At 45.1% G+C, this 67,002-nt stretch overlaps 14 protein-coding genes across 14 annotated transcripts in view; 9 read left to right on the forward strand and 5 right to left on the reverse strand.

The window, feature by feature from the left end:
- The first annotated feature begins 1,988 nt into the window (after positions 1 to 1,988).
- Positions 1,989 to 4,574, forward strand: gfsA (glycosyltransferase family 31 protein). Its single transcript, XM_073713304.1, has one exon. It carries the CDS (start codon positions 2,446 to 2,448, stop codon positions 4,045 to 4,047), a length of 1,602 nt encoding a protein of 533 aa, XP_073564657.1. The 5' UTR covers positions 1,989 to 2,445; the 3' UTR covers positions 4,048 to 4,574.
- Positions 4,575 to 6,798: 2,224 nt separating this feature from the next.
- On the forward strand, positions 6,799 to 8,110 carry BJY04DRAFT_173594 (MADS-box domain-containing protein). The gene is made up of 3 exons (XM_073709280.1): positions 6,799 to 7,239; positions 7,406 to 7,540; positions 7,594 to 8,110. Exons 1-3 carry the CDS (start codon positions 6,994 to 6,996, stop codon positions 7,873 to 7,875), a joined length of 663 nt encoding a protein of 220 aa, XP_073564658.1. The 5' UTR covers positions 6,799 to 6,993; the 3' UTR covers positions 7,876 to 8,110.
- A 1,173-nt stretch (positions 8,111 to 9,283) lies between these two features.
- On the reverse strand, positions 9,284 to 11,217 carry BJY04DRAFT_211752 (DUF803 domain protein; the record flags this gene model as incomplete). Its single annotated transcript, XM_073714450.1, has 4 exons — positions 9,284 to 10,777; positions 10,831 to 10,923; positions 10,974 to 11,111; positions 11,176 to 11,217. 4 exons carry the CDS (start codon positions 11,215 to 11,217, stop codon positions 9,284 to 9,286), a joined length of 1,767 nt encoding a protein of 588 aa, XP_073564659.1.
- A 531-nt stretch (positions 11,218 to 11,748) lies between these two features.
- BJY04DRAFT_224618 (H(+)-transporting V1 sector ATPase subunit E) lies at positions 11,749 to 12,565 on the forward strand (the record flags this gene model as incomplete). Its single annotated transcript, XM_073718022.1, has 3 exons — positions 11,749 to 11,781; positions 11,845 to 12,356; positions 12,415 to 12,565. The coding sequence occupies 3 exons, from the start codon at positions 11,749 to 11,751 to the stop codon at positions 12,563 to 12,565; spliced, it is 696 nt and encodes a 231-aa protein (XP_073564660.1).
- Positions 12,566 to 13,396: 831 nt separating this feature from the next.
- BJY04DRAFT_233253 (uncharacterized protein) lies at positions 13,397 to 15,671 on the reverse strand (the record flags this gene model as incomplete). Its single annotated transcript, XM_073719934.1, has 6 exons — positions 14,794 to 15,671; positions 14,638 to 14,739; positions 14,535 to 14,587; positions 14,273 to 14,484; positions 14,072 to 14,225; positions 13,397 to 14,020 (listed from the first exon to the last, which is right to left on the reverse strand). The coding sequence occupies exons 1-6, from the start codon at positions 15,641 to 15,643 to the stop codon at positions 13,397 to 13,399; spliced, it is 1,995 nt and encodes a 664-aa protein (XP_073564661.1). The 5' UTR covers positions 15,644 to 15,671.
- Positions 15,672 to 18,415: 2,744 nt separating this feature from the next.
- On the forward strand, positions 18,416 to 23,442 carry BJY04DRAFT_173653 (uncharacterized protein). Its single transcript, XM_073709281.1, has 4 exons — positions 18,416 to 19,022; positions 19,089 to 22,031; positions 22,086 to 22,315; positions 22,367 to 23,442. Exons 1-4 carry the CDS (start codon positions 18,579 to 18,581, stop codon positions 23,244 to 23,246), a joined length of 4,497 nt encoding a protein of 1,498 aa, XP_073564662.1. The 5' UTR covers positions 18,416 to 18,578; the 3' UTR covers positions 23,247 to 23,442.
- A 914-nt stretch (positions 23,443 to 24,356) lies between these two features.
- On the forward strand, positions 24,357 to 30,933 carry BJY04DRAFT_224621 (putative tRNA-splicing endonuclease; the record flags this gene model as incomplete). Its single annotated transcript, XM_073718023.1, has 4 exons — positions 24,357 to 24,376; positions 24,449 to 30,602; positions 30,660 to 30,755; positions 30,826 to 30,933. The coding sequence occupies 4 exons, from the start codon at positions 24,357 to 24,359 to the stop codon at positions 30,931 to 30,933; spliced, it is 6,378 nt and encodes a 2,125-aa protein (XP_073564663.1).
- A 3,336-nt stretch (positions 30,934 to 34,269) lies between these two features.
- Positions 34,270 to 37,324, forward strand: BJY04DRAFT_233259 (uncharacterized protein; the record flags this gene model as incomplete). The annotated part of the gene is made up of 2 exons (XM_073719935.1): positions 34,270 to 35,055; positions 35,098 to 37,324. The coding sequence occupies 2 exons, from the start codon at positions 34,270 to 34,272 to the stop codon at positions 37,024 to 37,026; spliced, it is 2,715 nt and encodes a 904-aa protein (XP_073564664.1). The 3' UTR covers positions 37,027 to 37,324.
- Positions 37,325 to 55,361: 18,037 nt separating this feature from the next.
- BJY04DRAFT_173836 (uncharacterized protein) lies at positions 55,362 to 56,811 on the forward strand. The gene is made up of 2 exons (XM_073709285.1): positions 55,362 to 55,711; positions 55,782 to 56,811. The coding sequence occupies exons 1-2, from the start codon at positions 55,694 to 55,696 to the stop codon at positions 56,535 to 56,537; spliced, it is 774 nt and encodes a 257-aa protein (XP_073564665.1). The 5' UTR covers positions 55,362 to 55,693; the 3' UTR covers positions 56,538 to 56,811.
- A 917-nt stretch (positions 56,812 to 57,728) lies between these two features.
- On the reverse strand, positions 57,729 to 58,295 carry BJY04DRAFT_173704 (uncharacterized protein). The gene has a single exon (XM_073709283.1). The coding sequence runs from the start codon at positions 58,202 to 58,204 to the stop codon at positions 57,905 to 57,907; it is 300 nt and encodes a 99-aa protein (XP_073564666.1). The 5' UTR covers positions 58,205 to 58,295; the 3' UTR covers positions 57,729 to 57,904.
- A 90-nt stretch (positions 58,296 to 58,385) lies between these two features.
- Positions 58,386 to 60,533, reverse strand: BJY04DRAFT_211759 (putative G1/S-specific cyclin Pcl5; the record flags this gene model as incomplete). The annotated part of the gene is made up of 2 exons (XM_073714451.1): positions 58,386 to 60,028; positions 60,101 to 60,533. 2 exons carry the CDS (start codon positions 60,531 to 60,533, stop codon positions 58,386 to 58,388), a joined length of 2,076 nt encoding a protein of 691 aa, XP_073564667.1.
- A 218-nt stretch (positions 60,534 to 60,751) lies between these two features.
- Positions 60,752 to 62,249, reverse strand: BJY04DRAFT_173767 (uncharacterized protein). The gene is made up of 3 exons (XM_073709284.1): positions 61,577 to 62,249; positions 61,004 to 61,322; positions 60,752 to 60,931 (listed from the first exon to the last, which is right to left on the reverse strand). The coding sequence occupies exons 1-2, from the start codon at positions 62,052 to 62,054 to the stop codon at positions 61,042 to 61,044; spliced, it is 759 nt and encodes a 252-aa protein (XP_073564668.1). The 5' UTR covers positions 62,055 to 62,249; the 3' UTR covers positions 60,752 to 60,931; positions 61,004 to 61,041.
- Positions 62,250 to 64,329: 2,080 nt separating this feature from the next.
- Positions 64,330 to 65,235, forward strand: BJY04DRAFT_224626 (uncharacterized protein; the record flags this gene model as incomplete). The annotated part of the gene is made up of 1 exon (XM_073718024.1): positions 64,330 to 65,235. The coding sequence occupies one exon, from the start codon at positions 64,330 to 64,332 to the stop codon at positions 65,233 to 65,235; it is 906 nt and encodes a 301-aa protein (XP_073564669.1).
- Positions 65,236 to 65,425: 190 nt separating this feature from the next.
- BJY04DRAFT_173894 (nucleobase cation symporter-1 family protein) overlaps positions 65,426 to 67,002 on the forward strand; it is a 2,002-nt gene continuing 425 nt past the window's right edge. Inside the window, exons 1-3 of the mRNA XM_073709286.1 lie at positions 65,426 to 65,759; positions 65,820 to 66,454; positions 66,523 to 67,002. The exon at positions 66,523 to 67,002 is cut by the window's right edge and continues 425 nt beyond it. Of these exons, the coding sequence (XP_073564670.1) occupies positions 65,615 to 65,759; positions 65,820 to 66,454; positions 66,523 to 67,002 (1,260 nt within the window). The 5' untranslated portion in view covers positions 65,426 to 65,614. The remainder of the gene's footprint in view (positions 65,760 to 65,819; positions 66,455 to 66,522) is intronic.

Genomic DNA, 67,002 nt, shown 5'->3' on the forward strand with positions numbered 1-67,002 from the left:
AAGTTTGATGTTGAACCTTGAAGTCAACTTCAAGTCAGAGCCGCTCTGCAGGGCACAGTCTCGTGTTGAATTTTTGTGCCTACGGAGTACGGAATACTCAGACTCTTTTGCAGTAGCCAGCTGCGTCCCGGACTTCGCAACAACGGGCGATCATTCACCAGCCTTCGGCATTCTGATATCCTCGCAGTTCGGACTCGGGAGATTCTGCAGCAGAAGCAAGCGAGACAAAGTTACGTATGTGGCTGTAGTTTATAATTGGATCACCGATGTCAACTGTCTTGCGCGTCGCCGACTCCGTAGACGGGAGCTGGAGGAGCTGAACCATGCTGATCTTCCTCCACCGCTGGGGCGAACAATACAGGGTGTCTGCTTGGGGGGCCGATGTGAGAGAGCAACGAGATATCTGCCGAGGATGGTGAGATGACATGAACGAGATGAGGCGTGTACCCGTGATAAAATGAATTGTGAACCCAAGTCCCGGATATAGTAGTTGTACGAGCAGAAGCGCGGAACCTGCTCACCTCATCGCGCGGGATTTCCCTCCGGAAGCTGAGATAAAAGGCTGGCCACAGAAGCCCACGTTGATCAGGCCTACCAAAGCTTAGAGGCGATGATTGCGTCGAATCGGTCACTCGAGATGTCGTTCCAAGGGTGTTTCGAGTTGATTTCAATCTCTGATCTCAAAGAATCTCCAGAAACTCAGGGGAGAGAGAGCCATGCATGGGACACGCGGCCCGTGGGGCTCGCAGAGGGAACCCATAGACGGTCAGCGCTGACTGGCCAGCCTGGCGGGAGCCCGCGCTGATCGATTGCGCTTCACACCGAATTTTTGCAGCTGCTTCAGGGTCGCACCACCACCAGCAGAAGTACTTGCGGTATTTTCATGTCGAATATCTGGTGCAGGTGAGAAGCTTGCATGTTGCCGTATTAACTAACCATGATTGCCTTAACAATATTCGCCAGGGCTGCAGTATTGGACGATGAACAAAAATAGAAGACGCCGCCACTGTGAGGTTCGGCGGAGCTGTCTTACCTTCAATTTCTTAATATAAAATACGATTTGCTGTATTTTAAGACCCTTTGGCGACCTCAGTGATCAGCGTTTGAGAGTCCAGCATGAAACAACGACATTTCTGGGATGCGCATGCATGCCTTGGTGATTTGGAGATTGAAATGTCTGTGACTCTGTTTGTTGCTCTGATGGATCATGGGTGGGATGTTCTGTTTACAGAGTTTGACTGCAGCTTCCTAGGCTGGAGATGCCCTGCATATCCCTCCGTCTGAATCTTCTTGGGATAGTGCTGGAATGTCGTCTCCAAACCTCTACGCCGTATACTCCGGGGGAGTATATACTCAACCACGTTGATATCAGATCGATCATGGTCTCTCTAATACAGCATCGTCCAAAGATGACAGAATAGGATAGCATATTTTGCGCAAGAGCATGAAAGTGTTTCAGGGGTTCATCCTTACAAGGCTCGACGGACAGGCCTATCGTTAGAATCCCAGGGAACACTCTTGAATCTTGATGGCAAGGGTCCAGAAAGAACTGTAGACGAAAAATACATCATCGGATGCGTCGACTGCTTGACTGCCTGTGCCTGTGGACTTGGACTGATTGCATCCACTCCGGGCATTCTTGTGTCTATGATCGACATCGAAAATATGAGCACTGCACACGGGGTGTTTCTGTACTTCTTTCTGTGCTTCGCGAGGTGCTGAGATCAGATTTAGAGTCATGTATTCCAGTAGGATCGAGATGACGGAGTATTGTGTTTGCTACATATGGAGTAGATGACCATTGAAGGCTGGTAGTTGATGGTTGAAGTCTGATAGGTGGTCGGCCTGGAAAATCAGGAGGCAAAATGGCGGTAATTTACAAAAGTGGATTACGAGAGGCAGCCCGTGGCCCAATTCCCGCTTTCCACTCGGGATCGCCTTTTCAATCCACCGTCTCCTGCCTCCGTCTGTCCTGAGTCCTCATCATCCTTCCCTCTTCCACTTCTCTCGTTCCTTGACAGCGCTCCCCCTCTTCTCTTTCTTTTCTTAACCACCCTTCCCAGAGTCTCGAGACGCTCGATAACTTTTCAGCCCTTTTCTTCTCCCAGAGCTTGACCTTCTATAACCGCCCTGGGCGTTCGTCCAGCTGTGCTCCTTTACTGCCGTTTCCCCTGGATTTTCGCCTGTTCCGCGCGGTAACTTGTTGACTTCGCAAGAGTGCTCCTGAGACTCTTAAACAAGCCTCAACACCCGCCAGTCTTTCGTTGACAAACTTTTTGGCGAATTCGTTCGCCATATACACTCTCTTGAACCCTGTGCCATCGGATCATTTCTCCTTTACACCTGCGATAACGAGTCCCCCTGAGCCGCTCTGCTCTCCAATCGATGTTCGATCGATTCCACGGACTATAACATTTCGACTCCTTGATCTCTCACACCACTTCCATGTTGAAGAATACTTATAATACACCGAGCAAAATGCCGACCTTCCGTCTCAAAACGGTTTTCCCTCTCATCGCGCTGTTCTCAATAGGACTTTTTTTCTGGTGCGTCGAACGCTACGATCGCGAAGCCCTCCTTCGATTCAAACACCCCGTCGACCGGGTCACCTCGTCTGGCACTCCTCAGATCCAGCTCCAAACTCCCGCTCCCATCGCGAAGCAATGCGATGCGGATCCCAACATTCAGCCCCCGTTGCCTTTCAACGAGTGGCTTCTCCGCAAGAACTACACTCGTGCATACTTCCGCCCGAACTTCCAGCCCCCGAAGACCGAGTACAAGTCGCTTGAGGATATCAGTGTGCCTGTGCTTCCTCCGATGACCGTCCTCGAACGTGGCATGGTGATCTCTCCTTCTAACAAGGAGGATGCCATGGCTTGTCCCTCAATTATCGACGTGGATGTCGCCGCCGACCATGATATTGACGAGACTGATAAGCTGTTGTTCGGTCTGGCCACCTCCGCGGACCGCCTGGACCGTCTTCTCCCCTCTCTTCTGTACTCTTATGGTAACACCAAGGCTGGTATTATCGTTCTCGTCCCCGATTCGGAAGACGACATCGCGAAGCAGGAGACTTACTTCCGCAACCGTGGTCTTGACTTGCACCTGATCAAATCCCCCCTGGATTTCACGGCCCGCTACTTCGGTCTGGTGCAGGCTTTCGCTGAAGTCATTCGGACTTCTCGCCCCCAGACCAAGTGGGTCAGCTTCATTGATGATGACACTTTCTTCCTTTCTCTCCCTACCATCGCACACGAATTGAACCTGTTCGACACCAGCAAGAAGCACTACATTGGTGCTCTGTCTGAGGCCAGCTGGCAGGTTGACACCTTTGGCCACATCGCTTTCGGAGGTGCTGGTGTCTTCGTGTCTAAGCCTTTGCTCGACAACCTCGAGTCTCATTACGATGAGTGCCAATCCTGGGGTGAACAGCCTGGCGACCAGAAACTCGGCCAGTGCATTCAAAGATTCGCTGATACTCCCCTCACCCTCTGGCCATCTCTTTACCAGATGGACATGCAGGGCTCAGTCGACGGTGTCTACGAATCCGGACGTAAGATTGAGTCTCTGCACCACTGGAACAGTTGGTACAACAAGGATGTTGTGAAGATGACTGCTGCCTCGGCTGCCGCCGGCCGCCGATCCATCCTTCGCCGCTGGGTTTTCGACCAGGAGGAGATCGTCAACAACTCTACCGGAAAGTCTGTTCGAACATTCTGGGTGTTCACCAACGGATACTCGCTTGTCAAGTACACCTACGACGAGAACACCCCTGACGATGCTATCAATTTTGATCATGCCGAGAAGACTTGGGAGGAAGACCCTCGCGGTTACGAAGCACGCCTTGGACCTCTCCGCTTCCCTAATCAGAAAGGCGTCACCGAGGACAGGTGGCTTCTGCGTGAGGCCTACGTCGTCGGCGATAACGTTCACCAGTGGTATGTGCGTGAGGAGGACGAAGGGCACAGCGTGATTGAGATTGTCTGGCTCGGACCCAAAGGGGGCGGTGGTGCTGGCATCCGGGATTTCGGTGTTAACATCCGGTAATTCTCCTTGTACGACGTGATACCAAGGCTGGACCTTGATATTCATGAGGACTTCACTTCTTGCACATTATTTACATTCATTGGTCCTCTTTCACTTTCGACCCTATCTCATTTTCTTTTCTATCAACAACGAAGACGGATGACATCTATGAAGCGGCCGCAGGGTGTCCTTTTGGAGCTACTACCGATGTAGTCGAACATGCACATTTTCAATTGGCTATTACTTGGCGTTGCTCTGGCGAAAACAAGGCGCAGTCAAAGTCTGAAATCTGGTTTCCAGCGACGAGCATTTTCTCGTTGAGTCCTATTCTCTGAACCAACATCACGCACGAGCGACCTTTCCGAGCCCCTCAACTGTTGAGCTGTGGGATGAGTTGGTGTGCTTGATGCATATGTAAAAATAGAATTTCGCTTCCTCGGTTATTGGCGCAAATGTCATTTTCCAGGAACCTTATGAGTTAAGTCTAGATCTTGTTTAGCCAGGATACCGTTTACAATAGTTAATATGATGAAAAACTTATCATCTCATCCTTGTTCACTGCTCGCCTCAATTTCGCCCGTTTCAAGCGCATGTTTCATGTTGAAAGCTGACGACATCATGGGGTTTGCTGACGTCGACTGCAGAGTCAGATACGACGCATCTCAACGCCTCATACTCCGGAGTATCTCACAAATAGACGCATAGCCTAGGAGAGCATTCCAAGCGACTCGATTCCATTTGCTGAGATTCTGAAATGCGATTTGAGCAGGGATGTCGTATATACATTCTCGTCTACGAAAGTATTCTATAACTACGGAACAGTCTCTCGACCCTGGAATACCAAGCACGATAGTTATGTATTTCCTCCAGCTGTTCTGTAGCAATACCTAGCATGAAGAATAGTAGAGGTTCATAGTGCCCCGAGACCCTGACGAATCGCTTCGCAAGCCCTGCAGGTGTCCATCCATCGTTGCCCTTTGCAGATACGAACACCGCACACCACAGGCTAAGCTCATCTCAAGATTCTCTTGGTATAAGCCCAAGCCCAAGCCGGAGCAGGAATTGGAGGCTGGGCCGGGGGCCCAGTTCAGCTCGGCTCAGCTCAACTCAACTCAGTCTGAGTCTGAGTCTCAGTCTGAGTCTCGGGCTCACCTTCAATTTCCACGTTCGAACGCGTGCATTACTTACCACATTGAGACAGACCATGGCAATCTAGATCCCGGGTAAAGGTTCTTTTGCTCAGATGCCGAAAGATCGAACCCCACTGGGGCTGGGAATGGGATTAAGCTTCAGTATTGAAGGATAACGGACTAAACTAACGGTTGACAGATCATAGACTATTGTTTTACCGTTTGGGAATTTTGGGCTGGACTTGCACGAGATGTTTCGCTTGGGTTGGTTTAGTGCTGGTCTTGTGCTGGACTTGGCCCCCTCTCTCTCTGATTCCATGCTCGTGCTGTTACTATTAGCCTGTTAGGTTTGCTGGACGTTTCAAGATGCAGATGGAGATGGAGATTACCGGTAATATTCCCGTAGTGGCGCGATGTTTCGGCTGGCTTACTTCTGTACTGGAGATGGGGCTGGGCTGGGTTCTAGGGTGGGATTATTGAATATTGCATTCGCTATTACATAGTACCTAGTAACTAGTAGTACTCCGTACTGTGACTTGTGGAGGAGATGGGATACTCCGTTTGGGACATCAGGAGAAAGTTGATGAGCATAACTCAGGATACCTGAGACGTACTCTGATCTCTTCCGTATGACCGGCCGGTTCACGACGATGGGAGTAGACTACACTACTGCAGACTACTCGGCTACTGGAGTCTGATTCTGGTCACTGGTCACTGGTCACTGGTGGGTAGTGGGCAGTGGGCAGCGTCTGCCGGTGAAGGGAAGGAACAGCCTCCGAAGCAAGGTACTTCTGTCTCAGCACCTAGCCGTTGAACTTGACCGTCGCGGCGTCGAGAGTTGAGTTGATGCGTTGTCCTGCATTCCCTAGGGGAAACTACTGTGCACTACCCACTGATCACCGTCTTTAGGTTCGTGAGTCGTGACGGTAGTCACGGTACGGTACTCCGTAGGTAGGCGAAGTATTCTACGCTGGGAGGTCTCAACCCCAGGAGTAGAGCCTACTCCTACAGTTGCAGTAGCTCAATTGGAAGCTGCAGTTACTGGGAGTGTTAATCATAATGTCTGCCCACTCCGCCCCCTACTCCAACAAGGATTCTGCAGTCTGCAGATATCCATTGCTCTGGGCTGGGGGGAAGTCTGCAGTGCGGGATCGAGATTGGACTGAACCGAGTCGTAGGATGGGGGGCCGGTACGTATTATTACGCTGTAATGATGAGGAATGTGCTGCTGACCAATAATAGCGCTGGCAGGTTATGGGGCTTGTTCCAATAATGAGTTCTGCCAAGAACCGAGGGTCTCCGCATGGTGGTCTGGACACTTTAGTACCGGCCGAATTGTCGCCAGATTGCTGTCGATTCTAGGCGAAAGGTTACCGTGAAGAGGACAATGGAGAGGTTTACTGGAAGCTTGCGAGTCGTTAGTAATAAGAGGAGAAGGACGGAGAATGTCAGTTACAAGCTGAAGAAGGAGTGGAGGATGAGTGAGGAGGGAGTGAGTGAGTGAGTGAGGAGTAGGTAAATGACGTGTGGGTCTCGTAATGTAATGTAAGAGCTCACGTGAGCCACCGCCTTCCTGTTAGCCTCGACACTTTGCCTTCTTGAGAGGCCGCACCTCCCTCTTTCCCCCGTTTTTCACCTCTCTGAGTCTCGTTCTGAACCCAAACCCTGCGAAGCCAAACGCGTTACTCGATTTGGTCATCCTCCCTTCCCCTCAACAGCATCATTCCTCTTTGGGCATTCGTGTTCAAAGATTCAAGATACCCTTTCTTTGACCTCTTTTCACTAAACGACTCGACTCGTTCAATCCTTTCCTCGCCGATTCCCAATAAATTCCATCATGGCCGACATCACCGCCGTTGGTGACGAGAACCCGTCTCCCACCCAGGACGACCTGCAGCAGGCCGCCGGTAACGGCGCCCCCGACAACCGCGGTAGCAAGCGTTCTCGCATGAGCGCTGATGATGACGATGACGATGAGGATAAGCCCGGTCGCGAGCGCAGGAAGATTGAGATCAAGTTCATCCAGGATAAGTCGCGTCGCCACATTACTTTCTCCAAGCGGAAGGCGGGAATTATGAAGAAGGTGCGTGCCTCCGCGTCCAGCCTTGCCTGGCACTTTGCTCTACAGCTCAAGTACTGCCTTTCTATCGCTTGTCGATATCATACCTTCAAATGACCTCGCTGTCTTTTCTTCTATGCAATCGCCACTGTCAAAGCGCTGCTGACAGTCAATGCGTTCGCGTCCACAGGCATACGAACTCTCCGTCCTCACAGGCACGCAAGTACTTCTACTCGTCGTGTCCGAGACTGGTCTCGTCTATACTTTCACAACACCCAAGCTCCAGCCATTGGTGACGAAACCTGAGGGCAAGAACCTCATCCAGGTAAGCTTAGTGCCACCCGACTCTTTACCCAGGACTGACCACCGAACCCGTAGGCTTGCCTCAACGCTCCTGATACCGCTACCAATGAGAACGGTGTCGATGCCCCCGAGGTCCCCGCGGAGACTCCTGAGGACCTGAGTCACAACAATGTCAATGCTCAGCAGTCGAACATCCCTCGCCCTGCGGGTATGCACCCTGGCTACATGACGAACGAACAACAGCAGCAGCAAATGGCCTACTATCAAAATCTCCAACAGCAACAGCAGGCTGGTGGGCAGTATCCCGGTATGCCCGTTGGCAACCGCATGCCCACTCAGCACCAACCCACTGCTTAGATCGACGCATGTATAGCCGCCAGGAGGGACAGAGGAGCTTGAGCTTGCTGCATCTGCAGTCGGTTTAGTCTTCCATCTCTCAATACATACCCTCGACATTCTCTTGATACCCAGCGAATCCGTTTCAGACGATTGTCCTCCTCACTTATCCGGTCTTCGTTGTACACCACTGAACTTCCGCAAGACAAGATCCTTCCCCTATAACCTTTGTATGCCATGAGCTCTCTGGTTCTGAATGTTGCAGGATGCTGGATGTTTCATCTTGGCGTTGACAATATCCATATTTCTGTGCTATCTACCCTGTTTAATGATGTCGCCTTCCCCCTCCTAAGAAAAATTGTCTAAAAAAAAAACAGAAAAGAGAAAGTAGAGAAAGAAAAATGAGTGCTCTGGATGGTCATTGGCCGTTGCAAGCTAAAGCAACCCTGATCTGGACTTCGACATCCTTATTGATCTTACCGTCCGCACGTCATACATATTTCCTAGACAAGGGGAAGGCGTGGTGTTTCCGGTGCCTTGCTATCTCCACTGCAGTTATCTTGTTATTACTTACCGGCGAAACGTGGTTGTCTGATTGATCAATTAATTGCGCTTTGTTGTACCTAGTTAATCTCTCCACCCATTTGCTCTCTCTATTTTCTCTCACGGGATTCCCACACGCGATGGTTTTCTCTTCTCTCAAACACATCGAAAAAACACCCCTCTTTGTACGTCGAGAATCCGTTTCGCATGCTATAATATATGGATACGAATGAGGCCAGAAAAACATTGGCCTTTCCTTCCTTGTCTGACCTTGCTGAGCTTGCTGAGCTTGTTGAGCTTGACCATATCCTATACCTCGTACTGAGTATCGAGCATTCTGCTCTACTTAGCTATTACACGCAGTTCCGCGTGGAGACATGAGGTGGAGGTAACAGAGATGTGCACATGAACTTATGAAGAAAGTCGGTTTGCTAAGGCTCTGGCTTGTCTAAGCCACTCTTAGAAAGGAGATGTTAAATGGACAGTTCGTTGACGCTGGTGGATCTTGGCTGTGGACGTAAGATGGATTGAATTCACGGCATGAGTCGAGGTTTACTCTAGGTTTTAGTAGGTGGGGATCATAGTTGAAAGAGGTACATGTATATAACCAGTGCATGCATACATCGTATAGTATATACCAAACAGGAGAAGCAAAAGTTGAGAGACACCGTGACATGACATGATATAATATAGATATGGTATGATGTATAGGTAGATTTCTGGTCTGTGTATGTATTGTATTGTACATTTCTCTGTTCTGTGTTCTTATAGCTGCAGTCCCGAGCCTTCTTCTAAGTATGAAGGAAAGAGGGTAAATGCGGGGATGGTAGATTTACTATAGAAAAGGCAAGGAAGGGAAGGAAAAGGACCGCCTGGGTTGGGTATATTATGACTCTGGGAAATGCCGGTTAGAAGGTGTGATAGGGTTTGCTTCGGGGTCAAGTGGCTCTCGTTCTGGGTCCTGATTTCGTGGTTGTTGCTGTCTACCTCCCTGGCCTGCCAGACGGGACAGGTATCGGAGGCCTGTTCTCCAGATGTTCCTCGAGCCCGCGAGGAGACTTTTTGGAGGGTTGGAGTGTCCTTGATATTGGTCTGGTGGGTGTGAGGTGTTCGAGGGTACGGTCCCGTATCCGGTGAAATTCGGGTCTCTAGTAGCCGAGGAAGGGCCTAATGTTCTTCGTTTGGGGAGAGTGAGCCGACTTCCAGGCCCAGAGAAAGATGTTCTTCGTGATTCGGGAGCCTCTTGAACGGACTGGGGAATCCGGTGGGTACTCCAGCCCGATGGTAAACGGAGAGCACTGCTCTTGCTGCGCGGGCGGTTTAGGAGCGAACGAGAAAGGGTGGAGGCTCGCGGGCCAGTGCCAATTGTTTCCACGTCGGAGTCGTCTAGTTCGGCCCAGATAGAAGCCGAGTCCATGTCTGATGAGGTGGACGACCGTTTGGGCACTGTAGAGTATATAGGGAGACTGGGGGCGCGCTGACGGGCTGTGTCGTGAAGGGAATGTTTTGATCGAAGTAGTGGTTCTCTTTCACCAATTTGCTCCTCTTCATCGTCAAGCTCCACGCCAGGCGTTTGGGTTGTCTCATCGATAGCAGCCATTCCGGGGCCTATGGCGGCCTGGGATGGACCGACAACCGCCATAGGCGCATGGCTGTCAATGTCTTCCAATCGCCACGACAGACAAAGCACACCGGCCAAAAGAATGATTGTGCCCAATGCGATGAGACCAGCATGCAGTTTCGAGAGCCTGGACGTTTGGCGGAAGTATATTAAGCCGTCGAGGATAGCAATAATGTTGTAGACGCAGAAGACGAACGGGTAGAGGATGCTGGTGCTGCAAAGCTTAAGACCTCTATGAAGATAGTACAATTGCAAAAGAGCAATTGCGACCATTGAAAGCAGAATTACCCATGACTGCCAGCGGTTGAATTGATTATGGCGGTCCACTATTGTCCGAACCAGTAGTTCCACGGCCGATTTGGCGAGGAGGAGCGTGTGGGCTGATAAGATGCCGCTTACCGAGCCGTAGCATAATCCGCGTATGAGCCGCGCACGCCCATGCGATATGCTCAGTCGTGCCACGTACGAGTTTCGGAACGTCGGATGTTTCGAACGCTGCGATGCTAGGATATCCAGGAACTTCGACGTGGCGAAGATCAATAGCGAGAGTACGCCCGTCCCAGCAATCCAAAGTATAAAATTCCGCCCATGAAGGAGCTCGAGAAGCTGATTAAGGGTATGCGCCGGCTCTCCGATGGCCCCGAAAACCGCTATAAGCACAGCGCCGCCGCACACCAAGAGTGTGCCGATCAGCGAGAATCGGGTGAACGCTTCACCTAGAATCAATGTTGCATAAATTGTATTGAAAACGAGACCCGACTAGAGAGCGCAATCAGTAATGAATCGAAATTTTTGAGGATCAAAGGACTGACTGCTTGAAGCGTCGAGAGTACAGGCAACGGAAGTGTAGTGATCTGAATCGTACTCCCGACGATGTTGGCAACAACAAACATCAACATTCCCAGCTACAACATATCAGCATGATGGAGCCCTTGGGCCGGCTATTCATCCATACCTGCCATCTTCGACGCTTGTAGGGTGGCCTTCGGATTTCATAAGGGTGTTTCTCGTCTTCGAGAATATGCGACTTGCGTTGGAGGGTCAGTCCGATCGCTTGGAGGCTCGCCGAGATCAACCCGACAAGAACCCCGATCTGTAGGACCAGTCCGCGTTAGATTTGGTGGACAGAAGAGAGCTCTATGCCCTAGTAGACTTACCGCGACACTCCCCTGGGGTGACAGGTCACCGAGATTGCCCATCACGGGGTACCCTCATGCATTGGGGCAGAGTGGGGAGGACAATAGAGTCGAACACCACAGCATTAGACAAGGCGGGCGGAGGCACAGAAAGAATAGTAGGCCATAATCGAGTGTATTGGAGAGCTTCGGAGCTATTAAAGAGAAGAGGAGAGAGGAGAGCGAGATGCTGCTTCAAGGGATGGAGACAAAGAGTGATCTCATGGATGCGGGCGGGATTCAAGTTCACCCGCCAAGTCATCCAAACCGACTAAGCATCCGTCCCCAACTGCACGCCGACCTCTCCCTCATCCAGCCTGCTGTGCCCCTCGCAATCCCCAGAAATACTACAGTAGACTTGTCTAGGTGACTATGCCCCGCATGCCAAACGCCTTCTGACCCTGCCACATGCTTCGAATACCCTCGTGCTCCACAGCAACGCTAACTTGTCCAACCTCAACCAGACCAAGCTCAGCCCGCACCGCACCCAGCTCCCCTCTCGTTGTCGTATACCCTCGAACATAGCTCTAGCTGCAGCTCATTACAACCGCAAAAATGTCGCAAAGTCATGCTCTTTCCGATGACCAGGTACACCGCGCTCCCACCCCAATAGGCAACCGTATCCCCAAGCTCATACAAAACAATGGTTAGGTGCAAGGTGAGCTCCGTAAGATGACTGCCTTCATCAGGCAGGAAGCTCTTGAGAAAGCTCGCGAAATCCAGTTGAAGGCCGATGAGGAATTCGCCATTGAGAAATCGAAGCTCGTCCGCCAGGAAACCGCCGCAATCGATACCCTCTACGAGAAGAAGTTCAAGCAGGCCGCCATGTCCCAACAAATCACCCGCTCCACTCTCTCGAACCGTACCCGTCTCCGTGTACTCTCCTCCCGTCAGGAGCTCCTCGATGAGCTATTTGAGGAAGCTCGTGGTAAGATCTCAGGTGTCGCCGCGAAGGATGCCAAGAAGTACCAGACTGTGCTGAAGGGGTTGATCCTGGAGGGTCTTTATTCTCTGAACGAATCGACTGTGGAGATTCGCGCGAGGAAGAAGGACACCGACGCAATCAAGAAGGCGATCGGAGAGGCGGAGAAGGAATTCAAGGAGACCGTCGGCAAGGAAGTGACCGTGAAGCTGGACGAGAACGAGCCGCTGCCGAATGAGAAGTATGTTATGGCCTTCATATCTCTACCAATTTGACGTTGTTACTGACCTCCTTTCCAGCGCCGGCGGCGTGGTCATTATTGGCGGAAACGGCAAGATCGAAATTAACAACACCTTCGAGGAGCGCCTGCGACTACTTGAAATCGACGCTCTGCCCGTCGTCAGGGAGACGCTCTTCGGCAAGAACGAAAACCGGCGGTTCCACGACTAGAGCGCTAGACCATAAGATGTCGTTCTAGTTTAAATTCGAAATCAGCGTTGCCTCGTTTAGTTACCTCACCTGTATTTATGTAACTTTCATCTGTTTACTGTTGTGACTTCCGCGGTTATCCTATGGAAGATTAGCATGCCTATATACGATGTTGTTCTGTTGTCGTTTGAAATGACTCGTAAACATTCTACGAAGTTCGTTGTTTAAATCACTTCGGTAGGAGCAGATTCGATGGAGGACTTGTTAAGCTGGCCTAGAGGCATTTGGACGGTTACTATAGAAGCCTGACTTTCATATGACTCTTGATATCGTCCAGGAGCGCAATAGTCAAATTAACATTCTTCCTGGACATCGGTATTCGAGTATCATATATGGCCACTGCTGATGGAAAAATATGGCCAATTGACAAGGAATAGAAGCAGATGAAGAATATCACATCCAGTTTCGCAATCGCAGTGACCACTAGTGATCTGTCAGAGGCCCAACTATTCTCATATTGGTGATATGTTATGGGAAAGCCGGGAATGCATACTTTCCAATAGTCATGGTAATTATTTCGCGTAAGCCATTGATTGACCGGCAATGGGGTTGCGGAAGGTGAGGCTGGTAAAGCTGGTTATCCACAGAGGGAGTTTGGCTTCCAAGGTTGCAAGTAGCGTTCGCCCGTGATATACAGAGTACATATACAGAGCGAGATGATACTGTGCCTTGCATATAGAAGTGGCTAATTCTAAGCGAATGTCGCCGAGCTGTCGAGCAGATGTTCTTCGTGTAGGGCTGTGTGTTTCTCCAAGCGTTCGACAATGAAAAGTGCATGTCTGTATAGCACTTTCATGATCCTGGCTTATCACTCAAGATCACGACCTGCTTCTTCTTAACGTATTTGAGCAGATTCTGGGTCTTCGGCTGCGGATCGTGCTGTCCAAACAACGTCTTCTTTGGCGGCGGCTTCGTCCTCACAGCATACACAATGCGGTAGTGAAGGGATTCCAGAGCTTCCTTGGCTAGAGTCCGCTTAAGATGAGAAGCACCTGCATCTTCAATGGCGGAGAAGATCTTTTTCACTCGTTCAGCAAGATTGTCAACCGCGCCATTGAATTCGTCTTCCGCACGCTCGTCGGCAAACTTTGTCTCTGACCAGCCGGAGTCGACAATGATGTTGAGGAAGGTTGTGACAGCAGTAAGCTCGCCGTAGTCGTACTCGGGTTGGCCCTTCCTCTTGTAGCGCTTTACGTCAAAACGGGGATCCTTGAGGATGATAATGATCCTGTGGATTGAAGACTTCTTGTTTGGAGTTAGAGGTTCGGCTATCGGGTTGTCTGTTAGGAATATGTAGGCAAGACGGCGTCTGAGTGTTGCGATCCAGTCGTTTGCTGGGGCGATATGTTCCAGGAGGCGACTTTGTAGTTCTGCGTCTTTAAGTGTGGCATGGGCAGTGCTGCAGATATCATTTGCCTATTTAATGTCAATCAGAGATTCTCCTAGAGGGTTTAATCTCAATCTTACCAGATCATCAGCCACATAATCGGGAACCGCATCAAGAACAGCTGTAATAGTTCTCTCAAGTTCCGAGCATAAGATAGTATGGCGGGTAAGAGAGGCATCGAGGGGAAGGCGTAGGAGAATACTGAGGATGCGCTCTCGCGTGTCGTCTGCAAAACTGAGAGCTGTCAGTGGAGGTTCGCTTTATGCGTATAGTTCACTAACAGATCTGCGGTGTCACGGAAGACGTCGAGAATAGATATTAATGCTTTGTGATGTGGACGTTGCGACTCCAGAGTATCACGGCTTGGAGGCTGTTTATCTGGGATGATTGGGTCGGATAAGACCAGCACTTCAGGCCTTGCACTCATCTGCCAGAATAGCGTGTCGACGTCTTCTGGTCGTATGAGCAGTTTCATACGTCTTGCTGTCGTGCGCTGGAGATCGTTAGCTTGTCGGAAGCCTTGCACCGACGGAGATTACAAACCTTGAACGCCCTGCAGTAAGCATGTCTCAGATTGTCCCGAGGTTCAGAAGGTACTAAGCGATGTAAGCAAGACCCCTGCGCGATATATAGATACACGACTAACTTGAATGAAATATCCACTTGATTAAATCGTCCGCCAAAAGGTCCCTCGACAAGGCGAAATCAATGATCCCTGAGCAGAAAGCTCGCTCCCGAGATCCGGGTTCTGTGGATCGTTAGCACTCGCAGGAACGGCAATAATGAACAGACTTCTGCTGACCTCGTAGTGTAGCCATGTATGTCCCGGGGCAAACGCAGTCGCGTGGAAAGTCTGGAGGAGAAGGGAGAGGTGTTTGGAGGTCAAAGAAGGACCACGACTTTGCCAGGTCGAAGGTTTCTGTTCTTTTCATAGCATCGAGCAGACGTTGAAAGCTAGTTCCATCCTCGGTGCCACCACCTAAAGCAGACGCGATGGCGTCTTCAGTAAGAGCATTCGCGCTGTCGTTTTCACGCGCAGCTTGAGCTTCACGCTCAGCTTTCAGCTTTGCGATTCCAGCTTCCGTGTCATATTCGGAGACCGCCTCCACGACTAGGGACTCTAGAGAATTCTTGTACACAGGAGGAGCTTTGAAAGTCCCCGGCCTCAATTTCTTCCGCGGACGCAGTAGATTCGACACGATGGCATCGTCGTCCATTTCACTCTCCGGTTTTGGGGCCGTAGGGGTCAGGACTTGCGCAAAGAGTGTGTCTGGGTTAGGCAGTGAGTCTACAGAGTCGGTTTCGTCGCCGTCAGAGTCAATAACAACCTCCTTGCCCTTCTTGATAACGCGCTGAGACGAACTAAATGGTGTTCCACTTCCGGCACTCTGGAAGCTCGATTGCAGCGCTGGGTCATTGTCCTCGGGCTCTTCCGCAGAGAGAAATAACGACCTTTTGAGCTGGGAAGATGGACCATCTGGGGTATCCGGGGCGGTAAAATCCGACGGTAGTAGTTGTGAGAGTTCAGTGAGCGGAGAGGATTGAGTGGCCGGCGCGGGGTCCTCTGCCGGAGAGTTTGACCGCGTATCTCGAGCGGCGACGGCAAAGCTCGGACGCTTGAAATAATTGGTGATTTTTCGCGGAGAAGACATGCCGGGTGTTTGATCTAGGGGAATGAAGTCCTCAGCCTGAAGCTCGCTAACTTTATTGCCTGGCGACATGCACGTCGGACGCGTAGAGCGGATCGCGCGATCACATGACCTATATATCCAAATCTACTACAGGTCCCCACTTTCTTTGTCTCTTTCAACTTTTCAAGTTTCAAGTTTCCACTCCCCCAGTGGTAAGGCAGCTACAGTAGTGTTCTTTGTTCCTTGCGATGGACTGAGCGCTTCGATCGTCAGGTGAACTATATGGAGTACTGGAGCCGATGCAGAATAAACTTTATGCTTGATATTAGTACTCCGTACTATGGCTCTGAATCAAAACCATGAACATGATTTCAGAACTAGCGCAAATTCAACCTCTTTGTACTATGCAGTTTATTGGATATCTCGTAGCCAGAAGGGTTCTCTGGAAGCTGTTTGCCCGGGTACAAAGTTATTGGTTCCAAAAATATATTCGTTAAGTGCATCAGGACCAGGTAGGCACTATAAGCGGGGGAGGGGATATATGCCTGCATATGACGGCCAATAATATTCAGGTACTGCCTAATAAAATGCTACGCATATTCGTAATCGTACATTGCTCTCATCATCCTGACTATGTAGCTTGAGCTACAGAGTACGTGGAGGGTGACTTATGGCATGCCGCCTGGAACAGGCGCTGTTACAGACTTACAGTACAGTCCAAGATCGAATCAATTGGTCTCGAGTTTGGACCGTTTTGGAACAGCCCTGCGGGGGAAACTTGGAACTTTCCGCCCCTCTTTGTGTGTCGATCCTCTCCTCCGATCGCACCGCCATTCTCCACCAAAGTTCATGGTTAATCGGAAGAGACGCCAGCCCTTAGCCCGCCCTGTCGCCCATATGTCAGCGGCCAGCCTGAACGGTTCCATTCAAAATACTCTGTATGGTCTTAAACATACACACGGGCAGTGTTGATATCTGCATTGCCATTCGGGCTTATCGTGAAGCAAAGGCGCTTAGTGAGGGTTGCATGACTGTTAAATACAGGCGATGTTGTAGTTAATCGCTGATTAACATGCCACGCAATGCTTTCTTGTGGATGGGGGCCAAGTAAATCGAAAGTTTCGAGATGACAGCCTCGGGAGCGAAGATCAAACCCTTATGAAGGGTTGTGAAATCACGATGTGCCATGAGTACGCGTTGAACGGAGTCGCGCTAACGGACATACTCCGGAGTACGAAATCTCGTCGTCTAGAGTCGTCGACTCAGAAATCGGAGAATCGGACTGCGGCCTGAGCCTCTGCGCGGCAGGGGAGGGAAAAGGGGGAGGAGAGCAGAATAATATGAGCTCGGGAGTCCGGAGACGGGCGGAGCTTCAACGAGACCGGTCTAGCGATGAAGTATAGGCGCCAAGGTTATCAGATTCGGACAAGTTGGAACCTGATAACTCGCTCCCATGCGCTCAAGGTCGCGCTCGTATTTCTCGTCGCTCGCTGTGGCAGTGTGGCTCGACCGTCTTGCTTCCATCAGCTCAGAAGAAGCTCAAAAAAGGATAACTTCAGCGCTGTCAGGGCTGTGTGATCAAGCTTGCCTCTGCGATAGGTGGAGCAGTTTCGCGTCACCATCCATGCTGACCCGGCACTATTCCATACCAAGTTTAGCTGGTTTCAGCGTCAATAATACGTCCAAGACTGAAGTATGGAGTTGATTGACAATTTGACACAGAGGGTCAGGTTTTTGACACGAATGAAGGGTTCACGATGTGACAATAATAGGCATCGGTTCAGGTCCAATCCGAGCTGGGAAAACGGAAACTCGAGATGCTGGTCGTTGTCATCAGTTCACGGGTCTGCAGAGGGTCCGAATGCCGGCAGCTTGTAGATTCGGGGTCGAAAACCGTAAACGGTTGCTGATTATTAAGAATTCTTCACTTCTGACACCCTTGGCGTCCCCAAGTCTCCTCCATCAGTACCGGGCTTTGGGCGCACGCAATGATGCTTGTGCCAGCATTATTGCGTAGGCCAGCATAAGGGAGTTGCCACATTTTCAAGGATTTTGCGTGGGAACCATATCCTGTCAAGGCTGGAGGTTCCTCGTGGGAGTTCCAGCCTGCGGTATCTATGGTACCATTGGGTACACTGATAAATTACCGGAAGAGCTGGATAACTATGCGCCTCTGCCCTGCGACTACTCTCTCAAGTCAGCTGGGCCCTCGGGCTGTGAATATTCTTGGGTGAGAAACCTATCCTGTTTTGCAGACTTGTGCAGGCAGCGGTGAATCAGCTTGTCAAGCTTAGTTCGACGCGATCTCGCATGTAGAGTAGTTTTAAAATTAAACTCGGATTGCGGCGGAGGAGGGTGCTTTGTACATCTTTATGTAAGTATTATGACGGTAATGCGGCAGTGATGCGCACCCAAACGAGCCTCCCAGCCGGTAATGGCTTGGTAATACACGTTCCTCGTTTCCCGCGCTTCGATCCAGGTAGTGTCTGTCAGCGACTCAGAAATGCTGTCCTTAACGGTTCTTGCTCTCGCCCAATCTCCCACATCTCCTCTTCAGCTCCTCCCAGGACGTGAGGATTGTTCCTCTGCATACTCTTCTCTTCTATATAACTTTCATTTAGCATACTGATGCCTCATGCTGTTTGATTTCCTTCGTTCGTTTATCTTTTCCCTCTCGAGCTTCTAGCCCCCCGTGTTGTGTCTACTGCCGAACGTCCTTTTCTCGTCTCGACTCCCTACCCGATCGCCTTATCATATTAATAACGACTACCGGTCGCGGAATCCTATTTCAACTGCTCTGCATCTACCCGCATCAACTCCGATCGCGCGATTTCGATTGAGATCTTCGGGGGATTGGCCGCGCTGTCGGGATCGGCTCGCCGGAGCGGAGGCTCCCTCGTACAATAGACGACATTATTGTCTGGCCCAGCGTCCTGACGGACAAACTTGATTCAAAATGGCTTCGGTCGGCTTTGACGCGGATGGAAACGAACTCCCACCACCTCCCCTTCGATCTGTGGACAGTAATATCTCGACTCCGACAAAGCGTCAAAGATGGGCGACAACACGAGCTACCGGTGCCGGAGGCATGCGGAAACGCGTTTCGATTATGGATCGCTTGCACAAGCGCTCAGAATTGAGGGATGAAAAGCGAAGGTCTGCTGCTGCCAATTCACCCGCAGAGTCACCACTTGCTCCAGACGCAGGGAACAGGAAGATTTATGTCAACATTCCGCTTCCTGAGTCGGAAAGAGACGAAGATGGTCACCCCAAAGCGAACTACCCGCGAAATAAGGTTCGGACAGCGAAGTATACGCCTCTGACTTTCGTTCCGAAAAATTTATGGTTTCAATTTCAAAATATTGCGAACGTCTACTTCCTTTTCATCATTATCCTCAGTGTAAGCTCCGTGCCTCCACACCAACAATTCAGAGCCTGTGCAAAGCTGATATTCCTGTGATGTTAGTTCTTCGCTATCTTCGGTGTCGACAACCCCGCGCTCAATGCCGTGCCTCTGATAGTCATCGTTGTTCTTACGGCTATAAAAGATGCCATTGAAGATTGGCGCCGAACGGTACTCGACACTGAATTGAACAACTCCCCGGCATATCGATTGATTGAATGGAACAACGTCAATTCGACTGCAGACAATGTTTCTTTGTGGCGACGGATCAAGAAGGCTTCTACCCGAGCGACTATCTGGACATATCGGAAACTTCGAGTCTTGTTCTCGAAAAACAAGAAGGACTCACAAGCCGGCGATGCTGAGCGCCGCGCCTCCTTTCTCACTACTGCTTCTCCGAGAGCCTCCATGGAATCGGAACATGGTGATCACGGGCAAGACGAAGCTATTCAGATGACCCCTGTTCCTTCTCCGGTACCAGATGCCCGCCCGGATTGGCCTCTTGCAAGTCCACAATCCAGTCAATTTCTACACCCCGATAAAGCTCGTGCGAGCATGGTTCCCTCCGAAAGCTCTTTAGGATTTGCCAAAAAGGCTGGCAGTGTGGTGGACATGTCCAAACAGATCACTGGGAACGCACGATTCAAGCGCGAGTATTGGAAGAGTCTGCAGGTTGGCGATTTTGTGCGACTGTATAACGGTGACCAAATTCCGGCGGATGTTGTTGTGTTGTCAACATCAGACCCTGATGGCGCTTGCTACGTGGAAACCAAGAGTCTGGACGGCGAGACCAACCTGAAAGTCCGACATGCTCTCAACTGTGGCCGAAAGGTCCGGCATGCTCGTGATTGTGAGAGATCGGAATTCATTATTGAGAGTGAAGCGCCCCACCCCAATTTGTACGCCTACAACGGTGCCTTGCGCTGGGATCAACGTGATCCCGACTACCCTGACGCCCCCCGAAAGGAAATGGTGGAACCGATTACAATCAACAACCTACTGCTACGTGGCTGTTCTCTTCGCAATACCGAATGGGTACTTGGCATTGTTGTTTTCACTGGCATTGAGACCAAGATTATGCTTAATTCGGGTGAAACGCCAAGCAAGAGGCCACAGCTCGCTAAGGACCTCAACTGGAACGTCATTTACAACTTCATCATCTTGTTCGCCATGTGCCTCGTTTCCGCCATCGTCAATGGTGTGGCCTGGAGCGCTGATGACAGATCTCTCAACTATTTTGAGGACGCCTATGGTTCCAGTCCCGCAGTAACTGGTATTATCACTTTTTGGGTTGCCCTTATTCTGTTTCAAAACTTGGTGCCCATCTCCCTCTATATCTCGCTTGAAATCGTCCGCACGGCCCAGGCCATCTTCATTCATAGTGATGTCTTCATGTACTATGAAAAGCTCGGAATTGCTTGCGTACCGAAGACATGGAACATTTCAGATGACGTGGGACAGATTGAATACATCTTTTCAGATAAGACCGGCACACTGACCCAGAATGTCATGGACTTCAAGAAATGCACAGTCAACGGAGTTTCATATGGCGAAGCTTTTACAGAGGCTCAAATCGGCATTGTGCGCCGAGAAGGTGGCGATGCTGACGCCGAAGCTGCCCGAGCTCGCGCAAAGATAGCCAAGGACACAACTAAGATGATTGGGATGCTTCGAGAGAGGCATGACAATCCATATCTACGCGACGAGAATTTGACGTTTGTTTCCTCAGAGTATGTGGCCGATATGAATGGCCAGTCTGGAGAGGCGCAGAGTCGCGCTACGGAACATTTCATGCTTGCTCTTGCCCTTTGCCATTCAGTGATCACTGAACATACCCCTGGAGACCCCCCGCAAATCGAGTTCAGGGCACAATCACCGGACGAGGCAGCCCTGGTCGGTACGGCGCGCGATCTTGGTTATACCTTGCTTGGGAGATCAAACGATGACCTCATCTTGAATGTAATGGGCGAAGAACGGACGTACACTGTCCTAAACACTTTAGAGTTCAACTCTACTAGGAAACGAATGAGTGCCATTGTTCGCATGCCCGATGGTAGTATACGGCTTTTCTGCAAGGGCGCGGACAGCATCATCTATTCACGCCTGGCCCCCGGAAGACAACAGCAGCTTCGCAAGGACACCGCTTCGCACTTGGAGGTGTTTGCTCGTGAAGGTCTACGAACTCTTTGCGTCGCAGATAGAGAGCTTTCTGAGGAGGATTACCGGGCCTGGAGCAAGGAGCACGATATCGCTGCCGCAGCGCTCACAGACCGTGAAGAAAAACTTGAGAACGTGGCAAGCGCCATTGAACAAGATCTCATGCTCATTGGAGGCACAGCTATCGAAGACAAGTTGCAGGATGGCGTACCCGACACTATCTCTCTGTTGGCTGAAGCGGGCATCAAGCTTTGGGTTCTCACTGGCGATAAAGTTGAGACCGCCATCAACATTGGTTTCTCATGCAACCTTCTGACCAACGAAATGGAATTGATCGTCCTCAACACCGGTGAAGATCAACGAAACCAAGCATCTCGCGAGCTGGATGAGCATCTGCAGAAATTCGGATTAACCGGATCTGACGAGGAGCTTCTTGCTGCTCGTAAGGACCACAGTCCGCCTTTTGCTACCCATGCCGTTGTCATCGATGGTGAAACATTGAAGTTGATGCTCAGCGACGAAATGAAACAAAGGTTCCTTCTTCTTTGTAAGCAGTGCAAGTCTGTTTTATGCTGTCGGGTCAGCCCTGCACAGAAAGCGGCAGTTGTTAAACTCGTGAAGGAAGGTCTCAATATCATGGCTCTTTCCATTGGTGACGGCGCAAACGATGTTGCCATGATTCAAGCAGCTGACGTTGGTGTTGGTATCATTGGTGAAGAAGGTAGACAAGCTGCCATGTCGGCCGACTACGCCATCGGACAGTTTCGGTTCTTGCAACGCCTTGTACTTGTCCACGGGCGTTGGTCGTATCGCCGTTTGGGTGAAACGACTGCCAACTTCTTTTACAAGGTAAACAATTTTGTGAGAAACCCTTCTATGAGCTTCGGTTGACTATGATTACAGAATTTGGTCTGGACTTTCGCACTTTTCTGGTACTCGATCTACAATGACTTCGATGGCTCGTATCTGTTCGATTATACCTACATCGTCCTGGTTAACGTCGCTTTTACTTCGTTACCTGTTATTTTAATGGGTATCTTCGATCAGGATGTAGACGACAAAGTCTCGCTTGCCGTCCCGCAGCTGTATATGAGGGGTATTGAAAGGCTAGAGTGGTCTCAAACGAAATTTTGGTATGTTCTTGCTCTAATCTCATCGTCCATTGCATGACTAATCGATCCTAGGCTGTATATGCTTGACGGGTTCTATCAATCTGTGATATGCTTTTACATGCCATATATGCTGTATGTGCCAGCCGTACCCGTGCACGAGACCGGAAGAGACATCAGTGACCGAAACCGAGCGGGAATTCTCATCGCTACATCTGCTGTCATTGCCAGCAATACCTACATTATCATGAACACCTACAGATGGGACTGGTTGACGGTATTGATCAACGTGATCAGTTCATTGCTTATCTTCTTTTGGACCGGTGTCTACTCGTCCGTCTCTGCGTCCGGCCAATTCTATCGATCTGCTGCAGAAACCTATGGTGCCTTGGATTTCTGGGTCGTCCTTCTCGTCACGGTCATGATTTGCCTCTTACCCCGGTTCATGATTAAGTCCGTTCAGAAGGTGTTCTTTCCTCATGACGTCGATATCATCCGAGAACAAGTTACGCAAGGCAAATTCAAGTACCTGGACGAGCACGAAACATTTGTACCAGGGGCAGCCAAGTCTGCGAATGATTCTGCGGCCTCTTCCGATCTGGGAAAGCCGGTTAATTCTGGTACGAGGCAAAATCCTTTTTCCGATGATCAGCAGATCTATGCAGAGTCCGTCGCTCCGACGGTTCGCACGCATAATCCGCGGGGCCAGAATGGTAGTAACGGAACCACCTATGCATCTAGTATTGACACCACACGACATCCCCACCCGCAAGCCGTCGACTACGTGAGATCCTCCGCCGAACGGACGCGACACTCATTCGAGCGAGCCCGACAAAGTTATGATGCCGCCGATGGCTTTCCCTCCGCCAACAATTTGGCACGCGTGGAATCCTCTTTGACCACTGGTGCTCACCGGCCGCAAAGTCCCCATAGCCCGCTACAGGGCCCGCAATGACTCCTCTATCAATCATGCGGCCACAATCTTTTACCTCTGCATATACTAACATCATGTTTTGACGGCTCCTTGTCGGTTTCTTGCCAATGCGTTCTGATCTCTTCATTATCTTCGTTTGACGAGTAGTCTTTTTCTTCTTTCTCACTTCGCTTGTCGCGCTATTTGTCGATTCCCGCGATAGAAGGCGTTCGGTATACACATATGGGTGGTTGGGTGCGACTTTACATTTTCTTATACCTATTATTCCCATCCGAAGCTTTTGCACCTTTCATATCATTTTCGTTTCTGCCTCTGCTGTTATCCTGTGGCAAAACCCCGAGTTGACATACTCCGCACCTTTCTTTTATTGTACAAAAGCATTTGTGCCCGACACCATTGTCTCAAGCGCTGCCTTAAATCCACTTTCTCTTAATTCTCTTTCTTATACATAGTTTTGATCGATGACATAGCCTGGGTTCGTCGAAGCCTAGGTTTGACAGGCAGGCGTACGAAAGCGGGACGTTCATGGACGTTATGTACTCTGCAAATTCTACAGAGACTCTATTAAGTCGTGAAGAATCATTTTGATGACCCCCTATTCTTCTTGAATATTGCTCGTAAACTGTAGCTGAACGCAAGCTAAGGTGGTCTTCCTGAATCCTTCTGAGGCGCGCGTCGCGCGTAAAGTGGCTGTTTGCGCGCCTCACCGCCTTCCTCTGAGTAGTTATCCAACAGCAAAACGCTCCATCTGCAGGAATTATTTTCTTTCCTCAGTTCGACCTCATCAAAGCATCATTACACGTAACACTTGAGGGGCAAGCTACTCTAAATTCTCCGGATCTCTTGAGCACTCACTTTATCGCTCGATCAGGCTCTGTTTCTCCCTGTTTCTCCCACTTCGGTGGTGACGTACTTCGAAATCGCATAGCTTCTGCCGCAGCAACCACCAGGTGTTTTAACCGCTATTATGGCCATCTGAGCTGTCCTTCTAGTAAAGCTTTCAGTTTTCTCTGTGGTGGAAGTTCTCTGCCTCACCTCTTCCACACACCTATATACCATTTGCCGGAGGAATGTGGTGTGACCTCTGCTCGCCTCTGGAACATATCGCCCCAGGGTTGCTTGCGAGTAGCCATGGAATTCATAAGTGTTGCGTAAGGACCGAATACTGGCTTTGATTGCTTCACCTGTAAATTTTCTGCTGCTGACCCTCAATACCGATACAGAGAGCTTCAAGCCCTCTCGGCCGAAATCCACATCCTTTGTCCCCGCCAACACGACGACGACCACGCACGATACGATAATGAGACTGAGGTGGATGAGTCCGGCAAAAGCGTGGCGAAATTGGTGGAGGAAGCCAAAGACCGCAGAGAAAAGTTTCTGTCTTGCATGCGCATCCTGGCGTACCCTGAAGAGCACGAGGAGGTACAGAAATGGATTTGGCGCAAAATAGACGACACGTTGGAGAAATGCGATCTCTGCATCAAAGAGTATTACACGGGGAAAATATGGCTTATGGAACAACTGAAGGAGAATTACGAAGATGAGGAGATCGAAAAGTTTTCTCGCATGCTGGATGAGTGGGATATCAAGCGCATAACAAGGAACCTGACGACGGCGACGGCGAAGTTGAAAGAGGTGCCGCCGGAGCAGATCGGGCTGCATGTGTTGGATAGGGCATCTCTATTATCCATCTTCGAAACGCTGAGCTGTGATGCTATGCTGCGCAGTGATAGCTTGCTAACAGAGTATTTCGATGAGCCGTTCAAGCTAATTCAGACTAAACGCACCCTCAAGGTTTCGGACTACATTCCAGCCGTCACTCGCTTTCTTTTCGACTCCAACCAGAGCCGCAGCTTCTGGGCCATTCATTCCTGGATTCGGTATCAACGATCTCCCACGACAGCGGAGTTTGACTGGGCAATCAAAGAGGGGCTACTTGACACCTTGAGAACAGCTTCTCAGCAGCCGACACAACTAGCTGTAATCCAGCGGCTCTGGCGTGGCATGCAGCTGATCGTCCAGAAGCTGGATAAGGAACAGATAACTCATAACCTTCGCGCCCTAGAAATCGACCCATGCCGCCTCTCCGTTGAACATCTTGCTATTCAGTCCCCTGGGCTACGATTCACTCTAAACACTGTTCAGCTTTTCCTGGAAAAGGCCCCTGTGGATTTCTGGGATGCAATGCAAACAATATCGCCACAGGCCATCGTTGAGCTCGTTTTTTATAATCCTCAGCTCGACGCCTTTCTCATGCAGACTACCGATGGTGAGCCTTACGAGAAGTCAGCTCTAAAAGACATGCTGTCCTGGATCAATCCGTTCATGGCGTCGTTGAAGGGGCCGCACCAACCCACAGCTTGTCGGTCCCTTGTCTACCAACTTATTGATCGGCTGCAAGGGTCGCGCTTCCCTAACTTGGCGCGCTACCATAGCTTTCATCTTGGACTGAATAGCCTGGTCCATACGCTACGAAGTTTTACCGATAATGAATCATCAAGAGGATCGGTAGCGCGAGTCGTTCTATCCGAAACCTTAGGGGTTGTGAGCGAGTATATCAACACGATTCTGAAGCCTCCGCAATTTGCTGTTGAGTCTGGCCGACAGCGCGAACTAAAGACCCTATGCATGGACGTTATCCGCAATACATTGGCTCTCGAGTGTCAGTCCCTGAAGAGTGACTACGAAGTCATACTCAAGCAGAACTCCCTTCAGCACGGCGTCAGTACGTACTCTTCATCTATATGGGATGCGGTCATCCTGCATCTCAATGAAGATGATTTACAGCTATCGTCGTCTGCTCTACTCGGCATCCTGCCACTTGTTGGTCTAGAGAAGTTCCCTACGAAAGGTGGCGCGAGCCCGGAGAAGAACCATTTTAACAGTATATATGGCCATCTCACTCACATTGCCTGCCAAGTAATCGAAAGGCTTGCGGACTTCAAGCCAGAACATCTCGATGAACTTTTCAAGTCTCAGGACACGGGCAGTGCTCTTGTATCTGCTCTCTTCGCTGCTGATCACAACACATACCAGGCTGCTGTTGACTTGATCAAGAACGTCAGTGGCCAGTCCGCCCGAAGGGATGCAATCTCCCACTTGTTACAGTCTTTTTTCACTACAACAATGTATGGACTCAGTTGGTCGTTCAGACGGATATCGAACATGAAGACATTTGCTTCGGCACCAAGAATGATCCATACTGGAACAGATATTGTGGATATTCTCTGTGATAGTCAGACTGGTATACTCAGAACTCGCAGGCTTGTTGATCGCAAAGAGATACTTTCCTTGCAGAAACTCTGGGAGTTCCTCTGGCAAGCTTTGACGACAATTTTTCACGAAACCGAGTCGTGGCACCATCGCGGAAATGATAAGTCAGTAATGCTGGAATTCTGCCGTGACAGCATTCAATTTGCGGACCTTCTTTTCAGTCAGTATGGCGTTTTCCTCAGCGCTGTCGTCGACGCAGATCCTGCGCAAGAGGCTGCTGCGCGTGAAAACTTTCTCAAGCCCCCGACAGCGACGACCAGTGGGATGGTCAAGTGGCTCCGACTCAAGGATGAATACCTTGCAACGACGTTGGTAGGGCTTGTCGGCAAGGTTCTTCGCCGTCTCGGCGAACTCAGTGTGACGACCCTGAAAGATGATGCTCTGGCCTTCATCGAGGGGGTTGCTGTCAAGTCCACCATAAAAACGATCCTGACGCCTAGAGATAAGGCGGAGCTTGTGAGAGCTTTGGAGGCTTATTATGGGAAACCCGTGGTGACCGCTTCAACTGCAAGTCTCAAAAAGCAAAGCATGATTACAGCGTTCGCGAAGCCAGCCGACTCAGTATCGCCCAGTCCGTCAAGGGCAACCGACGAATTTGATGAGACCGATGTTTCTGATGATGTCCTGGTGCAGCTTTCCCGTTCTGTCGAATTGAATAAGCAAAGACTTGCCGCCGAGCCTAAGAAGCCTGCAAAGTCTCTTCCGCTAATATCCAAACCGAAGGTGGCTCCTATTTCTGCTGCCACTCAAAGCCAGAATTTCCTCGAAAAAAGGAAAGCAGAAATGGAGGCTAAGAAGAATCGGGATGCGTTGGCGCGTGCGAAGAGGAAAGCCCTTACAGGAGTTGCCCAACAAACTGCTATGCAAGGTTCCGCCCTCCAAGGCCTCGGATTAAGAGGGAAAGACCACAGTGCTCCTGTTGATAGCATGATGGTTTCATCTGGCTCTGAGTCGGAATCAGAAAGCGAGGACGAGCTTGATAAAGAGCTCTTCGGCCCCAAGGGCTCAAATTCTAACGTAAGGGCTTACGAAGAGAGCAAAAAGAAGTCTTTGAAAATACAAGGACCCGTTAAAAAGGTCAAGCAAATACGTTCGGCAAAGGATATGCGTGCTCGACTAGCTCCGGACCTCTCTTCGCTACATAAAACTATCCTTGCGTGGGACTTCTTTGCAGGTGGTGATCTGCCCCCTAATTCTGGACGCACTGATTACAGTCTTGTTTCCAACGCTTTCCGAGATCCAGTTGAATATCAAAGAACATTCGAGCCTCTTCTAATCCTTGAGGCCTGGCAAGGCTTCCAATCTGCGAAGGAGGAAGGATCTTTCAGGTCATTCGAGATCAAAGTCGCCACACGACTATCGGTAGACTCCTTCGTCGAAGTCAGCACATCAATGCCCGGCAATGAAGTTAAAGACTTAGGCATTGGCGAAGCAGACTTGATTTTGCTTTCCAAAGCAAACAATGCAGCCAAGAACTCATCTGCGCCGCATTGTATTGCGAGGGTTTCTGGTATTAACAGGAAGAAGGGCAATGTCGAGATTTCCTACAGGGTCAATCCTGGCAATCCCTTCATCAGCTCACTTGGACCTGGGGCCACGATTTACGGAGCGAAGATCACCTCTCTGACACCGTTGGAGCGTGAATTTGGCGCTCTCATGGCTCTCCAATACTATGATCTTTGTAGTGAGATTGTTGCCGCCAAGCCTTCCCCCATCCTCAATTACGCGGATGCAAGTCTCAAGCCTCTAGCGGAAAATTACAACGTCAATCCGGCTCAGGCAAAAGCTATCAAATCCGCTCTAGACAACGATGCGTTCACCCTGATTCAAGGCCCTCCGGGTTCTGGAAAGACGAAAACAATTGTAGCTCTTGTGGGCGCTCTTTTGACCAATGCACTCGGCGATCAAGGTGTGTCAATATCACGCCCAACCGTGTCAAATGGTGCACGACCTCCAGCGAGGACAGGAACGTCGAAGAAACTCCTTGTGTGTGCACCCAGTAACGCCGCTGTTGATGAGTTGGTCATGCGATTCAAAGACGGCATCAAGACTCTCCACGGCCGCACTGAAAAACTGTCGGTCATCCGTCTAGGTAGAACTGATGCCATCAACACTAATGTTCTTGATGTCACCTTGGACGAACTGGTCAATGCCAAAATCAACCAGACCTCACGTAAGGATCCTGGTGACGATTCGAAGAAACTCTACGATGAGCATAAGACGACCGATACTGCTTTCAAGGAGGTCCGCTCCAGAATGGACCAGTGCAAGGCTCAAAATCTTCCCATACCTCATGAGTTAGAGCGCGAATTCGATCTACTGAAAAGGAGGAGGACTCAGTTGAGTCAACAGATCGATAACGCCAGGGATCAAAATCATTCCGCGGCCCGCAATGCTGAGCTTAACCGCCGACGTATCCAGCAAGAGATTATTGATGGGGCTCATGTCATTTGCGCTACACTCAGTGGTAGTGGACACGAGATGTTCCAAAATTTGAGCATCGAATTTGAGACTGTTGTCATTGATGAGGCAGCCCAGTCGATTGAATTGAGTGCACTAATCCCCCTCAAATATGGCTGCTCTAAATGTATTCTTGTTGGAGATCCAAAGCAATTGCCCCCGACCGTCCTGTCGAAAGTTGCCTCGAAATACCAGTACGAGCAAAGTTTGTTCGTTCGAATGCAATCGAACCATCCACGAGACGTTCATCTACTTGATGTTCAATATCGTATGCATCCGGAGATCAGCATGTTCCCCCGGACGGCGTTTTATGAAGGGAAACTACAGGATGGTCCCAACATGGCTAAACTTCGTACTCGCCCTTGGCATCAAAGCGAGCTTCTCAGCCCGTACCGGTTCTTCGATGTACAGGGTCTCCATCAGTCCGCGGCTAAGGGCCACTCTTTGATCAACTTGGCGGAGTTGAGAGTTGCGATGCAGCTGTATGAGCGACTTCTGACAGATTTCAAGGAATACGACTTTGCCGGCAAAATTGGTATAATCACGCCTTACAAAGGTCAGCTCAGAGAGCTGAAGAATCAATTTGCCAATAAGTACGGAAACGCTATCTTCAACATGATCGATTTCAACACTACGGATGCTTTCCAGGGTAGGGAAAGCGAGGTCATCATCTTCTCTTGTGTGCGAGCCTCCAACAAGGGCATTGGTTTCTTATCTGATATTCGTCGTATGAATGTCGGTTTAACTCGTGCCAAGTCGTCTCTCTGGGTTCTTGGAAACTCGCAGTCTCTTGTTCAGGGAGAGTTTTGGAATGGCCTAATCAAAGACGCTCGCCGCAGAAACGTATATACTGACGGTGATATTCCGAAAATTCTTCAAAAGCCACAATTTACCGGCTACAAGAATGTGGAGATGATTGAAGCGGATGGTTCAGAGTCTGCAGCCGCGTCAAGGGCTCCTTCAGCCGGGTCTGTCTCTCGGCCATCTTCTACGTCTCTCGACAACCTTCCCTCCGAGTCTCCATTCTCCACGACTGCATCTGGAAAGGGCACGCCGCCAGTCTCAGTACCAGAAGGACCGTCTGGAGGTGGCAATGGCCTGGATGAAACACGTAACTGTGGTATTTGTGGAAGCTACTCTCACATGACGCATAATTGTGATAACGAAGAGTCGAAAGAGATGGCACGAGGCAGTTGCTTCAGATGCGGAGAAGCCGGTCACACAAAATTCAACTGCACCGCAGAGCGCTGTAGGGAATGCGGTGGGTTTGGCCATAGTTCGACTAATTGCCGTTCTACCAAGCCTTTGAACAAACATGAGAGGACGCAAATCGCGAGGGACGAACTCAAACATACTCGCAACCAGAAGGAGCGAGCGGATAAACAACGAGTCAAGCAGATGGGAGGACACGATCCTAAAGTGCCTGTTATCCAGGTCTCAACGGACCAGCCGAAATCTGGAGCTGATCATGGAGGCGCAATTGGGTCTGGCAAACGAAAACGTACCGATTCCCCTGCGTCAGACGCCGCCGCCAAAGTTGCTCGACCACGCAAGGACGAGAAGGGTCCGCCGCGGAATGCACCAAGTGGCCCGAAGAACCAGCGCCGTAAAATCGATGCTAATGTGCCTCCACCTAACACGGAGGTTAGTCTATGCCGCTTTCTATAAAACCTGGGTAAATATGACTGATGTGTGACCTAGAATCTGGTACGACCTTCACGCGATGGACCAGCGTACGCTCCAATAAATAATAATAAATCCGGGGTCGGTCCACATGCAGGCCCAGGCCCTGCAAATGTATGTCGGCACTATCACTTCCCCAGCTACAATGGGAATTGCCGCTAACAACTTTGTCTCTTTCCTACAGATTCCTCCTCGCCCACCACAACGACCCGGAGACGCAGGTCGCCCACCACCACCGATGCGAAAGAAGAAGAAAGAGACTAGTGTGTTTATTCAGCCAAAGCGACGATAGAAAACGCAGTCCTCTATTACATACGCTCAGCCCCTGGAAAGAGCGCCAGTGCTGTATTCCTACCCTACATATTCCATGTCGTATGCTACACGACATCCCCATCACATCGCCTTGATTTCGCCCTTCCGGCATTTGCCCGCACAGTTCCCGATTGGACTGAGCATCATTTCTTGCATGAATATCTAGATTGGCTGGCTGTACTCCGTATATGCGGCCGTCGAATCATAAGCAGCAAGCAAGCAAGCATACCACGGCGTTTGGGTTATCATTCTTTTTATTCATCTTCTGCATGGCTTTGATTTTGATTCAGAAGGAGGGCAATGCGTGGCTTCAGATCTCATGGGGGAGGCAGGTTTCATGTTCATGTGCATATACCCGCTGGTTTTGAAACAAGACGAGGGATTACTTCCACGTAGGCTTTATACAGTAGCTGAGCTATCGGGTGATGAAGGTCTTTTGAATGGCCCACATCCCCGGCCACATCCGTGGCTCACCTACACAGTCACCCACGGCGGACCCAATAGATTGCCCGCATCTTGGTCTCGACACGAACACACCCAGTCAAACCCACGAGGGGCTTAGTTTTTCCCTGGTGTTTATGGCTGTCTATTAGCCGTCTGCTAGACGCAGTCATTGGTCATCCATCTTCAGGGCCCCGAGACAATTATTATCTCTCCTGTGGTAGGTGGAAATGGGATTCCGATCGGGTGCAATGCCCCGTATTTGAAGCTCAAGTAGTCTATCGACGCACGAGACTGGTTTCGTTTCTTGTCTTGAGATTGGATTCGTCAAGCGCGATTATTCTGCATGCAGTGATGTCAGGCTGGAGGATTCTTCTACGGGACCCTTCTCCAACAAATTGCTGCTGTCGCTCTTCGTTGATGAAGCAATGGGTCAAATCCGTACGTCACTGGAAGATGAATACGATGCATGTTTCGTAATTTAAGAGCGCTTGTTCATTATTCGCATGGATAGTTTGACAGCTATTGATGAGTTGTGCTCTGGGGGAGGACTAGGAGGCCCAGTCTCTAATTTAGGGCAGCGCTAGTGGTGGTTATTGCTGATGTGGAACCGGTGCTCATTTTTGGAGTTGCGCGAGTCGACTCCATGACTGGATCTGTTCGCAATCTCATGGTGCAGAGGGTGATGGAATGATTGCATTGGAGTTGGGACGTATTTGTTCTGAAGGCAACCAGGCTGGACTCTGGAGGAGGGAGGAAGGATGAAACTGCAGAGTCTGTCTTTGAGAATGAATGTCAACTTGAACCCACTTTGGGTGCTCACCGTTATTTTGCTTCCTTGATATTTTGATAAAAAGACTTCTAGCTTGTTCTTGATCGACTCGATAGGATCGCTAGTTGGGACTGGCGTGGAGTGGCCCGAGTGTTCTCTGTACAAAGCGAAGCAACGAGGCAACACCCAACAGGGCAAACGCTGAACAGATCGTGTGCACAAGGTCAAGAGAGAGTACTAGTGAGAAACTGACAGCTGGATTACTCCATAGTAGTGGACTGTCAAACTCGGCCTATTGAAAGCTGTGGTTGGGGGTTTCTTTGAAGTTTGAACATTTGAAGAGAAAGAGAGAGAGTGTGTGTGTGCTGTGCAGGTGTGACCTGTCAGAATTCTTTCTTCTCTCTCAGCCTCTTTTTCTTCTTTTGCTCTCTTGGTTCCTCGCTCAGACTCTCGCTCCACTCCTGGGTTTGCTCCTGTTGGTGTTTGTGTCTTGTCTGCGTGTGTGCATCTGTCACATTGACGACCATACCATAATACCGGCTGATCTGCAACTATCCCATTGGCTTCACCTCCGTGTTTGTCCATTTTCCCGTCTGGCAGACCGGGGCTTGGTCTGGCCATTCAGCCTCCGCGATGGCCAAAGCTGTCACCGATCACCGATCGCCTCCTCGCTCTGATCCACAGATTATCTCTCGTCTGCCCAAGCCGTTATGCTAATCGGCAGAGTCCGTTGTCTGCCTTGGGATCACAACTGAGTTGCTCTCAGAAGCCGTACAGACACAACAGATAAATAATCGAAAATCGCGTATCATGTCATGCCTAATAATTTCCAGGCCCTCAATTTGATTAGCCGGATATCCCTTACGTCGATTCAGTCAGGAACACCCATGTCTTGAAAGCACGTCCCAGGAACAGCCGCGCAATTACAGGTTGCACAACTGCCAGACTAATGTCTCTCCAATCCCATGGACTGGGGTTCACCCTCATGGATCTGGTCCAGCCCGTCCCTTTGAGACTTGCGTCGGCCGAATAATGAGGCGGGGCGAGAGATGGGTGATTGATGGAGAACAGGCCGGGACTGAAACGACTCAAAGAACGAGCTTAGGCGGGAGAGTCAGAGAGCAAAGAAGTCTATCTTGTGCTGGATTTCCGGTCGACTATATCAGGCAAACTTTCGGATGGTGCAGCAATGGTTCAGGCACATCCGTTATATCATTCCACCGCATCTGCTCATCGAAAGTCAAAGCCCTAGCCGAACTAGTCGTCGAACTGCGGATTGAGGATCGCCCCTCAACGTCTCTTCTTATCTTTACTTTTTCCGCCATGCCCACTTCGAGGCTGACTTCCTTTTCAGTCGATCAATAGATCCACTGCTTGTGCATTGCGAGCAGCGCTCCTCGGATTCGGCCTTTCCCCTCTTGGTTTTGGTGGCTTCGAATCCTAGCACGGAGGAATAGCTCTGCTTTGGTCCGACTTTATCTCTCAATTATCGACAACGAGCCGCGGCCCTCATTCGGTGTTGCAGCACGCTGCACTCTTCCAATGCGTGCCAATTCGACGAAAGATATTCCCGACTACATGGTTTTGACATCTGAGCGGTCTTCAGCCTACCCTTCTTAAACGCCAATGACCCTGAATTTCTCTTGTCCGGAAATTTTTCTTTTCCTCTTGGAGAGACTATTAGTCCCCAATGTTTGGAATTGCATTTCCATCTGCTAGCTGCTCGTAGATACCTCCCGACTCCCCATTACATTCTGCACAATTTCTTGGCTTCTTCACGTTTGGTTTTTGTTTGAGCTCTGTGCCCCCGATCCCATGGCGTCTATGGCCTGAGCACATTTCTGGCAAACGACTCTGCCCCTGGGAAATTTCCCGAGAAGGAGCTCTGTGTATGAAGTCTTTATTTCTTTACCTCGAACAAACGCAATTCCGTCGGATGTTATCGAACGCTGAACTTCGCCTTTGACCTTGATACAACACCATTCACAGCAGCTGCGAGCCATGATGCAGAAGAACAACGCGTTTGAACGGACCCTCGAGGCGCCGGGTCCAACAATCCCAACGTATCGGCCCAGTTCACAATCGTCCAAACGCACGTACACCATGTCGGCTCTGGCGCCAAAATACCAGCAATACCTCTCGATTGCAGACGATATACATTCGACCGAGCAGCCAAAGACGCAACCAAGCAGTGAAAACGTCACGGAAATCGTCCGATTCCTCCAAACCCATCAATCCGCACCAGCACCATCGCAATCGACCGGAGCAAAGGACATGTTCAAGGCAGGACAGAGGCGCCTCAAGATGGCCCTCCGGACCAAGAAGGGATCAGAATCAAAGAGCAAAGGTGAAGAAGGGACTCGTCAACTAGCAGCGCTTCAACAGCATGGCTCCTTCCCACGTTCCCAATATCGCAAATGGGGGCACAGAAAAGGTGCTGCGTCCGCTGCGTCAAGCTCCAGATCTCTTTCTAATCTCAGCTTCAAGTCGGAATCGAAACGTGATATCGAGACTCTTGGTCGGCCATGGCTGGAACACCCGCTTGAAAGGAGAGATGAACCGGGCTCCAAGGCGAGTAGTCAGGTGTCATCGCTCGACCTCCGTGACCTTGCATGTTTTGTTGACGCGCATGTGAACTTTTCTGAGTTTGATGATGCCAACCTTGCTCCTTATCCTTCCCCAAGCGAACAGCAGCTGAAACCCTCAACGCCGGTTTCTGCCAATGATGTACCGCATTCCTTTATACCATCTGAATTTGCCAGAGCTTCGAGCCCCAGCCCGGTAATCAGTCGTCAGAGTAGTAGAGACTTGCCTATTTCACTCCGCATCAACAGTCCGGCTCAATCACCGATCGCCACCGAGAACCATAAGGTGAGCTCTTACTCACACGTGAGTGGAAGTCATGAAATTGGACATGCTGACATTAAACAGCTCGGAAATCGGCCTTCGAGAGATTTGAAATTAAGCACCCCAAGCACATTCGCAAAATCTCCTTCCAGCCTGTCACCGAGCCCTAGGTCATCGGCACCAACGACTCCCATCCTAAAGCTATTCCCCGATACGATTCCCCCGCGCATATCAAGCAAACCGGTCTTGCGCATCCCTACCCCCCGATCGTCAACCCCAAGTCAACCTCTTTCTCCAGTTCCGGGCTCTCAGAGCACTATATCTTTGCCTTCTGTTGTTGAGGTAGACCATAAAGACTCGAGAGCGTCATCAAGCAGTCTACCCAAGATCCGAGAGGATGCTCCGGAGGCGCGGGCAAGGGAACAACCTACAAGTACGAAAGTAAAGCAGCCACCGATGAGTGCCGTGGAAAGTCGTGAGACCGGGGAGATAGAGGCGAAATATATCCGTCGCCATTCGTCTCTACCTCCAGGCGCCATTGACGCGTTCCCTCTTCCTGCTCCAGCCAAACCTCTGCCCATTGTACCCAAGCCATCAAATGAGAGCGTTGGCGCTCGGGAAGCAGCACAGGATGTACCAAGAGATTTACAAACACCCCAACCTGAGACAAAATATGCAGGTCCGGAACCGCCAGTTAGTCTGCCGCCGCATATCAACGTTTTGGAACCAAGCAGTCCGGAAAACAGCCTTAGATCTTCACGAGGCCGCGACTCTCCGTTCCCTCGAATTGTTGACAGTCCTCAAGATACAATTGCAACTCGACCCAAGCCCTCGATCATACCGGCACCTATCCAGCCTCGTCGTGGCTCACTTGGAAAAACAGGAAAGACAGGCCGAAGTCGCGAGGACAAGGTCCGTTCAGTCATCATGAGAGACCTTGCTAGTTGCCGCCATCAGAAAAGCTCAAGCAGTGAGTCAAAGACACAACAACCAGAGCGCAAGAAGGAGAATCAATTGTCTCTACCTCCCCGAGTTGATTCCCGACAAGCCTATCGGCATTACCAGAGAAAGATCTCACCGGGACCCTCATCACCGCCTCCTATGGCCCCTCCTCCATCAAACCCTCCGCGACACACACTCCCCAGCCGAAGATATTGTAGGTCGCCGGCAGCTACGATACCCGCCACGATTGAAACTTTTGAGAACCGGACACGTCCAAACTCTAACAGGAATCATCGCATATATCCCAGAGACAGTATACAAAACGAGGTCAAGCCTGAGAGAGAATCAACAGAGCGTGGTGTTGATCGGCCAGAAACGCCTTTACCATCTTCTGATGACGAGGGCCCAGTCGGAGAATGCTATTGGAAACCCCCGCGCAAGCCTCAAGGGAGGCGAAATCGAGACCGACCAGCGCCGATTGCCATGGATGAACCCGCTTCAGAGAGGGGACGGACGATGAAGAAACAACACGCTACAGCCAGCAGAGAACCTCCAACACCCCAAGCAATGAAGAGACGAGGCCTCGCAAAGACCTCCCAGTCACAACTCGGGTCAAACGACCACCATGCCTACGACTCCAATGGCTATCGCGAACCAGAACCAAAACCGAATCCCTCACTCGAAGGTCGCATCGAGCACCTCGAGCGCCAGAACAAAATTCTTCAGGCTGCTCTTCTTGCAGCATTAGACGTCGGCGTCAAGCAAGATCTATCCAGTCTACTTCAAGCGTCGGCGGTATCATTACCCAACAACGTAACGCCGCCTCTTACCGGACGGTCCTTTTCCTCAACAACAAATACATCCGCATCAGAGTACTCAGTCAGGCAGAATGGGCGTCCTTGCACCGCAGAAGCCCCCTATCACCCGGATAGTTGGCGCGGAAGCACCGGCACTTTCGATAGAAGCCACTACGACAGCGACGAGGAGGAAACCCGCAAGCTCGAGGAAATGATTGATGAGTTTGATCTTGACTGGCTGTCAGATCGATCGAGCGTCATGGGTCAAACCTGACCTCTTAACTTCCTTTGCTTACTGTCCAGCTCTCGCTAGAGTGCGACACTTATTGACATTCGTTCTGCATTTCCTTGTTGTCTCGAAAACGTTTCTGCATCTGCATTGCACCAATTATGATCACTGTCTCTTACATGATTTTATAGCTCTACCTGTACCTTGCTCTCGCTGATTGATCCTTGACTGCGCTCTAATACTCTCTCTGATGTGCCTTTCCTTGGTGATACCTTCATACTTCTGTTGGACAGCCCGATTGCTCGTACCTACTTGTCCTTGAACAATTTCATTTTCAAAGATGCAAGTGAAAACCGCCGATCCGGCTGGTACTTGCAATGGCCTATCCTCATACGAATCATCATTTCCTTAATTACACAGTAAAGTTGCTCCTTGTAAAGTAACAGTCGTAATTGTTCATGGATAGTGCACAATCAGCTAGTTAGTTAACGTAATTCCCGGGCGGCCGGTGCATCCGGGCGGCCGGTGTGTTTTTCTCCACCACCCCCAACGCGTATTCCACCCTCAACTTTCAACAGCCACTATGCCACCATTCAGGCGTAAATCAAAACAAGAATTGATTAAGTAGGAAGGCAGGATTTAATGCGCGATTCAAGATATTAAAAACAAAAAATATACGAAAATTGCGCCCGCGGCGCGTTATTATAATATTTATCCGAATATACTTGTAGGAAGACTCCGTAGTCTTTAACTACAGGCAGAACTTCGCAACCACTAGTATAGGTTATCCCTAGCTTAAGAAAATATTTTAATAGCATAAATAGTATCTCTTAATATTCGTGGAGCCCCCCCCAGGCCCTCGCGCGTCCGTGAGATAGTAAAAATTATCCTAAAGGAGTATAACCCGGCTTATACACCTATTAGATAAAACTAGGTAACTGTTACGGAAGAACAGACCTCTGGCTTCTTCCTAACCCTGGTAACCTCTCGTAAGCTCGCAACGCTTGACTTAACTTACTTAATCCTTTCTCTAAATAGCTTTATATCTAACTAGTATAAGGACTAGTTACGGTTAGGGTTAAGCTTAGTTAAAGTAGGCAAGGCTAAGTATCCTATATATAGGATACCTGTAGAGTAGTTCATACGAGTATATTACTATTCTAAAGGTAACTCTAAGATAATAATTTATATTAATCACGAAAAATAAGTAAGACTAGATATAATAGTAATAAGTATCTTTAAATATCCTTTGCTAGTATACTATTCTAGTATACTATCTTTATAGTCTTTAACCGGGTACCTAGGTACTATCCTAATATACTATTCCCTTAGTCCTTTGCTATAATATACGCACGTGACTTTTCTTTATAAGTGTCTCGCCGGGTAAGCTCTGTTATATAATAGTTAGTATCTATTCGTGCTTGTTAATATTACTAGGTCTATTCTAATACTAAAGGTAGTTAATATATTAAGGGCCTAAATATTATAATAGCGTAATCTTCTGTGGCTGTTAATATTTTTTTCTTAATAATAGTGTCCTGGGATACTATTATCTTGTTATAATATTACTAGCCTGTATTATTCTGCCGTGTAGACCGCCTGGCTAGGTTCTTAATACTATCTCCCCCTCTTCTTGCTTTTCGTCCCGGAAAGTATAAGTATTATAGACCCCCCGCACACCCGTAAGTCCTGGTTCCCCCTTTTCTTCTTTAAAATAGCTTACTATGCCTCCTAAGTATAACTACTACTAAGAACACTGTCAGCAGGCTAATATAATTGCTTCTAAAGGTTCCCCTGTTAAACAGTCTTGTAGTTATTACTTTACTCGCGATATTCCTTGTATTATAAATTTGAAAAATCGAAATTATATGTTGTGTACTTGTCGTGGTCGGAAATACGAGAAATAATTTTATAGTAATAAGAAATAGAATAATCTTAATTAAGATAAGGTAAGGCTTGCTTTTAAGCTAGAAAAAACCTAACGCGTCTAGTTAGAATATAATTAAAAAATATAAAAGGTAATATTAAAGATTCTTTACCTTTAGAAATAACAGAAATTCCTTAAAGATTATAGTGCTAAGATATTAGATTATAATATAATAGTAATAAATTAGTTAAATAAGGAGGATCCTTTAACTACTAAAAATTACTTTAAACTTAAGTACCTAGCTAATAAATATAAGGTTATAGTTACTTAGCTAGCTATAATATTAGACTAAGCTAGTCTAACTTAAATAATTAGGTCCCTAATATTCTAGTAAAATATAGACTTTTTTACTTTTAAGATCCCTAGTAGTACTCTTAAACTTTTTTCTAGTAACCTGTTAGGTTCTTGATAGGTTCCTAGGTATTTTTAAAGGTATTATAATTTTTTTATTTTACTAGGTATTAGGTTTTGCCGCTAACTTGTTTATAGTTTAGAATCTTTTTAACTTTGTATTCTACTTTATTTATTTTTTTAATTTTTATATATTTAGCAAGTTTAGCGTTAATAAGTACTAGTTCTAATAATAAGATATAGAAAACTAGGTATATATATTTTATTAAAGCTAATAACTTTAGTTAATAATTAACTAGTCCTAGTTACTTCTTAATTTTAAATAGTCCTAAGCAGACGTGGTCTAGCTTTATACTTAGTTATTTTATTTTAATATTTTATTATAGGAAGAAGATTTTCCCCCCTTCTTCTAGATCTGGTCCCTTAGATCTTTTCTTATTATAATAGGTTACTATTTGCATGTTAATAAATTCTAAGTCTCTTAATAATTAGGCTTAGATTATTTTTAATTTATTTATAAAGAGGTTAGCTTCCTTAGCTATTAGCTCTTTTTATAATAATTCCTTATATATACTTAGGTAGTATTTATAATTAGTTTTAAAAAGTATTATACTAGTTATGCTATAAACTAAATTATTATATACGAACTAGGCTATTAGTAGGTTATCTTCCTAGTTATCTTATATATAATTCACGTAATATCGCAGATATTACTTAATAGTTTAGTTTACTTTTTTTATTTATTTATTAGATTACGGTTAGTATATAATAGTTATTTATAGCTTAATCCTTATTTAGTCTATAACTAACTTCTAGAATTTTGTAATAAATAATTTATCTCTATCTAATATAATATATTTTAGTATGCTATAATTTATAATAATAGTATTAATAAATAGGCGACCTATGTTTCTTGTGGTTATAGTTATTATTATTAGTACTAGGTAAATATATTTTATAAGTTTGTCTATGATAACTGCGAGATAATCCCTTCCTAATACTATAATTAGTAAAGGACCCACGAAGTTAACTATAATCTATTCTTATAGTTTTATTAGTACTTCTAGGTTCTGTAATTTCTTATATAAAGCGTGCCTCGCAGGCTTATTCTTAATATAGCTTTCGTATTTGCTAATATATCTTTTAACTTTTTTCTTTATATTTTTAATATAATAGTTTCTTGCGATTTTTTCACATATTTTATTAATACTGAAATGTCCCTCTGTTAGACTGTTATAATATAATAAAATAATCTTATTAATTAGTGTAGGTAGAATATAGATTAATCCCTTAATTTAAATTATACTGTCTTAGTACTTAATCCTGTTATTTAATACTTCTAGGATCTTTTATATAAGCTTATTATTTTTTAAGATTTTCTTAACCTTGTCTAGGACCTCTAGTCTGCTAACTTTTATTATTACGGCTAGGATTATTAGGTTGTTTCTAAGTATTCTATCTTTGTTAACTCGTAGGATCACTAGTTTTAGATTTTTTTTTTTATTTTTATAGTCCGGCCTTTAGCTAAGGGCGTCTGCCTGCGCGTTCTTAGTCCTTTTATAGTATACTATCTTATAGTTAAACTGTGATAGTAGTTCGGCCTATCTAGCTTATTTTCTTATTAATACTTTAGTTATTATAAAGTAAGTTAGATTCTTATGGTTAGACCTAATTATAACTTAGTATCTTATACTTTTTAGGTAGATTTTCTAATATTTGAATACTATTATAATAGCTAGTAGTTCTTTGTTATAGATATTATAATTTGCTTCTAGTAGTATAAATTTTCTTAAATAAAAAGCTACTAATTTTTTCTTATTATTAGTTCTAGTTTAGGTTATTATAACTCTTAAAGCATAGTCTAATATATTTGTTTTTATTATTATAAGTAGAGCAGGGTTATGCTATTTCTGAACTAGTAGGTTTATTAGCTTTTCTTTTATTTTTTTAAAAGCCTTTTATTACTTATTTGTTTATTTATAAGGAATATTTTTTTAATAGCCTAAACAGGGGTTTTATATTATAAGTGTATCCCTTAATATAGTATTAGTAATAGTTTAGTAGACTAATAAATTATTATAGTTCTTTAAGGTTCCTTGGCATAGGCTATTCTTAAATTACTTTGACCTTTGATGCTTCTGCTTAGATACTATCCTTGGTGATCTAGTGCCCCAAGAACTCTGTTTCCTTAATATAGAATTTATATTTTTTAAGCTTGTATTTAAGATTTGCTTTCTATAGCTTTGCTAGTATTTCTTATATATCTAGTATATATTATTTAAAGGTTTCTAAGTAAATAATAATATTATTAATGTACATGCATGTGCATCTTGGCAGGACCTTTTATAGTACCTTTTTAATATATTATTAGAATAATACTAGTGTGTTAGTTAGCCCGAACGGCATAACCTAGTATTTATAAAAACCTTATTTTATCCTAAAGGTAGTCTTCTATTTTTCTCCTTCTTTAATCTTAATATAGTAATATACGTTGGTTATGTCAAGTTTTGTAAACTATTTCGCCCCGTGTAGCCTATCTTAGATACTATTAATTAAGGGTAAAGGGTACTAATCCTTAATTATCGCGTTGTTAAGTAGTTAGTAATTAATATAAAGTTACTCCTCTCCTCCCTTTTTTAGGATAAATAGGATCCCGTGTCTTATTAGAGACTTTGACTTTCTAATAATCCTAATAGGTTCCTTAGTGTTAATGTATTCTTTTAGTAATTTATTATATTTATTATTTAGTAGGATTATCTGTTAGTAATCTAATACTTTTCCTTCCTAAATAGGTATAGTGTGGTTATAAGGCCCGTGCGGTAGTAGCGCCGGGTTCTTAAGTTTCTTAAAAATATCTTGAAATTAACTATACTCTTTTAGGACTTTCTAGAGTAGCTTAGTATTACTTATAACTACTACTAGCTACTAAGCTTCCTCCCTATCTCTTCCTTTATTTTTAATAATTTTATAATATTATCTTATTTTACTAGTAGCCTAACTAGGAATATTTATTAGCTATACTTGCTTTAATAGCTGCTTTATTACTATAATAATAGAAATAACTAGACTTTTTTCTTCTAGGGTTATATAATTACCTCTAGGTATTAACCTTCCTGCAGGTTATTTAACTACTTGCTTAACCTTATTTTAAGTATATTACTAGCTACTAGCCCTAACTAGTGCCTTTTTTTTTATTTATAAGTATTTTTTTTTTATTAGAATATCTTCTTACTTTAATTAATATCTGGGTTATAATCCTCGAGCCACGGGATCCTTAATACTATATTATACTTGCCTAAAGGGGTCACGTTAAAACTTAGTTTATAGTGTTTCTTATATATTATTATAGGTAGTAGTACTGATTTAATTATTAGTTTAAGAGTTCCTAGGTTCTTGCTATTTAATCTATTAATTAGCGTAGGAACTTTCTTCCTTATATTTAGTAATTTATAAAAGTTTATGAATTTAGGGTTTATAAAATTACTAGTTACTCTTAAGTTAATTATAGTGTTTGCTAGCCATCTATTAACCTAGATTAATAATTTAAGGTATTATCCTTGCTGTATTACTACTAAGAATCCTAGTAAAGCTAGTTTATTGCCTTCTAGGGATTCTAGCTCCTAGTTAGGTATTTTTTTATATTATAATAATATTAGTACTAGTCCTGCCTCTTTCTTTCTTGTATTATAGTAGAGATATAGTATTTTATAGTAGTAGAGCCATGTCTTAAATATATAATCTAGGTATCTCCTGTACCCTTTGCACGTGTAGTTTATTTAATAGCACAGATATTCTGTGTTATCTTTAATATATCTAGGCGCGACCAGGTTATACTCTGCTAGTTCTTTTAGGGTGTCGTGCTATAGTACTAGATACCTATGCTTATAGCAAGTAACCTATAGTTACTAGTTATGCTCTAGGTGCTTAATATAGTACTTGTAGTTATACTATTAATAGTAGTAATATTTATAATTAAGTAGGCTTCTTTACTTCTTGCTAATCTCCTTTAAATTATTATAATAGTCTTGGTTATCTCGCCCGCAGGCTCCGCAGAATTATAGGTATTTATTATAAAACTATTTATATACTACCTAATCCTTATTAGTCCTGTCCTAGCATGTTAGCTAGATATAATAATATTAAAATATAATTTATTACTAGAGTTATTATTATTCTTGCTTAATTTTAGTTCTCCTATATTCTTAGTAATTCTATTTTATAGTATTAGGCCTTCCCCTATTACCTGGTAGTCCGAAAGAATCCTTAAATCTTTCTTAAATAAGGTTTTTAATTAGGGTTTTAGGTACCTTAATAGGTTCCTCCCTGCTAGGATCAGGACCTTTTATTTAGGTACTAAATTATTTATTAAGAGGGTTAAAATCTTATGTAATAGCTAGGAATTTGCTGTGCTCCCTTTCTTAAACTAGCTTAGTAATAGATTTATCTTTATAAGTCCTGTCTAACCTCTTAACTTAGTTATTTTATAAAATCTATTAGAATTAATATTTTTTTATATAATATTTATATATAAGTCTACAGGCCTTGCTACTATAATTAGTATTATATTTTCTAGCCTAGATATATATATAAGCTTCTAGCTCTATATTAGTTATGCTATTAAGAGCTTATTTATTTTATTTACTTTAATCTAGAAATAAATTACTTAAGTATTCTCTTGCCCTTAGCTCCCTAGCTTAGTATAGTATATACCTAACTAGTTTTTCTATTTCCCGGGTAATTCTTATAACTTTTTTGTAGGTTAAAGGCATGTTTATACTTTCCGCATGCTCTGCTTCTTCTAGGGATATAGTAAAAGGATCTTTTTCTCTAGTCACGTTAAGTATTATTAGCTCTATAATAATATTTAATTATTTTCTTTATCTAGAATCTTTATAGTTTTTCTAGCCCTGCTTCTTTTTTTAAGAGTAGTCTACTACTTTATAGCCTGATTTACTGCAGGTAAAATATAGATTTTTTTTTTAATACTATTTTCTTTTTTTTTAGAGAGTATTATATTAAGGTTTATTAGTTAAGGTCTGTAAGAATTATTATATCCCTGATTTCTTAGCTAAAATTATTATCTAGTATTAGCGTGGTTTCCTCCGGTCCTGCCGGATTAATAGAAATATAGTACTTAGTATTTATTATATTATTACTAATAGTAATCTTTTCTTCTCGCCCGTAGGTCTTGGAGTTAGTTATTAATTTATACTACTTGCTTAATTATTTCTTTAATAATCTTAGGTCTATTTATAATAGCTATCTTTTTAAGGATCTCTTACTTAAGTCTTTCCTTAAATTACCTAATAAAGGCCTTGTTATCCTAAGATATGCGTGATTATAACTACGCAAACTTAAACGCGTAGTAAGATATATTACCTGTCTACCTTAGTTATCTTATTTCTTATTTAGTATTTTAAGTAGTATTAATATTGCTAAAAGTATCTTCTAAGTATTTCTTAAAGATATTATAGTTTATAAAGATTTCCTTGGTGTTATTAGCTATGTTATTTATATTAGTAGTTTAGTATTCTTTTATAAAAAGTTTAAACTATTTATAAGCTGCCCTGGTAAGGTAAGTAAAAGTAAAAAGAACTTTATTTCCTTGTCCTGCAAACTTATTCTTATTAATATTAAGATAAGTATCTATCTAGGTCTACTAGTACCTAAGCTTAGATTAAGTATTATTAAAAGGCTTAGGGGTTTTAAGCTTTATAGTTTTTATAGTAAGTTTATTATTAAGTTTAAAAACCTGCTCCTAGAGCTATTTAATTATTCCTTAGGCTTTACTAATAAGAGTAGTATTATACTAATTAAAGTTATTAGTTAAGCTATTAATAATCGCGGCTTAATTATTAAGCTGCTCTTGCATAATATAAATAATAGACTAAAGTTATTTTATATTAGTAAAGGGTTGGTTGGCCTGCTAATTTCCTCTAAAAGCTATAGTAATAGTTGTTTTAAGTTAAGACAAGATACTTGTATTAACTAGTAATTAATATATTATAGAAGAACAGACCTCTAGCTTCTTCCTAACCCTAGTAACCTCTTGTAAGCTTATAATACTTGATTTAACTTACTTAATCCTTTCTTTAAATAACTTTATATCTAACTAGTATAAGAACTAGTTATAGTTAGGGTTAAGCTTAGTTAAAGTAAGCAAGGCTAAGTATCTTATATATAAGATACTTATAAAGTAATTCGTACGAGTATATTACTATTCTAAAAGTAACTTTAAGATAATAATTTATATTAATCACGAAAAATAAATAAGACTAGATATAGTAGTAATAAGCGTCCTTAAATATCCTTTACTAGTATACTATTCTAGTATACTATCCTTATAGTCTTTAACCGGGTACCTAGGTACTACCCTAGTATATTATTCCCTTAGTTCTTTACTATAATATACGCATGTGACTTTTCTTCATGGGCGTCTTGCCAGGTGGGCTTTATTATATAATAATTAGTATCTATCCGTACTTGTTAGTATTACTAGGTCTATTCTAATACTAAAAGTAATTAATATATTAAGGGCCTAAATATTATAATAGCGTAATCTTCCGTGGCTGATAATATTCCTTCCTTAATAATAGTGTCCTGGGATACTATTATCTCGTCACAACGTTACTGGCCCGTATGTTACGGAAGAACCAACCTCTGGCTTCTTCCTAACCCTGGTAACCTCTCGTAAGCTCGTAATACTTGACTTAACTTACTTAATCCTTTCTTTAAATAGCTTTATATCTAACTAGTATAAGGACTAGTTATAGTTAGGGTTAAGCTTAGTTAAAGTAGGCAAGGCCAAGTATCTTATATATAAGGTACTTATAGAGTAGTTCATACGAGTATATTACTATTCTAAAGGTAACTCTAAGATAATAATTTATATTAATCATAAAGAATAAGTAAGACTAGATATAGTAATAATAAGTATTCTTAAATATCCCTTGCTAGTATACTATTCTAGTATACTATCCTTATAGTCTTTTATCAGGTACCTAGGTACTATCCTAGTATACTATTCCCTTGGTCCTTTGCTATAGTATACGCACGTAACCTTTCTTTATAGGCGTCTTGTCAGGTAGGCTTTATTATATAATAATTAGTATCTGTCCATGCCTGTTAGTATTACTAGGTCTATCCTAATACTAAAAGTAGTTAATATGTTAAGAGCCTAAATATTATAATAGCGTAATTTTCCGTGGCTAATAATATTTCTTCCTTAATAATAGTGTCCTGGGATACTATTATCTTGTTGTAACGTTACTAGCTTATATTATTCTACTGTGTAGACTGCCTGGCTGGGTTCTTAATACTATCTCCCCCTCTTCTTGCTTTTCGTCCCGGAAAGCATAAGTATTGTAGGTTCCCCGCACACCCGTGAGTTCTTGATTTCCCTTTTTCTTTTCCCCTTAAGATGGCTTATTATGCCTCCCAAGCGTAACCGCTACCAAGAACGTTGTCAACAGGCTAACACGATTGCTTCTAAAGGTTCCCCCGTCAAACAGTCTTGCAGCTATTGCTTCGCTCGCGATATTCCTTGTATTATAAATTTAAAAAATCAGAACTATACGTCGTGTACTTATCGTGGTTGGAAATATAAAAAATAATTTTATAGTAATAAGGAATAGAATAACCTTAATTAAGATAAGGCAAGGCTTGCTTCAGAGTTAGAAGAGACCTAACGTGTCTAGTTAGAATATAATTAAAAAATATAAGAGATAATATTAAAGATTTTTTGTCTTTAGAAATAGTAGAAATTCCTTAAAGATTATAGTACTAAGATATTAGATTATGATATAATAGTAATAGATTAGTTAAATAAGGAAGATCCTTTAATTACTAAGGATTACTCTAAACTTAAGCGCCTAGCTAATAAGTATAAGGCTACAGTTACTTAGCTAGCTATAATATTAAACTAAACTAGTCTAACTTAAATAATTAAGTCCCTAATATTCTAGCAGAATATAGATTTTTTTACTTTTAAAATCCCTAGTAGTACTCCTAAACCTTCTTCTAGTAACCTATTAGGTTCTTAATAGGTTCCCAGGTATTTTTAGAGGTATTATAACCTTTTTACTTTACTAGGTATTAGGTTTTGCCGCTAACTTGTTTATGGTTCAGAATCTTTTTAACTTTATATTCTACTTTATCTATTTCTTTAATTTTTATATATTTAGCAAGTTTAGCGTTAATAGGTACTAGTTCTAATAATAAAATATAGAAAACTAGGTATATATATTTTATTAAAGCTAGTAGCTTTAGTTGATAATTAACTAGTTTTAGTTATTTCTTAATTTTAAATAGTCCCAAGCGGACGTGGTCTAGCTTTATACTTAGTTATTTTATTTTAATATTTTATTATAGGAGGAAGACCTTCCCCCCCTCTTCTAGATCTAGTCCCTTAGATCTTTTTTTATTATAGTAGGTTACTATTTGCATGTTAACAAATTCTAAGTCTCTTAATAATTAGGCTTAGATTATTTTTAATCTATTTATAAAGAGATTAGTTTCTTTAGCTATTAGTTTTTTTTATAATAATTCCCTGTATATACTTAGGTAATACCTGTAATTAGCTTTAAATAGTATTATGCTGGTTATACTATAAACTAAATTATTATACGCGAACTAGGCTATTAGTAAGTTATCTTCCTAGTTATCTTATATATAGTTTATATAATATCGCAGATATTACTCGACAGTTTAGTTTACTCTTTCTATTTATTTATTAGATTGCGGCTGGTATGCAGTAATTATTTATAGCTTGATCCCTATTTAGTCCGCGACTAATTTCTAGAATTTTACAGTGAATAATTTATTTCTATCTAATATAATATATTTTGGCGTGTTATAATTTATAACAACAGTATTGATAAATAAGTAACTTATATTCCTTGCGGTTATAGTCGTTATTATTAGTACTAGGTAGATATATTTTGTAAGTTAGTCCGTGATAACTACGAGATAGTCTCTTTTTAATATTATAGTTAGTAAAGGACTTATAAAGTTAACTATAATCTATTCTTATAGTTTTGTTAGTACTTCTAGGTTCTGTAACTTCTTATATAGAGCATGCCTCGCAGGCTTATTCCTAATATAGCTTTTATATTTGCTAATATATTTTTTAACCTTTTTCCTTATGTTTTTAATATAATAGTTTCTTGCGATCTTTTCGCATGTTTTATTAATACTAAAATATCCCTCTGTTAGACCGTTATAATATAATAAAATAATCTTATTAATTAGCATAGGTAGGATATAGATTAATCCCTTAATTTAGATTATGCTATCTTAGTGCTTGATCCTGTTATTTAACGCTTCTAGGATTTATTATATAAGTTTATTATCTTTTAGGGCTTTCTTAACCTTATCTAGGACTTCTAGTCTGCTAACTTTTATTATCGCGGCCAGGATTATTAGGTTATTTCTAAGTATTCTATTTTTGTTAACTTGCAGGATCGCTAGTTTTAGATTTTTTTTTTTATTTTTATAGTCTGGTCTTCGGCTAAGGGCGTCTGCCTGCGTATTCTTAGTTCCCTTATAGTATACTATCTTATAGTTAAACTATAATAGTAGTTCGGCTTATCTAGCTTATCTCCTTATTAATACTTTAGTTATTATAAAGTAAGTTAGATTCTTATAATCAGACCTGACTATAACTTAGTGCCTTATATTTTCTAGGTAGATTTTCTAATATTTAAATACTGCTATAATAGCTAGTAGTTCTTTGTTATAAATATTATAATTTGCTTTTAGTAGCGTGAACTTTCTTAAATAAAAAACTACTAATCTTTTCTTGTTATTAGCTCTAGTTTAAGTTATTATAACTTCTAAAGTATAGTCTAATATATCTATTTCTACTACTATAAGTAGAGTAGGATTATGCTATTTCTAAACTAGTAAATTAGTTAGCTTTTCTTTAGCTTTCTTAAAAGCTCTTTATTACTTATTTATCTATTTGTAAGGGATGTCTTTCCTTAATAGCCTAAATAAGGGTTTTATATTATAGGCGTACCCCTTAATATAGTATTAGTAATAGTTTAATAGACTAATAAATTACTATAGTTCCTTAAGGTTTTTAGGTACTAGCTATTCTTAAATTGCTTTGACCTTTAATACTTCCGCCTGGATATTATTCTTAGTAATCTAGTACCCCAAAAATTCTGTTTCCTTAATATAGAACTCGCATTTCTTAAGCTTATATTTAAGATTTGCTTTCTATAGCTCCGCTAGTGTTTTTTACATATCTAGTATATATTATTCGAAGGTCTCCGAATAAATAATAATATTATTAATATACACGCATGTATATCTGGGTAAAACCTTCTATAATACTTTTTTAATATATTATTAGAACAATGCTAGTACATTAGTTAGCCTGAATAGTATAACCTAGTATTTATAAAAACCTTATTTTATTTTAAAGGTAGTCTTCTATTCTTCTCCTTCCTTGATCCTAATATAATAATACGCGTTGGTTACGTCGAGTTTCATGAACTATTTTGCCCCGCGTAGTCTGTCTTGGATATTATTAATTAAAGGTAAGGGATACTAGTCCTTAATTATTATGTTATTAAGTAGTTAATAGTTAATACAAAGTCGCTCCTTTCCTCCCTTTTTTAGGATAAATAAGACCCCGTGCCCTATTAGAGACTTTAACTTCCGGATGATCCTAATAGGTTTTTTAGCGTTGATATATTCTTTTAGCAACCTATTATGTTTGTTATTTAATAAGATTATTTATTAGTAATCTAACACTTTTCCCTCCTAAATAGGTATAGTGTGGTCATAGGGCCCGTGCGGTGGTAGCGCCGGGTTCTTAGATTTCCTAAAAATATCTCGAAATTAACTATACTCTTTCAGGATTTTTTAAAGTAGTTTAGTATTATTTGTGACTGCTGCTAGCTACTAAGCTTCCTCCCTATCTCTTTTTTTATCTTTAATAATTTTATAATATTATCTCGTTTTACTGGTAGCCTAACTAGGAATATTTATTAACCATGCTCTCTCTAATAATTACTTTATCGCTGTAATAACAGAAATAACTAGACTTTTTTCTTTTAGGGTTGTATGATCACCTCTAGGTATTAACCTCCCCGCAGGTTATTTAATTACCTGCTTAACCTTATTCTAAGCGTGTTACTAGCTGCTAGCCCTAACTAGTGCCTTCCTTCTTATTTATAGGTGTTTCTTTCTCTATTAAAGTATCTTCTTGCTTTAATTAATATCTAGGTTATAATCCTCGAGCCACGGGATCCCTAATACTATATTATACTTGCCTAAAGAGGTCACGTTAAAACTTAGTTTATAGTATTTCCTATATACTACCATAAGTAGCAGTACTAATTCGATTATTAGTTTAAGAGTTCCTAGGTTCTCGCTGTTTAATCTGTTAATTAGCGTGGGTACTTCTTTCCTCACGCTTAGTAATTTGTGGAAGTTTATGAATTCAGGGTTCATAAAATTACTAGTTACTCCTAAGTTAATTATAGCGTTTGCTAGCTATTTATTAACTTAGATTAATAATTTAAGGTATTATCCTTGCTGTGTTACTACTAAGAATCCTGGCAAGGCTAATTTATTACCTTCTAGGGATTCTAGTTCCTAGTCAGGTACCTTTCCATACTATAGTAGTATTAGTACTAGTCCTGCCTCTTTCTTTCTTATATTATAGTAGAGACACGGCATTTTATAATAGTAAAGCCATATTTCAAACGCATGATCTGGGTATCTCTTGTACCCTTTACACGTGCAGTTTATCTAATAGCACGGGCATTCTATATTATCTTTTATATATCTAGGCGCGACCAGGCTATACTCTGCCAGATTTTTTAGGATATTATGCCACGGTACTAGACACCTTTATTTATAATAAGTAACCTATAATTATTAGTCGTGCTCTGGGTGCTTGACATAGTACTTGCAGTCACACTATTAGTAATAGTAGTATTTATGATTAAGTAAGCTTCTTTGCTTTCTGCTAGTTTCCCTTAGGTTATTATAATAGTCTTTATTATCTCGCCCGCAGGCTCCGCAGAATTGTGGGTATTTATTATAGAACTGTTCGTGTACTACCTAATCCTTATTAGTCCTGTCCTAGCACGTTAGCCGGATATAATAATATTAAAATATAATTTATTACTAGAGTTATTATTACTCTTGCTTAATTTTATTTCTCCTATATTCTTAGCAATTCTATTCTATAGTATTAGGCCTTCTTCTATTACCTAGTAGTCTAAAGGGATCCTTAAATCCTTCTTAAATAAAATTTTTAATTAGGGTTTCGGGCACCTTAATAGGTTCCTCCCTGCTAGGACCAGGGCCTTCTACTTAAGTACTAAATTATTTGTTAAGAGGGTTAAAGTCCCACGTAATAGCTAGGAATTTATTATGTTTCTTTTCTTAAACTAGCTTAGTAACAGGTTCGTCTCTATAAGTCCTGTCTAACCTCTTAACTTAGTTATTTTATAAAATCTATTAGAGTTAACGTTTTTTAGTATAGTACTTATATATGAGCCCACGGGCCTTGCTACTATAACTAGTATTATATTTTCTGGCCTAAACACGCATGTAGGCTTCTAGCTCTATATTAGTTATACTATTAAGGGCTTATTTATTTTATTTACTCTAGTCTAGGAGCAAGTCGCTCAGGCGTCCCCTTACCCTTAGCTTCCTAGCTCGGTATAGTATATACCTAACTAGTTTTTTTATTTCCTGGGTAATTCTTGCAGCTTCTTTATAAGTTAGAGGCATGTCTATGTTTTCTATATGCTCTACTTCTTCTAGGGATATAGTAAAAGGGTCTTTTTCCCTAGTCGCGTTAAGTATTATTAGCTCTATAATAGTATTTAGTTATTTTCTTTATCTAGAACCTTTATAGTTTTTCTAGCCCTACTTCTTTTTCTAAGAGTAGTCCGCTGCTTTATAGCCTAATTTACTATAAGTAAAGCATAGATTTTCTTTTTAGCGCCGTTCCCTTTCCTTCTTAGAAAGTATTATATTAAGATTTATTAGTTAAGGTCTATAGGGATTACTATATCCCTGATTTCTTAGCTAAAATTATTATCTAGTATTAGCGCGGTTTCCTCTAGTCCTGCCGGATTAATAGAAATATAGTACTTGATATTCGTTGCGCTAGTACTAATAATAACCTCCTCTCCTTGCCCGCAGGTCTTGGAGTTAGTTATTAATTTATACTACTTGCTTAACCATTTCTTTAATAGTCTTAGGTCTATCTATAACAGTTATCTTTTTAAGGATCTCTTATTTAAGTCTTTCCTTGAATTACCTAATAAAGGCCTCGTCGTCCTAAGATATATATAATTATAATTACGCGAACTTAAACGTATAGTAAGACATATTACCTGTCTGCCTTAGTTATCTTATTTCTTGTTTAGTATTTTAAGTAGCGTTAATATTACTAAAAATATCTTTTAAGTATCTCTTGAAGATACTATAGTTTGCAAAGATTTCCTTAGTATTATTAGCTATCTTATCTATATTAGTAGTTTAGTACTCCCTTACGAAGGGTTTAAATTATTTGTAAGCTGCCCTAGTAAGGTAAGTAAAAGCAAAGAGAACTTTATCTCCTTATCCCGCAAACTTATCCTTATTAATATTAAGATAGGTATTTATCTAGGTCTACTAGTACCTAAGCTTGGATCGAGTACTATTAAAAGGGTTAGGGATTTTAAGCTTTATAATCTTTGCAGTAAGCCTGTTACTGAGTTTAAGAACCTACTCCTAAAGCTATTTAATTATCCCTTAGATATTACTAGTAGGAGTAATATTATATTAGTTAAGGTTATTAGTTAAGCTATTAATAGTCGCGGCTTGATTATTAAGCTGCTCCTGTATAGTATAAATAATAGACTAGAGTTACTTTATATTAGTAAAGGGTTAGTTAGCTTGCTAATTTCTTCCAGAAGCCATAGTAATAGTTATTTTAAGTTAAGATAAAACACTCGTGTTAACTAGTGATTAATATATTATAGAAGAACTAACCTCTAGCTTCTTCTTAACCCTAGTAACCTCTCGTAAGCTCGCAACGCTTGACTTAACTTACTTAATCCTTTTTCTAAATAACTTTATATCTAACTAGTATAAGGACTAGTCACGGTCAGGGTTAAGCTTAGTTAAAGTAGGCAAGGCCAAGTATCCTATATATAAGGTACTTGTAGAGTAGTTCGTACAAGTATATTACTATTTTAAAAGTAACTCTAAGATAATAATTTATATTAATCACGAAGAACAAGTAAGACTAGATATAATAGTAATAAGCATCCTTAAATATCCCTCGCTAGTATACTATTCTAGTATACTATCCTTATAGTCTTTTATCAGGTACCTAGGTACCATCCTGGTATACTATTCTCTTAGTCCTTTATTATAGTATACGCACGTAACCTTTCTTTGTGGGTGTCTTGTTAGGTAGGCTCTATTATATAATAATTAATATCTATCCGTGCCTGTTAGTATTACTAGGTCTATCCTAATACTAAAGATAGTTAACATGTTAAGAGCCTAAATATTATAATAGCGTAATTTTCCGTGGCTAATAATATTTCTTCCTTGATAATAGTATCCTGGGATACTATTATCTTGTTACAACGTTACTGGCTCGTATTATTCTGCCGCGTAGACCGCCTGGCTGGGTTCTTAACACCGTATTATTCTGCCGTGTAGACCGCCTGGCTGGGTTCTTAACAGTAACAGGCTTTACTAAGAAATACCCTAATATTAGAACCTAGATAGCTCGAAAGATTAGTTGTCAGAGAGCTATATATAAAGATCCTAAAATAATTAGCTTATTTTTCGAAAAGTTAGAGAAGATCAAAAACAAGCATAGTATTTTAGATAAAGATATCTTTAATTTTAATAAAACTAGCTTTGCTATAAGCCTAATTATATTAATAAGAGTTATATTAAGAGCTAAAATACTAGGCAAGCCATAGCTTATTATACTAGGGAATTAGAAATAAGTTGCTATTATTAAATATATTAATTTAGCTAGCTAGTTAGTACTAATTACTATTATCTTTAAAGTGAGCGCTATATTAAGGGCTGGTTTAAGGGATTTACTACTTTACTAGCCTAGAAAGTTAAAGTCAGCGCTAATAAATAGATTATAGATAAAATATACCTTCGCTAGCTTTAAAAATACTTTATCCTAGCTATACAGAGGCTAGGGAGAAGAGAGAAAGTATTTCTAGTTCTAGATAGGCATGGAAGCCACCTGACGCCTGCCTTTAATATTATATAAGAGAATAATAATATTATTTCTATCTACATGCCTTCTTATTTATCTCACCTTTTACAGCTATTAGATATTAATTATTTTAGGCTATTAAAGAAGGTGTACAGATCCCTAATTAAGTAAAAAGCACGGCTAGGATATAATACTATTAACAAGCTAGATTTCTTAAAGGCCTATCTAGAAGCTCACAGGAAGGTCTTTATAAAAGAAAATATTTAAAGTAGATTTAGGGTAACTAGGATTCTTTTATTTTTGCCTGTTATAGTACTAGATAAACTATAGTTAAAGCTATTAACTCCTATATCCCCCTAAGTAAAGATCTTACTTTAATTCCTTTCTTATAGCTCTGTACACCTTACATAGTCCGCAGGTATATTAAAAGGCTTTATTAATTAAGAAACTTCTAAAAAATAACTCTAGGAGTCTTTTAACTTTATTAAAGCGGGTACTAGATAAGTTTGTAAAGAGCTATAAAGTAGCTATTTATAACACTAGGCTATTAGTACAGGAAAATAATAATCTCCGCTTATATATTATAGATCTTATAGTAAAAAAGAGTTATTTTAAGCGCTTAATAACTCCTACAGAAAGTATTTTATTTAAAGAAGGCCAGGAACTTATTTCGTTAAGAAATAATAAAGTTAAAGTTAAAGGGGGGGGATTAAGTACTAATACTCCTCCAACTTCGGAAAGACCTAGGCGCGCCCCACTAACTTGCTCAGATTACAGAGTACGTGGTTATAAAAGAACGGGATATCGCGCTTCTAAACGTGTTTAAATTATTTTATTTAAATAAGAATTAATAGAGTTGTTCTAATCGAAAGTTTATAGAGCAGTATAGTTGTTGGGAAAACCACCAGCCGCCCGGGATGCACCGGCCGCCCGGGAATTACGTTAGTTAATGCCGATTAGTCATCTATGTTGCGGTGTCGATCATAGATGCCAACAACAGAACAAAAAAACAGCTTCAGGATAGTCTCTCACAGCTCATTCGCATCTCAAACCTTCTAATTTACGACTTCGGTTGCTCAATTGCCAACTCTATGGGTGAAGCTTCATTCGCTTTGAGTTTCTAGATACCAACAATCAAACCAAGCTCACAACTACAAAACCCGCCCTTTCAATCTCCCCGCAACAACAACAACTCCTCAACAACCTCACAAACAACCCGAATAATGGCGAACTCCACTCCAGTACCTTCCCACTCTGGCTCTCTCTTTCCCTCTGAAGCTCTATGATGAATTAACAGGATCTCTACGATAGACCCCCCAAATACCTCACCACGTCTCAACTCTCCTCTCCCACCTCACCTCCCGCCCCGGCGTGCAATCAACCCTCATCCTCTCGCGCAAAGACGGCTCAATAATCCAGACAACGGGTATCCTGGCGGGTCCGAAAAGAGCTAGATCTGAAGCTTCTTTACAGCAAGTTTCGGCGCCCGTGCTCGTAGACACGGCAGCGGCAGCGGCAGCGGAGCAGAGTGAGGCACAGAGTCAGGGACAGGAAGCTACGACCACGACTACAGATGCAGCATCAACATCAACATCAACACAGACACAAACCCAACCCGACCAACCACAGCACCAAGCTCAACGACCACAACAACCATACACACCAACCCAGGCAGAGACCCTCGCCGCGCATATCTTCTCGTTCGTTTCTGCTGCGTCGGGATTAAGTTTTTCGCTTTCGCATCCTGTGGACTCTGGCTCCAACGGCAATAATAACTCTGCTACGTCGCCTAGTCCGGCTCACCAACCGAGTTATCTTTCCAGATCAGCGTCTGGGGCTGGGACTGGCGAGGCCGATGGCTCTGGCTCTGGCGCAGGGTATGATGGGGTCGACGACGACGAGGTCAAACTGTTGCGGCTGAGGACGAAGAAACATGAGATTGTGGTTGTGCCGGATCGGAAGTATCTGCTTTGTGTGGTGCATGATGCTGTGCCTGGGGGTGGGAGTGGTGTGAATGGGGTCGGGGGTGCAGGTTCGGGTGGGGGTGGTGCCAGGGGGTTTAGGTGATATGGGTTTGTTAATGCAGTGATTCGGTGGTGGTGTGTTGGGGGTCTTTTTCTTGTGTATATTTGCAAAGAAGATGCAGGCCAGTCAGGGCTGGGCTGGGCTGGTTCTGGAATGGATATACCTCGGTCAGCAAACCCACCTCTGAGGGACGTAGGACGAGACTACATAATCAATAATATACAGAAACTACATATTTACGTCTTCTCGTGGTCAGTCTTAAAGGGCAAAACACTATCCTGCATCTACCTTCTGATTATCCGAATAGTTACGCATACTTGAGCCCTCCTGGTACGGACATCATGAACTCCCGTCGCAATCTAAGTCGAGTACTCGGAGTAGATCAAGTAGTAACTAATACTAATTCATGCAATGCATGTCTTGCATGATACCAACATTAATCTTACTCTTATAAACACAGTCAGCAAGCCCCCTAGCCACCTACCTAACCTATCAAATCACCTTGTGTACCTACTTGACCCTCCTCCATCTCGCCACCCACCCAGCCTCGTAACCAGTTAGCCCATCCAAGTTCCAACCCATCCTCGACAATGACTCACTTACACCCACGGACCTTTCTCGGCAGAAATCTCTTCACCCCTCTGCCTACCCTCCTTTCCAGTGCGGTCTTTTCTCGGCACCTATCGTCCATTTCTATAGGCTGGGATACCCGCTCGCTACACCTCAGCCCACGACCGAAGGTCCTAGCTAGCTGGCGCTGGAGTTGGACAATAGAAGGGAGAGGGAATGAGTCATAGGTAGGGCGCCGGCGTAATCAATATTAGGTATTACTGTGGCTACGGTGGTCTCCTGATCCAGGTCACATGGTGGGTTCTTGGGAAAGTGCAAAGAAAGGACCGCAGAGCTCCAGGTGGGGGCGGTTGAGTGCAGGTGGAGGGGTAAAGAGCGATATTACATCACCTGAGAAAGAACAATAATACTCTGAAAAGAGAAGGAGAGGCTGAAGCTCTTTGTTGCCCGGAGGGAGGGGCTGGTTAGGCGTGCTCCAGCTGCTCATCTATCCAGCTCTAGGCTGCAGGCGCTAGGCTAGGCGCTGAGCGGTTGAGTTAGGTTGCGGGGGTTTTGGCGATCAGCTCAGCTCAGCTCAGCTCAGCTGAGCGGAGGACTAAGGAGGAGAGTTGAGGGTTAGTTAGAGGAACATGCTTTAGGAAATAAGGGGGGGAAAGAGAATGAGTAAAGGAAGCTGTTGAACTATGTACGTTAACCAAAGATAATCAAATCAAGCGAATTTATAGCGAACAAAGCCTCGACTCCGACCAAGAACTCCACCTAGCAGGATATTATGCATTTAACACCTACTCCGGGATCAGACGGCGAGAGCCAGTCATAGCAAGAGAGTCAGACGTAAATCAATCCATTCCATACCGTTCCATACCCGTTCCACTCCGTATGATAATAAATCCAATAAGTGACATCAAAGAAATGGCAAAGAACGACAGTCCAACACCGACATACATCATACACCAGTGAGCTTGACCAGGCTCACCGAATCCAGCTAAAGTCAAGACAAACTCCGTCTCCGATGCCCGACAATGGTGGGGGGTATATACAAAGTAGAAAAAAGAACTCGCTTTTTCCCCATTGAAAGGAACCAGAGAGAAGTTCATGATGAACTTTTCCCGACCCAAAATCTCTTCCTTATGCGCCATAGAGAACCCGAGAAGAGGGCAGCTCGGTCGACGAGCTGAAGAGCCGGCACCAAATAATAATTATGCAATAAGCGGTGTGGATAGCAACTTTTCCTTTCTACAGAAAAGAAACGCAAAAAGAAGCAAGGCCGGATAACATCAAGAGTGTAGGGTAGGATGAGTGTAGAACAACTCCGTTCCGTTAAAATTCGGCGCGTAGGCTAGGATGAAGCGCAATTTTGTTTGCTTCACTGCCACAGCAAGCCCGTTTCATGCCCGCAGGACCGGATAGCGGAGCACCGAATCCAAGAGCCTTCAAAGACGGAAGGGAGGGAGACTGATTTTCCAGCTGTGAAGGTCGAAGAATGCCAGCCATTTTGGCATCGGGTAGCACTCTCTCTTCGACAGCAGAATCCGTGCGCATCAACTGACGTACGTTATGATGTAGCTGGAGGTCATCAGAGTTAGTCCGGCCACGCTTGCGGGTTGAACGAGGCTTGTGAACGCGAGACAAAACACCCGAGAGTTGGCACAGACTTTGCGCGGCTTCATGAGTTGACTTGACATCCACTGGAGCTGCCAGCGAATAGCCAGGCATTTCCGGGACATAAGAGGTCTTCGTCGTGAAGTCCGGGCTAGGCGGATCACAGTAGATCTCATCAACTGGAGATCCCCCGAGGGCCATGTGTTTCAGTGGGCCTTTCATAGAATTGCCTGTGGACCGCAGAGTCGCCTGCATCGCTAGGCTAGGCAGAGTTGGCGCAAGAGACCCACATGAGCTAGACATGGAAGAGCGCGAAGACTGCGAGGACAGTGTTGAGACATCCGAGACCATCGACTCTGGAGAAGAGGCAGATGAGGTCGAGCGAGCCAGTGACGACCGACGCATAAGGGTTGGGAAACCCTCGAGCGAGCTGGCCTTTGGGCAGAACGGCAGTGACGGACGCTGGTCGTAGATAGACCGCGCTGTGCACATGCTCTGCGACATGGCAGCACACATTTGTCGTCGGTATGACGGGCGGAAGCTCCCACTCGCAGCAGGAGTAGAAGCGTTGCTCGACTGAGGAGTCATCTGAGGAGTTGGCAACAGAGGAAGCCGAGGCATTGATGGAAGGGATGTGGGGAAGCTATCCGCACGTTTCAGCTCGGGAAGGGGGATTGTAGGAAGGCTGCTGAGCTCGGCGGAAGAATAGGTTGGAGGACCAAGAGCGCTTGCTGCGCTGCGAGGCGACGGGGAATCGCTGGCGAAACCACCGTCAAACCCACCTATACTCGTAGGAGTCATAGGCTCATTATCGATTTCTTCCAACTCGGAAGTGAGTTTGGGAACGATAGTGCGCCAGGCCTGCTCGTCGAGCGGCATCATGCTGCCAGCGCCTGGAGTATACTTAAGAACAATATCCGTCCAACGCTGGAAAGTGGCTTCTGAAATGTGAAGTCTCCATTCCACAGCTTCAAGGAACATCAGCTCGTTCTGATTGATTTCGACTGTGTTGAGGCCGGAAATCTTGCTCCAAGCGCGAGCAGAGTAATTCCGGTCCTGTAGATATTTCGACGCAAGGATCAACGCCGCCAAGAACATGCGTCGGCCGCACTGCATGGCTCGGCAGACTGGCTTAGCTCGCGACTGATCCTGTGCCGACTCGGGACTTGGCACGTGTGACTTAATCTTAATCAGGTAGTAGAGTGCTACCTGTAACGTGCTGTAGCTTGTCCGCGACCGACGGAGAGTTTCCTGGATAAAAGTGCGAAGAGGCAAAACCCCTTTGCATCCTGTTGTTGAATCACTCCGAAGTGATACGGCGGACAAGGGCCAAATGATTTCGACGATCAAAGACGCAGTGTCTTGATGGAAAAGCTTAGCACGGAAATGGAAACTTTCGATCGGGACCAGAGTTATTTTGAGTTGTGACTTACCGACAAGGTTGTCGACGAAATTGACTTTCCGCTCGGATTGTCGTAGAAGACATGGCGGAGGGCGCGTGCATGATACGCCACTGGACTGCACGCCGCTGTTGGTTCGTCGGGGATGCTTGCGCAGCTCCGGCGGAACAGGGGCTTCAGCAGTTGTTGGGGCATTGCCCCTGAAACAACCACGCACACCACCGATGACACCTGAGCCCCTCCCTCCAGCTAGGTATTCGCCCTCATTCTCCCAGATCACGTCAACAGAGTTTGTTGACGTTGATGAGATCGAACTGTGAGTGGATACCGCATCGAGCGAGAAGACCGAGGAGGAAGAGGAGGACGCCGACGAAGAAATCGACGAGGCATAGGGATGCGCATAAGGCGCTTTGTATTGAAGAGATTGGTTTGAGTCTCTCAAACCGAACACGTCAATCCCTGTCATATCCGAAATGATGTATAGTCTCGCGACCCGAACACCCTGCAGCAAAAAATTATAATCTTTATAGTAGGATCTTCGTGTCGAACTATCAGACTGATAAGGTCGAGGGCGATGTGGTTGATGTTATGTAACCGTGAGTTTGTCAAATATACCGTTGTGCAAGTAACCGTTAACGAGGAGCGATAAGACTAGGGACCGTCTTGAGTTCGCAGGCGACGGCGTGCCTATGAGCGATGGTACTCCAGTTTGTTATAGAGTATCAAGAAGTAGTGTTGTTAAGGGGTTGAATGTATGACCATCCAACAAGGGTGATAGCGAGTTAGGGTAGGTATATCGAGGTCGGAGGGAGAACGTGGCAAGGAATGTGTAAGGATAGAGTCACCGTCAAGTGTTCCGATCACCTATTGTTAGAGTCCAAGTAGATCAGGCCGGATATCGTGTGAGAGTAAGAGGCAACGTTGGGTATAGCTAACGTGACTCTTTCAAGACAGATGTTGAATGGAAATATGACTCAGTAAGAGACAGCAACCATGTCAGAGGCTCGGAGATCTGGGGTAATGGATTCTGCAAGATAGGTGACCGGAACAAGAGACGAAGCAACAGGGTACATTTTGAGGTCGGAGGCAAATGTGAAGTTATAGAGAGGCCGATAAAACGGCGGACCGACTAGGGACAAGCAGGCAGGTACGAGGTCCTCCGCGCTTGTGTAGGCAGTCAGCGGTTGTATCGGGAGGCAAACACGAGAAAGGTCAAGCGACGAGGAGGTTGTGGTGGGAAGAGGCTCGAAATAGGCTGATGTGAGAGAGAACTAGTCAGCAAAGAGATGCTCGCTCCGAATTTATGGATCCCTCTGGCGCCTGGCTATGACTCCTAACAAGAAACCAAGGGTCCGCCGTCTGGTGACTATATGGGGAGGGCGGAGTCCAAGCCAAATGACTAACTTTGGGATGGCAAAGTATGAGTTAAGTCAGGCAGAAAGGGGCAAGACAGTATGATAACAGTGGCCAGGATGAACAATAAGGAAAAGAGAAGAAGCTGTTACTCACAGTGGGCGGGCGCAGTGGCGAGATTGGTAGAGTGGCGGAAACTGAGGGAGAGAAAGAGAGAGAGAGAGAGAGAGAGAGCGGATGCAGGGACCACCGAGAAGGCAAAAACAGCGAGGACAAAAGAGCAAGAGCACGAGAACAAGAGCAAGAGAACTATACAGACGCCGAAATAATAATCATTGAAAAAGTGAAAAGAAGAGTTTGTTGAGAAGAGTAGAGAGATGGCGAGGCAGAAGAGGGAGTCAAATCGGTCAACCCTGGAGAGAAAAAGAGAAAGAGGGAGAGAGGGAGGAGAGTAGTGGTGGTGAGGATCGGGAGAGGAGAGGCCAGGCTCAGGCTGCGGAGGACGGGTGCGGATGGATGGCGATGACTCTTTCCTCTCGATCTGTCTGTCTGTCTGTCCCCAGCCGAACCTGAGATAGCAGCACAGCCTGACTTGTCTTCTCGAGAATAATAATAATTCTATAATTATCATCATATCTAATCATTATTATTTCCAATAGCCTCATCTCCTTCGCTCTCGAGAATATTCTCTTGCTCCCGACACCACGGCGCTTTTTGATCATTTAGACTTTTCTCGAGTCTTCGAACGATCAAAAGAAAACTGCTACGGAAGTTCGGCTCTTTCTTTGCTCGATCCTTTCTAGTAGCTACAGGTGTTCTATTCATTCATTCATGAGTATATTCCGTGGTGTACTCGGTACGACCTATCGAGGCTGGGTCGATTCCGCTACCCCAACGTCATTAGGCCCGCCTGACTTGACTTTCTTCTGAGGTGCGTAGTAGTTCTGGAGAAATTCGACTCGAATTCCACTTCCATACTTCAATCAGACTAGCAGGGTAGCGCGATATCGACTAGTTGGCATGATCAAGCAGATGCGATCGTGGTTGGGTGCGTATGTGCGCGCATCCGAACAAGGTAACTTGGGACTCCATCCGAGCACCTGTCATTCGATGCAGGCTGAGAGGATGGTATGAACACCCATGACCGCCTGTCAATCCTCACCCTGCTCCTGAAAACGGCCAGCCAGTTGGATTCGTTGCGGTGCTTCTGTGACGCGGAGGTTGACGGCCCAAACCAAAGGAGAAAATCTCGGTGGTCAGCCAACCACCACAACCGAATTTCCAGCCACGCCACTACTCGTCCTCCCATCCTCCAGTTGGCTCAAGATGCTCAGCCTGACGGCTCAAGAAAGCAGCAGCACCCAACCAGGTAGGCTCTCGAGCGCATTTAGTGTTCTTCACAATAATGCAAATTCCCGCTGGCATGGAAGTGTGCCCCAACTCTGATAGAGTTCCGTTTCGGTCGTACGCAGAACAGTGACAACTGGCTGTGGAACCGCCAGGCAGCATCTCCCTGGCGGCCATACCTGTGCTTTCAAACTCACACCCAATCGTCTGCTGTTCACAGATGCTTTGCAGGGCGCTTGACCTGAGTCAGCTCTTGGTCGGTCCTCACAGCTCGCTTTGTTGAACTCGTAATCACATAATCATGGACTCATAGACAGAGATTCCAACACAGCCCATGGCGCTGTCCTTGAATATTACACCACATTGTGATTTCAACCAAGATGGCAGTACAGTGCGTCCGTAGCCTGTAGGAGAAGGCTGAGCAAGACCAGTGCTAATAGTAACCTCAGGCACCACTGCCACCGCCGGAGTTGGAGAGGCAGAGAACTTTGAAGTTTGGGTCCCTACTTTACCCGTGCCCCACGTACTTTGAGTCATGCCATCATGCCAAATCACTATCCCGGCCAATCACAATACTCTTATTTTGACTTCCCCGCGGTGAGACGATTAGGACGAACTCTGACGATGTAAGAGTGAGGAGGGGTGATGGATGAGATTGAGGGCCCCGGTGGCTTCGAGAGAGCTTTCATGATCACACTGTTGATAACTGAACTTCCTTCAAAACTATCATTTGTAAACTATCAATAATCTTGAGATCGGAGGCGTGACTCGGGATGTTATGGCGAAGAATTTGTCCCGAGGTTCCGGCCACCGGGCGATAAGCCGAAAGTGGCTTAGTCGATTGCCGGATGAGGAAGGTGGCTACTTGGCAACGCCTAATTCATTAAATTTTTTATGAGGCCTTGATGAGTCACTCCGTTCATTAATTTACATAATATCACATGACTTTCTTGGTCTGGAGGAGTCAGAGTGCGTTGTACAGAGTAATACGGACGGTTCATGGGCGAAACTACTTTCCTATGACCAACATCACCAATATATATGTAGACTATTTACCGTTACGCAATATGCGTTATGCAGCCAGGTTTGCCTCATCGGCAGTTGTAAGGCTTGAGTCAAGGTGCAGTTGAAATATATATCCGGGTCTGACAAAAAATATCTTCTACCGAAGTTGCAAGCCTCCCAGTAAGAGGGCTAACCCTGATAGACCTTTCCAATCAGATGAAGTTGTCGCATCCTGAGCCGCTCCTTTGGAGTCTTTCTGGCGCTCGCTTAGAGACTCAGATTGTGGTGTTGAGCAATCACATGGCGACAACGAGTCAGATCTAATCTGATAAGATCATACGAGCCCGGAGCTCGCACTAAGCCAAGAGAAGTAATGACCTGGGTGGAGTCGCGATAGAAACACCTCCTCTTTGACTCCCCCTCACTTCTTTTCTTCCATCATCCTTCCATCTTCCGTAGAGATCTGCATACGATTAGGGCTCCTTTGCCAGGGTTTCCTTGCTTGAAGATCTCATCCTCTGCAGTCCTCTTTTCATCACTTACCTCCCCTCCTCAAGATGGCTCCTATCGTCGCCAAGTTCATTTACGGACTTTGCTTGCTGGGACTCCCTCAAGCCGCCCTCGCTACTCCCGTCGCGGCTTTGAGCAACGAGGCTCCCAACCAAGCCACTCTGGCTGGATCTCAGGACTCACTGCTAAACACACCTCTTGAAGGAAGCGTTGTCGGACACGATGCAGTCTTCGTCGACTCGGGATTCGATGAGGAAGCGGACGAGTCTTCTATATTGCCGCCGTCATGGTGGACTTCAACTCTTATGGCGCGGCGACTACTTGCCCTGTCCAATTCTGGCGTGGTCTCAACCATCTTCCCCGACCCCTTGCCGCCTAGGAGCCATGCCCCGGAGTCTGTCGCCGGTCAGTCCATCAGTCTGAAGGAATACTTTGCCGACTGTGACGAAGCGCTGCCCTCTGATGCAGGTAACGGTGGAGATGGAAGCCCGACCTTCCTCGCACTCCGTATCGCGACCACATTTCGTAATACCGCGGCGGGCTCCAACGTCAGTCTTTCCATCGACTGGTGGGATCATCTAAACAACACCAGGCCGGTCTTCCCCGGCTTCCCCCTCAGCGCCGCTGGTCTACCACGCGTCACGCTGTTCGGATACATTGAAGAATTCGAGACGCCTGTGCCGGCGACCACAGAGGCAGCGCTGCGCAACTGTTACGTGGGTGCTCATCCGGACGCTCAGGTGTGGCTACCCGGACGACCAGGATCCCCGCACTCAAGCTTCTGGGCGAAGATGGTGGTCACCCAGGTATATTGGATTGGAGGCTTTGGCGGATTCCAGCAGATCGGATGGATGAATGTGACGGAGTGGAGCGGCATTCGCCGGGAGAAGAGTCTGCCTGGTATCGGCGACGGAAGAGGATGGCAGGATGTTCGACTCCCTGGAGAGAATTAGAACGAAGGCAAGCGTGCGATGCGCCGAGACGGCGGACGGGTAAGAGCCTGGGTGGGAGGTGCAGGTGGCTGGGGGCGAATGCATGGATTGGCTGGTGATATTTAGCGACTCTTAGGAGATCGTATTGCTCCAGTTGTCTTGCAAATGCAGTCAAGAGAAACGAACCAATTCTCCTATTAGAGCAGTCGATTGAGTAGGCTAAGAGTAAGAGATAAGCTGATGATACCCCAGACCTGCATGCACCAATGGCAGCTGCTGCAGGGATTCCTCTATCTATGCCTTATCTCGAGCTCCGATTACGTCGATCGCCTGATATAACGATGCCTTTTCTTTGAATCTCAAGTACAGCCCCAGCTCCTACATTTGAATTACTACGAACATGATGAAACTCCGTCTACGTCGCCCTCACCTCCGCGTGGAGCAATCCCAATCAGCCTTTGCGAACGGCAACGCTCGGTGGACAAATCTTGATCTGGACCCCGTTCCCCGCGACGGCCGTCTCTGGGGTCCTCTAAGTTTCCTCTGTACTCCACCCCCATATTCTGCCAATTCCTTACTACCAGCGTGACTAACACTGTAACCAGCATACTGGATCTCCGACGCCTTCAACGCCGCAACCTGGCAATTCGCATCCAGCATCATCGCCGTCGGTCTCTCCTGGCGCGAATCCCTCGGCATCGTCGCCCTCTCCTTCTTCATCATCTCCTTCGTCATCTCCGCGAACGGTGCCGTCGGCGCAATCTACCACATCCCATTTCCCGTTATCGCGCGTGCATCATGGGGGTTCTACGGCTCATACATCGCTTTAATCTCTCGCGTGATCCTCGCAATCTTCTGGTTCGCGATTCAAAATGTCAACGGCGCAAATGCCGTTAGGGTCATGATTGGCGCGATCTGGCCGTCGTTCTTGACGATGAGGAATACGATTCCGGAGGATCAGGGAATCGAGACGAATACGATGATTGCATACCTCATCTTCTTCATCGTGCAATTTCCGTTTCTCTGCATTCACCCGAATAAGGCCCGCTGGCTGTTCGTTGCGAAGAGTGTGATTGTCCCGGCTGCGTGGGTTGCGATATTGATCTGGGCATTTGTGGCCGAGGGTGCTGGGCCGATTTTCGAGCAGAAGCCAACGGTCAGTGGGAGTGAGTACTCCTGGGTGTTCTTGGCCAGTATGACTTCTGTCCTGGGGAACTATGCGACCTTGAGTGTCAACCAGGTATGCTTTCCAACCCTACCATACCCCTAGACATTCACAGCATACAGCATACTGATATAAGTACCCAGTCCGACTTCTCCCGCTACTCCCGCGTCTCCCCCAAATGGCAACTCCTCTATATCCCCCTCCTCCCCATAATCTTCACCTTCATCTCCTTCATCGGCATCGTCGCCTCCTCAGCCGGCTGGTCGCGCTACAACACCCCCACAATCCCCTGGGACCCCCTGGTGCTAATAAGCCACTGGTCGTCCCGCGCCTGCCGCTTCTTCGGCGCATTCAGCTTCGCCCTTGCCTCGCTAGGCGTGAACATCAGCGCGAACTCAATCTCCGCGGCCAACGACCTCATGGCGCTCTTCCCCCTGCACGTGAATCTCCGCCGCGGCCAAATCATCTGCGGCGTGATCTCCTGGGCGCTTGTCCCCTGGAAGATCCTTGCGTCGGCGGGCAATTTCCTGAACTTCATGTCTGCGTATGCAATCTTCCTTGGCCCGATTGCGGCGATCATGCTCTGGGATTTCTGGCTCGTCAAGGGGCGGAAGTATGACACG

The sequence above is a fragment of the Aspergillus karnatakaensis genome (assembly GCF_047715665.1).
Source record: "Aspergillus karnatakaensis strain CBS 102800 unplaced genomic scaffold BJY04scaffold_95, whole genome shotgun sequence".
NCBI classification, from domain to species: domain Eukaryota; kingdom Fungi; phylum Ascomycota; class Eurotiomycetes; order Eurotiales; family Aspergillaceae; genus Aspergillus; species Aspergillus karnatakaensis.

Excerpts from the sequence above, each read along its gene's own strand:
- gfsA (XM_073713304.1), top strand. The coding sequence starts at position 2,446 with ATGTTGAAGAATACTTATAATACACCGAGCAAAATGCCGACCTTCCGT.
- BJY04DRAFT_173594 (XM_073709280.1), top strand. The coding sequence starts at position 6,994 with ATGGCCGACATCACCGCCGTTGGTGACGAGAACCCGTCTCCCACCCAG. Across the intron at positions 7,240-7,405 it reads AGGCGGGAATTATGAAGAAG|GCATACGAACTCTCCGTCCT; the intron begins GTGCGTGCCTCC and ends TCGCGTCCACAG. Across the intron at positions 7,541-7,593 it reads AGGGCAAGAACCTCATCCAG|GCTTGCCTCAACGCTCCTGA; the intron begins GTAAGCTTAGTG and ends CCGAACCCGTAG.
- BJY04DRAFT_173653 (XM_073709281.1), top strand. The coding sequence starts at position 18,579 with ATGGCTTCGGTCGGCTTTGACGCGGATGGAAACGAACTCCCACCACCT. Across the intron at positions 22,032-22,085 it reads CTGCCAACTTCTTTTACAAG|AATTTGGTCTGGACTTTCGC; the intron begins GTAAACAATTTT and ends CTATGATTACAG. Across the intron at positions 22,316-22,366 it reads TGGTCTCAAACGAAATTTTG|GCTGTATATGCTTGACGGGT; the intron begins GTATGTTCTTGC and ends AATCGATCCTAG.
- BJY04DRAFT_173704 (XM_073709283.1), bottom strand. The coding sequence starts at position 58,204 with ATGGCGCATAAGGAAGAGATTTTGGGTCGGGAAAAGTTCATCATGAAC.
- BJY04DRAFT_173767 (XM_073709284.1), bottom strand. The coding sequence starts at position 62,054 with ATGATGATAATTATAGAATTATTATTATTCTCGAGAAGACAAGTCAGG. Across the intron at positions 61,323-61,576 it reads CGCCACTGCGCCCGCCCACT|CCTATTTCGAGCCTCTTCCC; the intron begins GTGAGTAACAGC and ends CTCTCACATCAG.